General features: G+C 38.4%; 1 protein-coding gene, 3 long non-coding RNA genes and 1 pseudogene across 5 annotated transcripts; all 5 read right to left on the minus strand.

The window, feature by feature from the left end:
- Positions 1 to 183: 183 nt before the first annotated feature.
- Positions 184 to 4,338, minus strand: LOC110926620 (putative disease resistance RPP13-like protein 1). The gene is made up of 3 exons (XM_035982459.1): positions 1,201 to 4,338; positions 339 to 1,131; positions 184 to 220 (listed from the first exon to the last, which is right to left on the minus strand). Exons 1-3 carry the CDS (start codon positions 4,328 to 4,330, stop codon positions 184 to 186), a joined length of 3,960 nt encoding a protein of 1,319 aa, XP_035838352.1. The 5' UTR covers positions 4,331 to 4,338.
- Positions 4,339 to 34,011: 29,673 nt separating this feature from the next.
- Positions 34,012 to 35,443, minus strand: LOC110897648. The gene is made up of 3 exons (XR_002568834.2): positions 35,205 to 35,443; positions 34,892 to 35,028; positions 34,012 to 34,737 (listed from the first exon to the last, which is right to left on the minus strand). It is a non-coding gene; the product is annotated as an uncharacterized LOC110897648 (long non-coding RNA).
- Positions 35,444 to 36,703: 1,260 nt separating this feature from the next.
- On the minus strand, positions 36,704 to 38,751 carry LOC110897656. 2 transcript variants are annotated; one of them, XR_004876556.1, is made up of 4 exons: positions 38,562 to 38,751; positions 38,053 to 38,223; positions 37,038 to 37,105; positions 36,705 to 36,937 (listed from the first exon to the last, which is right to left on the minus strand). It is a non-coding gene; the product is annotated as an uncharacterized LOC110897656 (long non-coding RNA). The 2 variants fall into 2 exon arrangements; XR_004876555.1 differs by having other exon boundaries at positions 36,704 to 37,105; positions 38,562 to 38,742.
- A 19,092-nt stretch (positions 38,752 to 57,843) lies between these two features.
- Positions 57,844 to 70,951, minus strand: LOC110897646. Its single transcript, XR_004876557.1, has 5 exons — positions 70,830 to 70,951; positions 70,615 to 70,743; positions 58,377 to 58,511; positions 58,273 to 58,323; positions 57,844 to 58,099 (listed from the first exon to the last, which is right to left on the minus strand). It is a non-coding gene; the product is annotated as an uncharacterized LOC110897646 (long non-coding RNA).
- Positions 70,952 to 71,438: 487 nt separating this feature from the next.
- Positions 71,439 to 72,089, minus strand: part of LOC110900669 — a 4,170-nt pseudogene continuing 3,519 nt past the window's right edge.

Here is a 72,089-nt window from a genome sequence, read left to right on the forward strand (position 1 = left end):
AACCCTAATTTGTATCTTCAACTTGTGAATCAGATTCAACTTTGTAATGGAGACTCGAAGTAACTTCAATCAAATTTCATTATCTATTACTATAACACTTCAATAATTCCACAAACCACACCAAAACCCTAACTAAAGTCAACTCACATCCAAAAAACAAAATTAACCGTGCTATCACACAAATCAACTGATTAACAACTTAAATCCGCACCCTATCAACCTACAAAAGCAAGATCAACAAACAATAATAAAAATAATAATTAATTGGCATGTTTAACTCACAAAAATCAAAATTAGTACACATTGTGAAATCAGTTCCAACGTATAAATTAAAGTACCTGAAGTCTATTTCAGGGCAGGGGATATGAGAGATGAGTGGCCAGTAGAGGGAGCCTCTTCCTTCACACCTTTCTTTCAATTTTGGGCATTGAATGATTCTCAAACTCAAAAGTGAAGGTAATAGCGTCTCTGGTAGATCGTTCAGCTTTGGACATCCCCAAATTCCAATATGTTGAAGAGATGTGAGGTGTTGGAGTCCCATTGAAACTGTTTCGAGATTATCACATTCGAATATTTCCAAAGATGTAAGAGAAGAAGGGAAAAATTGGGACAATTGACTAAAATTCCTCACATGTGGTTCATCCGATAATCTTAGGTGAACAAGGGAAGCTGGGAAATTCTGATAGCCCCATTCTGAGATGGGCTTTTTCAACCCCCCTATTACAAGGGAATCCAATTTGGGAGGCCAAAGCCCACGAGGGAAGGAAGCATCAATCATTGGACAACTGATGATATCCATATCTTTTAACATGGTGAGATTGGATAGCTGAAGGTCAGGAAATGATTCCAGATTTTCACAATTCCATATTATCCAACTGATTAGATTTGGTAGCTGCAGGTCACCAAATGCCTTCAAGTTTTTGCAATGTAATATCTCCAGATCTGTGAGATTTGGAAGATGGAGGTTAGGAAATGACTCTATGCTTTCACAACCTTCTATTATCAATCTGGTGAGGCTTGATAGCTGAAGATCGGAAAATGATTCCATGCTTTGACAGTCACGTATGGACAAAGAGGTGAGGTGAATGGAGTTACTCAACTGACTTATTGATTTCAAATTTTTCCAGCCCTCTATATTTATAACTTGAAGCATTGGCATGCTTGTGTTGATAATCTTTTCCATGTGCATGTGATCAACACCTTTTATAGTAAGTGACTTGAGATTCTGCCCTCCTCCACCTGTTGTTGTTGCTCTTGGGAAGGAGACATGTCTAACTGACCTACACCAACCGATGTCTAAACTCTCCATGCTATTTGGACAACACAAACGCTCCATACTAGGGCAATGTTGTACATCCAAAGTCCTAAGAGATGATAGGAGGTTGCTCCCAATCTTATCCTCATCCTCCTCTTTCTCTCCTAAACTCACCAATCTTTTACAATCCCATACCTTCAGTTCCTTTAAATTTACAAGAACTTTACTTGCCTCTGCATCTGATTCCCACATGTATCTTATTTCATCACAATCCATGATTTTTACTGTTTCCATCACCCCAAAATTCTCTATAGCAACTCTCCACACCTCATCCGTAAGCCCTAAAATAGATCCGATTTCTATCTCTGTGGTTGATGAAGCTGCTCGAACCAGACTTCTCAGCACACTTTCACAACATTTATATATTCTTAAAGCCCTTAGTGAAGGTAATGCTTCAAGTGAGACATCAATCAAATTGGGACAATTTTCTATTTGAAGCTCTCGAAGGCATGGAAACATTTCCTCGCTATTGGCTGACCATACCTCCCAACTCGACATATCTTCAAACCTTAGAATTTCAAGTGAAGGGAAGGTAACATCAGTACTCCCACTTAACTCCAAACTTATGACTTTAACATCATCCATTCCTTGAATCAACAACTCCTTAAGTGAAGGTAACTGCCCAAGTGGCGGTAGAGATGTACATTTTTTACAACCGCGTAGCGACACTTGAACCAGTCGATGAAAAGACGAATCCCCAACCCAACTTGGAAACTCTATTCCCTTATAACACTCAACTACAAGCATTTCTAACTTGTCACTATTGGGCTTCAACTCATTGAGAACCTCCTTCTCAAGTATTTCTCTTATAGAACCATCATCCCATTTCAACTCCAACTTATTAATCCCTTTTAATAATAAGTTTGCCTCTCGTGCATGCATTGAGCTTTGCACTTTGTTCAACCCCTCGATGGAAATTTCTCCATGGAGATTCTTTAATCCCTTAAGCTCGGTTATTGCAAATTCACCATCACCTCCAATGATAATCTTGGTGAGAGTTTGAAGGTTTCTTAACTCACCAATCCCCAAGGGTAGCTTCTCTAAAAGTGGAGTATCCCTGATGTCAAAATGCCTCAACTTTTTGAGCTTTAGGAAGCTTTTAGGCAATGTACTCAACCTCTTACAACCAAAAACGATCAATGTTTGTAAATTGTAAAGATTACCAACATTCTCTGGTAACTTTGAGATATTTGTTCGAGACAAATTAAGATACCTCACATGGTCCAAACTACAAATGGAATCCGGTACCTCACTTATATCAAAACGACTCAAAGAAAGAACCCGTAACAGTGTTAGCTGAGGAAATAAGTCAACCAAAATTTTATTGGATATGTAAAACTTGTTCCAGCTTTGCTCTACCCCAACATATACAGCTAACAGGGTTCTCAAACTTCTTGCTCTTTGAAATGCCTCAAACTTCTGGAAACCCACATGGTGCTCACGCATAAATGACATATGTCGGTACTTGCCTAAAGCTTCCTCTGCCGTGTCCGTCTGACTGTCAAACCTCAAAAAATATTCTCCAGCAACAAATGTGGCCAAGTCATTCATGAGATCATGCATCACAAAAAAGGGTTCGCCACTAGGTGCGGGTTGAAAAAAGGACCTTGATAGCAATTTCTCAAAATATTCATGGCCCAAGCGTTCTGGTGATTTGTTTGCAGTTGACTCGTTCAGATACCCTTCAGCTATCCATAGTAATATCAACTCCTCCTTGTCAAACACAAAGTCCTTTGGGAACAAAGAGCAGTATGCAAACAAGCGCTTCAAATCAGCAGGAAGATCATGGTAGCTTAGCCTTAGGGCTGGAACAATTGCATCAGCATTTTCTAAATCCCATATCTTACTTTTCAACACGTCATCCCATTCTTCTCCCTCGGTTTTTGTTCTGAGTAACCTTCCAATTGCCTTTAAAGCTAAAGGCAAACCACCACACTTTTTCACGAAACCTTTAGCTTGTGGTTTAAGTGTTTCATGCGAATCTAAGTTATCTACATCTAATGCATGTAGAGCTAACAAAGACAAAGCATCTTCATTCGACAAACTCTCGAGATTGTCTACATGATTAAAACCTATCTTTTTAAGCAGATCCTGCTGGCGAGTTGTCATGATTACCCTACTTCCAGCAGCCCCAGAATGAAATGGACGCACTAGTATTTCCCAATCATCATAGTTTTGATTCCACACATCATCAAGTACTAGTAGAAATCGTTTGTCCTTAAATTGCTCTCTAAGAGCAATTTGAAGCTGATTTACATCTTTAAACTGTTTGTTTTCTATAGCCACACATTCAAAGATGGTTTCACTTATTTTGAATACATCAAACTCATCGGAAACACAAACCCAAGCCATGAGTTCAAAGTGATCCGTCACCCGCGTATCGTTATACAATATTCTAGCCAAAGTGGTCTTTCCCACTCCACCCAAACCAACTATGGGTAAGATACTAAAGTTTTCCTTAGATGATTCACCTACTAACAGCTGGTTGAGCAATCTCTTTTTCTCACCTTCTCGCCCAACAACATCAGATTCTAGCAAAGAGGTTTCGTTTCTTCTATTAGTATTAATTTTTGGCTTTTCACCTTTCACAATCAAACCAGGATTTTGTTTTTCTAGATGTTGTAACCGGGTGGTAATACTGTCTAACTTGGGACTCAGCCTATGGCTTAGTGAGAACTTTGTGCAGCAAGTTGGGATGAACTTTCTTACCATGCTGGTGCTTGCTTCTGATTCCAGGGTCAGCTCACGATGCATAGCTTCAGTAGCCACATCATCGAGCATGTCATCGATATCGTAAGCCAGATGTTGGAGACGGTTGAGCCATAGTCTGACAGACTCATCAGTTATTTCCTTGTTTGAAGCATCATTAAGCAGAGCTTGGATCTGGGACAGCGTGATCCCCAATTCCTTGAGCTCCGAGTGAATATTCTGAGAGCGGGCATATTTCTTGAAGGCTTCATCGGCTAGCTTGTCAAAAATGACTTTGACGAGGGCAGCAGCAGCAGCTTCAGCCATTGTTAACAGTGAAAACGTAAACTGGAAATTAGAATGAGAGTAGTTTTTGGTTTGTACGGTATGAATGTATGTAGGTAAATAAGATAACATGAATCGAGATAATTTGGAGTGGTTTATTTTAGACAAGATAGGAATGGAGACAAGAAAGAAGTCTTTTTAACGAATTATTTTATAATTCCTATTCATAATGGAGAATTTATTATTATCAAATGACCGTGTATCATTTTATATTATGGTGCCAGCACTAATTTTTAATAATTGTGTTTCTCTCAGAAAACAGTTTACTATTTTTCAAAATTGAGTTCTTTTATTTAATTTAAAAATTTTGGTTACTTTCATTTGTCAATATCCTGTACTTGCATATGCTTATATATTGTACTCAATAATGGTTAACTTCAAGTATCTCAACCTTTGATGTCTCAGTAATCATCATAAACCCCCTAAACATCACTCTTAATTTTACAATAATCGCAGTAACCTTTGATGAGCAAATATAAGATTTTGCAATTGAGTTTGCTAAAAATGGAACGCTGCACCAAAAACAAAGGGCAAATATCAAAGAAGGTGACATAAAAACAGCACATCTTAGTGATGGAAACCAAAGACTTTCTATTACAACAATAATAAGATGTAGGTCCGGCTAGGAGGATCTAGTCGCCTAATCCTTGTGTAGAGACCACCTCGGTTGTGCGGAATCCAACCGAGATAGAACACGCAAATACACGACACGCAAGATTCACCGATTAACACCTCTGTATTAATACGTATGAAAAGATCAATTACAAGCTCAATGTTTACAGATATATTCTATAAACTCTCTAAATTCTCTCGTGGGTGTGTGTTTTTGCTTTCTGTGTTCAACCTTATCTTATCCAGAGACTGACTGACTATTTATAGTCACAGCACCACCAAACGGAACTTGGCGAATCACAACTTGACGAAATTGAGAAACAGACGACGAAAGTGGAACATTGTCGACGAAAGGGATGTTTCGTCGACTCCCTTGTGTTTCGTCAATAATGGGCTTGGGCCCAATTGATGATTCGCCAAACAGTTACAAGCCCAAGTGTTGTTTGCTTGTTTCACTTATCTGCTTAGCCCAAATATCAAGTTCAATTCCTTTATGTGTCTTGGCTTGCTCTTGATCTTGATTCACAACGACGGAGGAATGCCGTTGCCCGAGCTGACATGCGTCAAGTCGAGTCGCGTCCACAAACATGTATCAACAAACTCCCCCTTGGACGCTACTCGCGAGATTCGCCTTTCATGTCTTCTATGTCGGAGGATCTTCAAAGTCTTCACGTCTTGAAAGCAGAAAGTGTATCAACAAACTACCCGTTTCATGTAGGAAGTGTGTTGACAAACTCCCCCTTAACATAAGCTCCCCCTTGAGTTATGCTCGTGAAAGACTTGATCTTTATAACTTGAGATCCTTGTGGTGTTGATGATGGGCAACGACAACTCGATCATCTTTATCATTTGAGTGCCTTCACGTCGTGTCTTCATTCCGAAGCTTGTCATTGACCATGTTCTCCTTGCCTTTAGCATCTGCACATGCAAGAAATCTAAACGCATAATGAGAACAACTGCTTGGAATATAGTTAACATAAACAAACGACACAAATGTGACCATATTTTCAATCAACTACCGTCCGACAGTTTGAAAGTTTAACAAATTTATCAATTTTAGATTTTAACTTTCAAAACTTGCAAATTTCGACCGTTTATGAAGATTTAGTCGATTTGGTTTTCAATCAGGTAGGTTTCTGGTAATGAAGACTCGAGATCCAACATCGTACAATCGAAAATAAGACAGAAATAAAATCTTTTTGGCTTTTATAAAGTTGTTGGTGCACTTGTGTCTGTACTTTGTCTGTATTCGGTCTGTATATAAACGATGTCCTAAGTCTGTAAGTTGACCAGTCAACCATCCTCCTGATTGACTTGGTCAACAGTTAGAAAGTTATTTGTCTGGATCGAAGGATAGTCTCGAAGGATCCTGTTAATCCTTCGAGATGATCAAAGTGCTCGAAAGATATGGTTCGAGCATTAGACATCGAAGGATGATCCTTCGATGTCCATGCTAATCATTCGAACACTGTGTCCTCGATAGATGATCCTTCGGACCATCTATCACATCCTTCGGACAGTACCTGCTGTGTATGGGTATAAATACCCATGCAGTGTGTTAGTGTTTGAGGGGATGCACACTTAGAGAGTTAGAGAAACTCTGCTGAAAACACACACACACACATAGCTAGAGAGTTTGCAAGATAAGTTTGTAAACATTGTGCTTGTAACTGGAACCTTCATACGTATTAATACAGTGGTGTTAATCGGTGAACTTCTTGTGTTGTGTTTGTTCTTGCATCTTCCCGGTTTGCCTTCTAGCTTGGATTCCGCACTCGCTAGTTGGTTTGTATAACAAGGTTTAGGTTTGTTCTCGATCCTCCGAGAGGGACCTACAAGTGGTATCAGAGCCTCGCTCTTTACCTTGTTTAAAACCGGGTGTTTGTTCAAGTTCTTGGTGTTTGAACACTTGGTTTAGCACCCGTTTTTGGTAGTTTTCTGCTTAAAAACGGTTCCTAAACCTATCGGGAGTGTTCGGGGTCGGTTTGGGTAACATAAAAATCGTGTTTGTGAAACTTTGATTTTTCCGGTCATCCTCCGATCGTTTCTCCGGTGAACTGGTTTGGATAAGGTTGTTGCCATTTTTGGTAAAATTTTTGAAAGTCAAAAGGTTGGTGGAAAAAGGAGTGTCTGCACATACCTTCTGCCGAAAGTTGTGCACCAACCCATCACCTTTTTCACCTAACCGTCAACCTTTTTGTCAGTGTGTCAGAGTATTCGAAAGTTATCCTTTGACATCGAAAGATATCCTTCGACATCTTTCGATCAAAGGCTGCTCGAAAGATAAGTATCTTTCGTTTAGTCTTTCGGAGTCTAGGCTTTATCTTTCGTTTCTGGAATCTTTTCGAAAGATAAGGATCTTTCATAGTGAATCTTTCGAGGCCTGTGTTCGAAACATAAGGAGAATCTTTCGAAATCATCCTTCGAAAGATAAGGACCCTTCGTATAGTCAATCTTTCGAAGTGAATCCTTCGAAATCTTTGTTCGAAACTCAACAAGGATCTTTCGAACCTTGTTGATTATTCGAACAAGTATTGATCTTTCGAACAGGCTGTATCTTTCATATTGTTGTCTGTTTCTTGTTAACTGTTTGTGGTGTGTAGGTGATTTGTTAATTTTTGATCAAGATGAGCTGTACAAGTCCATGGGATTGGAGTTTGGACTCACGAAACAATCAAGAGTTAGTCACTGCTGCAGACTGGGCAAAGAGTATGATACCTTCTCCATCTATCAGTCCAAGTCAATGGGCCTTGGTTTCCAATCAAAGCCAAAGCCTTCAAAGTCTTCTTATTAGCGAAAGTGAAGCAGGCAGCAACAATCGTCCTCCGAAGCTAAATCATATGAACGATTTTCCAACATGGAAAAACCGTTTTCATACATATGTTCAGGGGCAAAGCACTGATCTTTGGACGTGCTTCATCAATCCATTCAATGCTGCTCTTGAGGTTGCTGCATCGACTTCAGAAGGTTATGCAAACATGCTTGAACCTGACAAGAAGTCTTATGAATTGGAGAAGAAGGCCTTTGCAACTCTTACACAAGCGCTCAATAAAGATATTTATCATCAGTTCTCCTACTGCAAGAACACGAAAGCTTTGTGGGATGCCTTGGTTGCTCGAGGAGAAGGCAATGCAGCTACAAGAAAGTCTCGTCATGACTTGTTGAAGAAAGAGTTTGACGCGTTTCAGTTTTTGGAAAACGAGACTCTGAATGATATGATCACACGCTTCTATCATTTGATTAGTGAGATGTGTGCTTATGGGGTTGTTGCTGCTCAACAAGACATGGTGAACAAATTTGCTGATGCCTTGCCTCCAAAGTGGAGCTCTTTCATTGAGTTGTTGAAGCACACGGGAACTCTAGATACAGTAAATATCTATGAGTTCATTCAGAAACTGGAACACAAAAATGAGGAAGAAATCAGGAAAGCTAAGCGAGCTCCAGTTCCTCAAAATACTGAAATGTACCTTCCAGGCTTCGACATCTTAGCAAAATCTTCTGCTGCTCAACAACCGAAGCTACAAACTGCTTTTGTGTCAAACACAAGCTCTATCCCGTTTCCTCAATCAAATCCTGCTCCGGGTTTTGATTCAAGATCTTACATTCCAGTTCCATCACAGCCACCAGTTCAACCACAACAACAGCAAGCTCATTTTACAAGCAATTCTCAACCTCCAAATCCTAACACTGTTCGTGTTGACACTTCAAATCTTTCCCAAGTCAGTATTGAAGTTGCTAAGGAGCATGTAGAGCTGATCAATACTATGGTCAGTGCATACTGCGGCTTAGTTGCGGGTCAGATTGGAAATATCAACATGACACATGAAGATTATCAACAGATCGACAAAGATGAAATGGAGTTGATGGATATTAAGTGGGCGTTTGCTAGTGCGGTGAGAAGGGCCAAAGACTTTATGGCACGTACTGGTAGAACTTCGTTGGAAGGGAAGAAAGATACGAAATATGGGTTTGATATCAATGCCGTCACGTGTTTTAATTGTGGCGAGAAAGGGCACTTCAAACGTGAGTGCACTCGGCCAACAAAACAAGGCAATCACAACCCATTCAGAAACCAAGATAGAAGAATTGTGGCAGTCAACAACAATCAAAACCAGTCTGGACCGTCAAATACCAATCGGGCTTTGACAGTTCAAGGTGATGAAGGATGTGACTGGTCTGTGCAGTTTGGTGATGGTGATCAAAGAAGTGGAACAGCGCTTATTGCTAAAATCATTGATCAAAAGTCATCTGAAAGTGATGACAGTTCTGGTTATTCTGGGAGCTCAGATGAAGAAGGCTCTGTTTCTGGAGATAATCACTCAGAGCCTGATGTGAAGGAAGAAGAAGATTCTGACATTCAGGAGTTATTAAATGAAGCTGATGAGCTGAAATGTCAGAAATCAATTCTGATCAAGAGAGCTGCTACTGCGTCAAATGAAATGGAAAAGCTGTTATCTGAAGATGGAGCGTTTTCTTTTCAAACTGCCTTTATGGCAAATGTAGCCTCTTCAAGTCAGGTAAACGATGAAACTCCTGCTGTCGTTAATTGTAAATCATGTGAGTATATGAGGAGTGAGTGTGAGAGGGTGAAGCTTAAATGTGACACAATTCATAGTCACAATCAAAGTTTAGTTGTTGAAATGGCCAAATGCAAAGAGGCAAATATGGCGTTAACTAGAAACGAAAAAGAGTTTAAAACTAAACTTGAAGATTTACAGAAAAGTGTTTCAGAAGTTAACAAAGTGGTTTACCATAAACAAGTTAGCATAAATGAATATATAAATCTTGTTGAGGAAACCAAGAAACAATTAGCCATTGCCAAATGCGAGCATGATGCGATCAAACAGAAATTGGATAGTTATTCAAACTCCCGATTTGTGCTTGATCACATCATTGATGTTCAACAACTGAAGGGAGATCAAAAGGGCATTGGATATAAAAAATGCCCACCCCCTTTGAGACAAAACTTTGCTCCACCACCTGATGAAGAAGATATGCCACGGTATGAACCCAGTGTGCCTCTTGATTATGAGGAGTTTTCTACTGGCCTAGGGTTCAAACCGGACAACTCTTCAGGTACATCCACATTGCAGCCAATAGCTTCAACATCCATGAAGCAAAGTCCTCCAGTCATCGAGGACTATGAGTCATCGGATGATGAACCAGAAGTGGATGTAAGTAAACAGGATAAATCACTTAACGAGATGAAAGGAGTTGTTATTCCCATTGAGAATCACATTCTGTGTGATCCTGACACTCCTGCTGTTTCATCAGTTGAGAAACAAGTGATAGATCCTGTCAAGGTTGAAAAGAAGACGGTGTCTACTGTTAAAAGCAGTAATGTGTTGTATACCTTGGTTGGAGATGATAAAATCTACTCAGATCACGTTTTTCCAATTAAAAATGTAAATAAATCTTTGATTGATAAAGTCTTTGAAGACAATACAAACAAATTTTTGGGAAAAACTCTTCCAGGAATTGTGGTAACACAATGTGATACAATTCCTAAATCTGAGATTAGAAAACAGTACAGGAATAAAAAATCTCCAATCACTCAACAACCTAGTGCTTCTAAGGGTAAACAACCAATCAAACGAGCTCAAAAGCCTGAAACAAAAGGAGCTCGGTTTCAAAAGAAAGCAAAAGATGTCAAGTTTGTGTCATCCAAGGGTACTGATAAAATTGAGACTTTTGAAAACAAATCTAACACAGATTTTGTAAAACAAGTCACAATATTAAAACGAAACAGTGATAACAATTACACTCAACATACAAACGGGTGTGATGAAAAGGCTAGTACCTCTGGGTCCACAACCTCGACATCTTGTTGTCAGTCAAGATCTCCTAAGCTTGTTGAAAGGAGAAAATGTTTTAAATGTGGAGAAAGTGGGCACATCATCAGAAATTGCCCAAATGCCCCAAAACAAAAGTTTGTTGTGAAAGCTCCACCTGAAACAACCCACCCCCAACGTCGTCCGGTTTCACCTAAAAATGATAAACGAACCATAAAAGAACAAGAAACTAAACAACGACGTAAGAACATGAAAACTGTTGAAAAAGTCTTAAAAACTGAAGTTAAAACAGGTCAAAAGGAACCAAGCGTGTCACAACCTGCAAAAACAGAATCTTCAAAATCTGGTAGGCAAAAACAACCTTGGTTACCTAAGAAGGGTGACAGTTCAGGGGGAGAAGTTGTTTTGAAAAACCATCAAGAGATCGATATCACTTTTCGTGATGCCCAGGGACGACCCAAGACCACTAAGGCTTGGGTCCCCATTCTCAACTGATGTTTTACTTGACATGTGCAGGGTGTTCCAGGAGGAACTATGAACAGTCATTGGATTGTTGATAGTGGAGCATCTAGGCACATGACCGGCGACTTACGGCTTCTATACGACGTGAGAAATATCAGAGGAGGCTATGTCGCATTTGCAGGAGATAAAGGTGGTTATATCACTGGAGAGGGAAGTGTCTCCAATGGTATTGTTTGTTTCGACAAGATCAACTACGTGAAGCAAATTGATCACAATCTTCTGAGCGTGTCGCAAATCTGTGATAAAAAGTTCACCGTGCATTTTGATGATGCCGGCTGCTATGTGCTTAAACCTGGATTCAAAATTCCACAAGAATGGATTCTCTTATCGGCTCCGAGAGTTAATGATCTTTACATTCTCGATATGAGCCAGGCGATTACAACTTCTGCACAAGTCACTTGCTTTGTCTCTAAAGCCACGGAAAAGGAGTCAATATCATGGCACAGAAGAATGGGACATATTCACTTGAGAAAGATGAACCATTTGGTGAAAAACAATCTTGTGAATGGTGTGCCTGTACGAAGTTTTCATCTACAAGATATCTGTGTCTCGTGCCAAAAAGGGAAGCAAACGAAGAAATCCCATCCTTTGAAGAAAATCAACACTGTTAGCATGCCGCTCGAGCGTCTTCATATGGACCTCTTTGGACCTATGAAGCACAAGACTATGTTCGGTGATGTATACTTTCTAGTAGTTACTGATGACTACTCTAGATTTTCTTGGGTATCTCTCATGGCACACAAAAGTGAAACTCCTGGCATCCTCAAGGATCTTATCACTATGTTGGAGAATCTCTACTCGTTGAAAGTGAAAAGAATCCGAAGCGACAATGGAACCGAATTCAAGAATCAAGTTATGGATGAGTTTTGTACTTCTAAAGGTATTCTTCATGAGTACAGTTCTCGTTATACTCCACAACAAAACGGTGTCGCAGAGAGGAAGAATCGAACGATTATAGAAACTGCGAGAACTATGTTAGTTGAGTCGGAACTCCCTATTCAATTCTGGGGGGAGGCTGTGTCGACTGCATGCTACACATTAAACAGAGTTCTCACGGTAAAGAGACATGGCAAAACTTGTTTCGAACTCCTTCAGAAAAGGAAACCGGATCTTTCTTACCTAGAACCTTTTGGTGGTCCGTGTACTATGATTGAGCCAGATGGAAAGTTTGGAGCTAAAGCAATCGAGGGTTATTTCCTTGGATACCAAACTCCTAATTTTCGTGTTTGGAATCTAGCTACCAAAAAGGTCGAGCTATGGAGCGAAGTAAGGGTTCAAAGGTATACAAGTCCTGTTAGGGCTCCGGGTGATCCGTGGATGTTCGATTATGATGGACTGTTTGACTCCTTCAATCTGCCAACCTTTGACGAAGAATCAGCAGCGGCCAGAATGTTGTTGGAAAGTGACAATGCTGCTGTCTCGCCTTTGGTTAGACCTGTTATTGTTGACCCTCAAGGTTCTTCATCGGTTAACAATACAGTTCAAAATGAGGTTTATGAAGATGCTGCTGATTATAATGAGTCTTCTGAAGATGATGAATTTCATGATGCAGCTGAAGGATCTTCAGCTCCAGTTGTTCCTGTTCAAGGTGCTTCTGTAGATACACCTCATGTGCAGAATATGGATACTGCTGAAGGAAACGCATCCACTTCTACAGACATACCTGGTATGGAGTTGGTTGTTGATCTCAATCTGAACAATTTGGGTATTAATGCTCGTGTGCAAGATAATCCTGAAATGAGGATTCATAATACCCATCCTCAGCAGAACATAATAGGAGATGTCCATCGCGGTGTGCAGACGCGTAATCAGCTGAGAAACAACCAGAATGCTGGTTTGTATTCAGCTATAAGAGAATCTGGTCAACAAAATGACTGGTCCTTCGCGTGCTATGTGTCACAAGAAGAACCACGTTCGTGGAAAGAAGCTATGAAAGATAGCTCTTGGGTTGAAGCCATGCAGGAAGAATTGCTGCAATTTCAAAAACTTGGTGTTTGGAAGCTTGTCGAGAAGCCTGAGAACTACAAGAAGATTGGTACTCGGTGGGTTTTCAAATGCAAGAAAGACGACCGTGGAGTAGTTATTCGAAACAAAGCTCGTTTAGTCGTTCAAGGTTTTCGTCAGATAGAAGGCATCGACTACAACGAAGTATATGCACCTGTGGCACGTCTCGAAGCAATTCGAATCTTCTTAGCCTATGCATCCTTCAAAGGATTCAAGGTCTATCAGATGGACGTGAAGAGTGCATTCTTACATGGTGTGGTTGAAGAAGAAGTATATGTCGAACAGCCTCCAGGTTTTGAAGATCCTATCCATCCCGATCGGGTTTGGTTGCTGAACAAAGCTCTCTATGGTCTTCATCAAGCACCGCGAGCTTGGTATGCAACCTTATCAAACTATCTGCTGGAGAACGGTTTTCGACGGGGTCTTATCGACTGTACTCTCTTCATCAAAGAGCAAGATGGAGATCTTCTTCTGGTACAGGTATACGTTGATGATATTATTTTTGGTTCTACTAATGATGTTTTGTGCAGGAATTTCGAGCGTATAATGCAGGAGAAATTCGAGATGAGTGCTATGGGGGAAATGAACTTCTTCTTGGGTCTACAAGTACAACAAACTGAGTCGGGAATATTCATTCATCAGACTAAGTATGTTGGCGACATCTTGAACCGGTTTCAGATGTCTGATGCAACGCCCATCGGAACCCCATTAGCAGTAAATCACGGAATTACTCCAGATTTGAAGGGAGAACCTGTTAGCCCTTCATATTACCGCGCTATGATCGGATCTCTTATGTACCTCACGGCATCAAGACCAGACATAATGTATCCAACGTGCCTGCTTGCCAGATATCAAGTCAATCCAAAAGACTCTCATCTTGCAGCTGTAAAGAGGATTTTTCGTTATTTGAAGGCTTATCCAGACACCGGTCTGTGGTATCCTAGGGATAATAACTTTGAATTTATCGCATTCAGTGATTCTGATTTTGGCGGATGTAAGATCGACGGCAAATCCACATCGGCTGGATGTCAGTTTTTAGGAAATCGCCTAGTCACATGGCAGTGCAAGAAGCAGACGTGTGTTGCTACATCAACATGTGAAGCTGAATACATTGCTGCCTCAAGTTGTTGCTCCCAAGTTCTTTGGATCCAACAACAATTGCGGGACTACGGTTTTGAATTCCTAACTACTCCTATATACGTTGATAACTCTGCTGCTTTAGATATCACTAGAAATCCTGTGCAGCATTCAAAGACCAAACACATCGAAATCAAATATCACTTCATACGTGATTGCTATGAGAAAAGGCTAATCGATGTTGTTAAGGTCCACACCGATGACCAACGTGCCGACTTATTTACCAAAGCTTTTGACAAATCTAGATTTGACTTTTTATTATTGGTAAACGGCATTAAGGTCAAGCAAGAGTAAAACCAACATCGGAAAATCATTTTTGTAAATATCTTTGTGTTTTTCAATTTATCTTAGTTTATTGATTTTAGGGGGAGTGAATCCAAAAATCTGAAAATCCAAAAACATCGAAAAATTTCAAAAACGCAAAAATAATATAAAATCAAAAATGAGTTTCCTGGCGAGTAAAAAGAGAAAATGATAGTACATCAGTGGTCTATCCAAGCCTCTTTAAACTTTAAATGCAAAACGATAAGCAGCTCTATATAAGATGTATCGGTAGGCTCACAATCATTTTAAAATGTGCAGGGTAATATAAATCTTAATCGACTGAAGACCAGGTGGGAACCATTCATTGGCATATGGTCTTAGTACCGAAATTTCGTTTGATAGATTGCCGAGGTTCTGAGATATTCGGTCTTTATGCTGCTTATCATCTGGGTATCATGGTTGCTTCTATAAATAGACAAAGTCTAAGATTTTCCATGATACCATACATACGTGTACATATATACATACTGCATTCGACCTCAATAAGTGATAAACAATCACATGTCCAAACAAATAAGTGATAAAATATCACATTTATCCGGGTGTCAAGTTCGTCTCTCTGCTGTACGGAAGTACTGACCTGTTCACGGACTTGCACTTGTGCCCTCATGCATATGAAAATCAAGTTCCTCATAAATAAGTGATTATATCACATAGGGCTTGTTTTCAAACTAAAATAAGTGAGAATCTCACAGTATATACGGTCAAACAGATGATAATCGGTATACTCACCGGTAAGATGAACCCTCGTGCATACCTTGATACGGGAATGTGTCGTGATGTGGATGAACACCGGTCGGTAAGTTTTAAATCATACCTTAACGTATCCTCTCGCCATGATTACATCTGATGAGTTGAGCTTAAGTGGACAACAATACCGATAATTGTTATAGAATGCTTATCTTAATGTTAACTAACTGAACAAAAAGAGTGTTTTGGCATGACCGTACACTGATATGATTCTCTTACCCTCGAAACTCGCAAAAAGAATATCTGTATATATTTATTTACTGCTTTCAGTCTTTACTTTCAAAATATTCAAAAATACCAAAAAGATTTTAGGCGTGTTTTAATATAAAGTTTATAAAAGCCAAAAAGATTTTATTTCTGCTTTATTTTCGATCGTACGATGTTGGAACTCGAGTCTTCGTTGCCTGAAACCTGAACGAAAACTGAAATGACTAAATCTTCATAAACGGTCGAAATTTACAAGTTTTTGAAAGAAAAGGTTGAAATTGTTACACTTCCAAGTTGTCGGACGGTGTTTGTTGTGAATGGTCATATGTGTGTCATTTGTTTACTGTAACTATATTCCAAGCAGTTGTTCTCATTACGCGTTTAGATTTCTTGCATCTGCAGATTCTAAAGGCTAGGAGAACATGGTCGATGACAATAGCCTCGGAATAAAGACACAACGGGAAGGCGCTCAAACAATGAAGATGATCGAGTTGCCGCTGGCCATTATCAACACCACAAGGATCTCACTTCATAAAAATTAAAGTACTTCACGAGCATAACTCAATGGGGAGCTTATGTTAAGGGGGAGTTTGTCAACACACTTCCTACATGATACGGGTAGTTTGTTGATACACTCTCTGCTGTCAAGGCGTGAAGACTTTGAAGATCCTCCGACATTGAAGACTTGAAAGGACATCAGAGTCTTGAGAACTTGAAGACCAAAGATCAAGCTTTAGAAGATCAAGACAAAGCTACAGCCAAGGGGGAGTTTGTTGGTGCACTTGTGTCTGTACTTTGTCTGTATTCGGTCTGTATATAAACGATGTCCTAAGTCTATAAGTTGACCAGTCAACCATCCTCCTGATTGACTTGGTCAACAGTTAGAAAGTTATTTGTCTGGATCGAAGGATAGTCTCGAAGGATCCTGTTAATCCTTCGAGATGATCAAAGTGCTCGAAAGATATGGTTCGAGCATTAGACATCGAAGGATGATCCTTCGATGTCCATGCTAATCATTCGAACACTGTGTCCTCGATAGATGATCCTTCGGACCATCTATCACATCCTTCGGACAGTACCTGCTGTGTATGGGTATAAATACCCATGCAGTGTGTTAGTGTTTGAGGGGATGCACACTTAGAGAGTTAGAGAAACTCTGCTGAAAACACACACACACACATAGCTAGAGAGTTTGCAAGATAAGTTTGTAAACATTGTGCTTGTAACTGGAACCTTCATACGTATTAATACAGTGGTGTTAATCGGTGAACTTCTTGTGTTGTGTTTGTTCTTGCATCTTCCCGGTTTGCCTTCTAGCTTGGATTCCGCACTCGCTAGTTGGTTTGTATAACAAGGTTTAGGTTTGTTCTCGATCCTCCGAGAGGGACCTACAAAAGTTTATATTAAAACACACCTAAAATCTTTTTGGAATTTTTGAATATTTCAAATGTAAAGACTGAAAGCAGTAAATAAATATTTACAGACATTCTTTTTGTGAGTTTCGAGGGTAAGAGAATCATATCAGTGTACGATCATGCCAAAACGCTGTCTTTGTTCAATTAATTAACATTAAGATAAGCATCCTATAACAATTATCGGTATTGTTGTCCACGTAAGCTCAACTTATCAGATGTAATCATGGCGAAGGGATACGTTAAGGTATGATTTATACTTACCGACCGGTGTTCATCCACATCCACATCACGACACATTCCCGTATCAAGGTATGCACGAGGGTTCATCTTACCGGTGAGTATACCGATTATCATCTGTTTGACCGTATATGATGTGAGAAACTCACTTATTTTGATTGAAAACAAGCCCTATGTGATAGAATCACTTATTGATGAGGAACTTGATTTTCGATGCATGAGGGCACAGGAGCAAGTCCGTGAACAGGTCAGTACTTCCGTACAGCAGAGAGACGAACTTGACTCCCAGATAAATGTGATATTTTATCACTTATTTGTTTGGACATGTGATTGTTTATCACTTATTGAGGTCGCATGCAGTATGTACACGTATGTATAGTATCATGGAAGATCTAGACTTGCGTCCCCATTATTTTTCGGTAAAAGATACAACCATGATACCCAGATGATAAGCAGCATAAAGACCGAATATCTCAGAACCTCGGCAATATATCAAACGAAATTTCGTTACTAAGACCATATGCCAATGAATGGTTCCCACCTGGTCTTCAGTCGATTTAAGTTTATATCACCCTGCACACTTTAAAATGATTGTGAGCCTACCGATACATCTTATATAGAGCTGCTTATCGTTTTTCATTTAAGGTTTAAAGAGGTTTGGATAGACCACTGATGTACTATCATTTTCTCTTTTGCTCGCCAGGAAACTCATTTTTGTTTTTCTATTGTTTTTGTGTTTTTGAAATTTTTCGATGTTTTTGGATTTTCAGATTTTTGGATTTACTCCCCCTAAAATCAACAAACTGAGATAATATTTAGAAGACACAAAGGTATTTACAAAAATGATTTTCCGATGTTGGTTTACTCTTGCTTGACCTTAATGCCGTTTACCAATAATAAGAAGTCAAATCTTGATTTGTCAAATGCTTTGGTAAAAAGGTTGGCACGTTGGTCATCGGTGTGGACCTTAACAACATCGATTAGCCTTTTATCAAAGCAATCACGTATGAAGTGATATTCGATTTCGATGTGTTTGGTCTTTGAGTGCTGTACAGGATTTCTAGTGATCTATAAAGCAGCAGAATTATCAACGTAAACAGGAGTAGTTAGGAATTCAAAACCGTAGTCGCGTAATTGTTGTTGAATCCAAAGGACTTGGGAGCAACAACTTGAGGCAGCAATGTATTCAGCTTCGCATGTTGATGTAGCGACACAAGTCTGCTTCTTGCACTGCCATGTGACTAGGCGATTTCCCAAAAACTGACATCCAGCCGTTGTGGATTTGCCGTCGATTTTGCATCCGCCAAAATCAGAATCACTGAAAGCGATCAAGTCGAAGTTATTATCCCTAGGGTACCATAGACCGGTGTCAGGGCAACCCTTCAAATAACGAAAAATCCTTTTTACAGCTGCAAGATGTGAGGCCTTCGGGTTGACTTGATATCTGGCAAGTAGGCACGTTGGGTACATTATATCTGGTCTTGATGTTGTGAGGTACATAAGAGATCCGATCATCGCGCGGTAGTATGAGGGGCTAACAACTTCACCCTTCAAGTCCGGAGTAAGTCCGTGATTTTGTGGCAATGGGGTACCGATGGGTGTTGCATCAGACATTTGGAACCGGCTCAAGATGTCACCAACATATTTAGTCTGATGGATGAATATCCCAGACTCAGTTTGTTGCACTTGTAGGCCCAAAAAGAAAGTCATTCCCCCATAGCACTCATCTCGAATTTATCCTGCATAATGCGCTCGAAATTCCTACACAAAACATCATTAGTAGAACCAAAAATAATATCATCAACGTATACCTGTACCAGAAGAAGATCCCCATCTTGTTTTTTGATGAAAAGAGTACAATCGATTAGACCTCTGCGAAATCCATTCTCCAGCAGATAATTTGATAAGGTTGCGTACCAAGCTCGTGGTGCTTGATGTAGACCATAGAGAGCTTTGTTGAGCAACCAAACCCGATCGGGATGGATAGGATCTTCAAAACCTGGAGGCTGTTCGACGTACACTTCTTCTTCAACCACACCATGTAAGAATGCACTTTTGATGTCCATCTGGTAAACCTTGAATCCTTTGAATGAGGCATAAGCCAGAAAGATTCGAATTGCTTCCAGACGTGCAACAGGTGCATAAACTTCGTTGTAGTCGATCCCTTCAATCTGACGAAAACCTTGAACGACTAAACGTGCTTTGTTCTGGATAACAACTCCACGGTCATCCTTTTTGCATTTGAACCCCCAACGGGTACCAATCTTCTTGTAACCAGCAGGTTTCTCTACCAGTTTCCATACACCAAGCTTCTGGAATTGTTGCAGTTCTTCCTGCATCACTTCAACCCAAGAGTTATCTTTCATAGCTTCTTTCCAAGTTCTTGGCTTTTCCTGTGAGACATAACACGCGAAAGACCAATCGTTTTGTTGACCAGATTCTCGAATAGCTGCATACAGGCCTGCATTGTTGTTGTTCTGCAACATGTTTCTTGTTTGAATGCCACTTTGCACATTTCCGATGATGTTTTGTTGAGGATGGGTATTATGAATCCTTGTTTCAGAATTATCTCGAACTGGAATATTTGTACCCAGGTTGTTGAGATTGAGATCAACAACCAAATCAATGCCCGGAATTGATGAAGAGGATGATGCAGTAGCTTCAGCTGTTCTAGGGGCATCCACTGGAGGAGTACCCTCTGAAGTACCATGAACTGCTGTTGTTGGAGCTTCTTGATCTGCATCTAGAAATTCATCATCCTCTGAAGATTCGTTCAATTCGGTTGCATCGTGAAAATCCTCATTGTCGAGAGCATTGTTGTTCACTGAAGATGGTTCTTGATTGACAAGAATTGGACGAACCACCGGTGAAACTGTTGCATTGTCACTCTCGAAAAACATCCTTGCCGCAGCATTTTCTTCAACGGCTTCAACATTGATTGAATTGAAAAAGTCATCGTACTCAAACATCCAAGGCTGACCAGGACATTTTACTGGTAAAGTGTGCCTTTGTACTCTGACCTCAGACCATTCCTCAACCCTTTTAGCCTCTAGATTCCAGACTCTTAAGTTCGGGGTGGCATACCCAAGAAAGTATCCTTCAATTGCTTTTGCCCCAAACTTTCCATTAGGATCGATGATTGTCCACGGAGCTCCAAACGGTTCAAGATACGACAAATCCGGTTTTCGTTTGTGAAGAAGCTCATAATAGGTCTTGTTGTGCCTTTTGACTGTAAGGACTCGGTTCAACGTATAACATGCAGAAGCCCCAGCTTCACTCCAGAATGGAATGGGCAACTGCGACTCTACCAACATAGTCCTAGCAGTCTCGATCAATGTGCGGTTCTTACGTTCAGTGACGCCATTCTGTTGAGGAGTATAAGCTGCACTAAATTCGTGGAGAATACCTTTTGAAGTGCAAAACTCTGCCATGGCATGATTTTTGAATTCAGTACCATTGTCGCTACGTATCCGCCTAACCTTCAACTTATACAAATTCTCAATCTGAATGATCAAGTTTTTGATAATGCCAAAGGTTTCACTCTTGTGTGCCATGAATGCCACCCAAGAAAATCTTGAATAATCATCAGTTATCACGAGGCAATATTGATCGTTTCTGATGCTTTTGTGCTTCACAGGACCGAACAAGTCCATGTGCAAACGTTTAAGAGGAACGGCCATCGTGTTGATCTTCTTTGTAGGTTGTCGCTTCTTCGTTTGTTTTCCCTTTTGGCACGAAACACAGACGTCTTGAAGATGGAGATTTTTAAGAGGAACACCATTCACCAATTCATTTGATACCAAATGATTCATTTTGCGTAAGTGAATATGACCCATTCGTCTGTGCCAAGAGATTGAGTCTTTTTCTGTGGCTTTGGAAACGAAACATGTTGCTTGTGCAGACGTAGTAATAGCTTGACTCATATCAAGGACATACAGATCATTTATCCTTGGAGCAGACAAGAGAATCCATTCTTTTGGAATTTTGAAGCCGGGTTTCAGCACATAACATCCATTAGCATCAAAGTGTACTGAGAACTGCTTATCACAGATTTGTGAAACGCTGAGAAGATTGTGATCAAGTTATTGCACAAAGTTGATCTTATCAAAGCTGACAATCCCGTTGGATATCATTCCTTCACCCATAATATATCCGCCTTTATCTCCAGCAAAAGCAACATAACCTCCTCTAATAGATTTGACATCGTAGAGAAGCTTCATGTCGCCTGTCATGTGCTTGGATGCCCCACTATCAACAATCCAATGACTACTGATAGTTCCTCTTGGAACACCCTGCACATGAACTCACTTGATTAGTTGGAGATGGGGACCCAAGCCATTGTGGTCTTGGGTCTTCCATTTTCATCAACAACAATAACTTCTATTCTTTGATGATTTGTAAATTGTGATGATCCCCCTGATTCTTTAACCGTTTTTGGTTTCCAATGTCTGTTTTGTTTTACCAGTGTCATTCTTTAAAATCTTAACTTCATGGTTGTCAGAAGTTTTTGAATTTTTTGGTTTGACAGAAACAGATGTTTTGTTAACCACATCGGCTTTAATTGCCTTTTCAATTTTCTTGACCTGTTGACGTTTCTGTTTCTTTTCTCTTTCTTTTACAAGACGGGGATCTTGTTTTACAGAAACAGATCGCTTGCGGTCAGTTTTGTCACGGGGATCATCAACTTTGCCTTTTTGTTTATGAAGATATGGACAATTTCGAATTACATGTCCAATTGTACCACATTTAAAACATGATCTTCGTTCAACAAACCCCGAAGTATCATGTGATCGTCTTGCTGATGATGATGAACTTTGTGATCCCGAGGTACTAGGTTTTGAACAGTTTGGTTCATTTCTTTTCAACATTGTTGCTTGTTTAACAAAATCTAAGTTAGATTTGTTTTCAAATGTTTCGATTTTGTCCGTTCCCTTTGATTTCACAAAGTCCACCTGCTTGTTCTTCTTTTGGGTTTGTTTCCTCTGACCCTGAGTCAGTGATTTTCCTTTTGCTTTGGTATGATTTTGTTGCCTTTTCTCTGTTGGTAATTTCTTATTGCCATATTGTTTTCGAACTTCGGCCTTTGGAATAGGAGGACACTGTGTAACTGTAACATGTGGTCCTGTCTTTCCCAAAAACTTACTTGTCGAATTTTCAAAGACTTTACTGATTAAAGATTGATTTACATTCTTAATAGGAAAATCTTTGTCGGAATAAATTCTATCATCGCCAACAAGAGTGTACAACAAATTCACACTCTCTGACTCTTTTGCAGACGAGGACTCGATTGCAATAGTCTTAGCGGGTTTTGTAGGAGGATCACATAGAATATGATTCTCAAGAGGTATGTCCTCTTCTTTGATTTCCGCATCAGACTTTGCTGCGTCAATATCATCGGATTCATCATCAGAAGAATCAGCATCCTCAATAATAACTGGAGGATCCTGATACGGTTCAGCAGAAGACACACATGTATCTGCTGATACATCTGAATCGGATGATACTTCTTTCTTGTATCTGAGTCCTGTTGCAAATTCCTTAACATCTAGAGGAACAGACGGTTCAAAGAAAGTTCTATCCTCCTCATCAGGAATGGCATCATAATTGTGTCTCACATGTGGTGGACATTTCTTGTAACCTATGCATGTGACATCCCGTTTCTCTTTCTGAACGTCGATGATGTGATCCAACACATAGCTAGAGCTCAAATAACTGTCTAGCTTAAGTTGGATCGCCTCACTTTCAGTTTTCACACAAGCCATTTCTTTTTGCATAATCTCAAGGCGAGTTATATACAAATTAATGTCAGTTTGTTTTCTGGAAACTATTTTAGTTAATTCGGTTTTATCTTTCTTTAATTTCTCAATTACCGATTTAAACTCCTTTTCATGGTTTTCATAAAACATGTTGGCTTCAGTGCACTTTGAAAAATCCACGGTCAACTTCTGGTTGTGGATAAACGTCACATCATATTTCTCTTGCAAAGTCTCGTGTTTGCTTTGTAACTCACACCACTTATCATTCAATGTAACATGTTTGTCTTGCAAATCAAACAAACTAGCTTGTAAAGCATCATGTTTGCCTTGCAACTTAGACATGTCTGCCTCTAAATCAGCACATTTAACATTCAAACTATCACAATTATCACAGATAACAGCAGTGGGTTCATCGACACATACCTGACTTGATGAACTGTCGACATTAGCCATAAAGGCTGAATGGAGAGAAGATGAAGAATAAGCTGCTTGATCCACCAGAATAGATCTTCTATCAGTTCCTGCTGCAGCTTCCTCCAAAAGCTCATCAATATCTGCATCGACTGGCGCACTTGATGTGTCATCCACCTGATCATCGCCTGAACTCGAGGATTCTTCATCTGAACTTCTACTGTAACCAGAAGAGTCTTCATCCTAGGAAGATTCACCACCATTGGCGGAAGATTCTCCACCACTGGCATGATTTAAAGCCTTGACAACCTCAGCAAAACACGCTGTTCCATCCGGAGCATCACCACTCAGCTGGATCGACCAATCACAACCTTCATCTACTTGAACCACAAGTGCCTGGTTGGCATTTGATGGTCCCGCTTGACCTTGGTTGTTGACAGGTATCAACGTACTCTCATTGTTCCTGTTTTGATTTTGCTGGTTACCTTGATTTCTGAAGGGATTCTGGTTCCCATGTTGTGCTGGCTTTGTACATTCCCTTTTGAAGTGACCCCGTTCACCACAGTTAAAACACTTTACAACCTGCTTATCGAACCCATACTTGGTGTCTTTCTTGCTTTCCAAGCTGGTCCTGCCAGTTCTTTCCATGAAATCCTTTGCCCTCCTTACAGCACTTGCAAAGGCCCATTTGATATCCATCAAATCCATCTCTTCCTTGTCAATTTGCTGATAGTCTTCTTGTGTCAGATTAATGTTGCCAATCTGACCTTCCACTAACCCACAATACACGCTCACCAAAGTGTTTAGCAGCTCCATATGTTCCTTAGCTACTTCCACACTGACTTTAGAAAAGCTTGAGGTGTCGAGCCGTACTGTATTTGGCTTTGATTGCTGACCTGCAGATGACGTGCTTCCATAACAAGCTTGTTGTTGAGCAGGAAGTGGATTCCCATATAGATCAGTTGCTACAGTAGATGGCCGATAGGCTTGCTGTTGAGGATTTCCATACAAGTCTGTAGTTGGAGCTGGCTTGACAGGAACTTGTATCTGATTGCCATAAAGATCTGTGCTCGTGACAAAAGTTGTCTGAAGAGGAGCATGAGAAACTCGTCTTGCAGAAGAGGTGCTGGAGGTTCCATAATACATCTCTGGATTCTGTGGAACTGGAACCTTCTTTGCCTTTAAAGTTTCTTCCTGATCTTTATTCTCCAAAAGCTGCACGAAGTCTTTGATGTTTGTTGTAGCCAAAACCCCGTTGTATTTCAAAATCTCCAAGAAACTATTCCACTGGGGTAGCAACGCATCAGCAAACTTCTTCACTACCTCAACTGGAGTTGTCACAACCCCAAAATTACCTAACTCTGTAAGCAAGTGATAGAACCGACTTGTCATGTCTCCCAACGATTCCTTATCCATACACGTGAAGCCATCGAATTCTTTCTTGAGTAGATCGTGTCGCAATTGACGTGTTGCTTCATTACCTACCCCTCTGGTCTTCAACGCATCCCACAGTTTCTTCGTTGTCTTAAAACTGACAAACTGATGGTAAATATATTTGCTTAACGCCTGAGTAAGAATGGCGTATGCTTTCTTTTCCAGATCATACGTCTTCTTCTGATCTTCTGGAAGATCGGCAAACGTAGCAGCAGATGAAGCGGCAACCTCTATTGTTTGATCGAAATCTGTGGTGAAACGTAACCACAATTCTGTATTTTGACCCAGCACGTATGTGTAGAACCGATCAACCCATCCTGGATATTCATTTAAATGCATCAACTTTGGAGGCCGATTCAAGCTTCCGGTTTCGCTCTCGCTCAATAAAATGCTTTGAATACTGGGCGTCTGATTTGATACGAAAGCCCATTGACCGGTTGTTATAGCATTTGTTTGCGAAGAAGTGGATACGAGTGATTCGGCCCATGAGGGAGATAAACTAGTATTTCTGTACTTTCCCTCATCCAGAGACGGAGTTCCCCACCAACTCGGATTCATCGTTGATATTTATGAATGATAACCTGAGAAACACACTTAAATCAAACAGTTAAATCACAAATGCAAACTTTCTGTTTAAAAATTCCAAGTGTTTTGACGAAACCAAAATTCCACGAAACAAGCTTGGTTATCTTTACGAAACAGATTGATGTATTTGTTTCTTTGGGCCTCGACGAAACAGTTTTATAACATTGAGTTTGATAATTTACGAAACATAAAGCCCAAATTGGTAGCCCAACACTACTCGACGAAACGAAATTCTGGGCTCAAACGACGAAACAGATTTGTATTTTGTAAAATGACGAAATAAATTTGTAAGTTTTGGGCCTGACGAAACAAAAACCCAAGATCACAAACGGCCCAAAACGCTTAACGAAACAGAACTTAACGCTTTTGGGCTCCTCGACGAACAGGCCCAATCTTTGAATTTCGACGAAACTAAGACTTTTGTTTCGTCAACTATACTTCGGCGAAAAAGATTTTTGTTTCGTCAAAAGATTTCTGAAATGTGTTTCGTCGACCTGTGTTTCGTCGAAAACGATGTCAGGGGTTGGTAAACTTTTTGACTTTATCTTCTACTGACACAACAGGAACTGCTTTCGGCTAAGGCATGATGTTTTTCACCAAACAAGTAAGGTTCCTAATATTTTAATCTAAACAAAATTTCCAATTCACAAACAACTTTCAAGTTTCAATCTCAAAGATTAAAAAGTTGAAAAATACCAAGAACACTTTGAAGTTTTTATGAAGATATCAAGAACGAACCCAGAATATTTATGTTTTCCGGTAAACTAGTGAGTTTTCCGGTGTCCCGACAACTTTCCGGAATGCGTTTTTGCTCGAAACTTCACTAAAAATCAACTTTTAATATGTGAACATGAAAAATAAAGTGGTTTTTATAAGAACTTCCAGCCAACAACAAGATTTAAACCAAAATAACAATGTTTTTCAGAAAAATATAAACTTCTCAAACCCGAAAAACAAACAAGAACACCTCGGTTTTAACAAGGAGAAGAGCCAAGGCTCTGATACCACTTGTAGGTCCGGCTAGGAGGATCTAGTCGCAATCCTTGTGTACAAACCACCCCGGTTGTGCGGAATCCAACCGAGATAAAACACGCAAATACACAACACGCAAGATTCACCGATTAACACCTCTGTATTAATACGTATGAAAAGATCAGTTACAAGCTCAATGTTTACAAATATACTCTGTAAACTCTCAAAGTTCTCTCGTGTGTGTGTGTGTGTGTGCTCTCTGTGTTCAACCTTATCTTATCCAGAGACTGACTGACTATTTATAGTCACAGCACCACGAAATGGAACTTGGCGAATCACAACTTGACGAAATGGAGAAACAGACGACGAAAGTGGAACATTGTCGACGAAAGGGAGTATTGGTCGACGAAACAAGGCTGTTTTGTCGACTCCCTTGTGTTTCGTCAATAATGGGCTTGGGCCCAATTGATGATTCGCCAAACAGTTACAAGCCCAAGTGTTGTTTGCTTGTTTCACTTATCTGCTTAGCCCAAATATCAAGTTCCAGTCCTTTATGTGTCTTGGCTTGCTCTTGATCTTGATTCACAACGACGGAGGAATGCCGTTGCCCGAGCCGACATGCGTCAAGTCGAGTCGCGTCCACAAACATGTATCAACATAAGATTAAAAGTTAGTTTAGTTAAACTAAAAAGACCGTTATCGGTTTTAAGGGTTAAATAACTGTTCATCCAGTTTACCTCTGTTAGTATTTTTGTTGACGTGACATTCTAATATTTGTTGATGTGGAATTCCACATCATCAACCAATTGGTCAGTGATCAATGATGGTCCACATCACCAACCATGTTATTTTTTTTTTCTGATGTGAAATCCTGTGATAAGCACCGAACATATATTTTTCTAGGTTATATAAGTTAAAGAAATGGCTGTTATGAATTGGAATAAGAATAGTTGGTATGTAGGCTATGAATGTATGTAAATAAGATATATGAGTGGAGTGGTTAATTAGGTACAAGATATGAGTGGAGACAAGAAAGCGGTGGACAAAACAAGGATGCTTACATTTCAACAAATTCTTTAAATATTCTTGTGCATATTGCACAATTATTTGATATTCTATGATGTCAAGTTGCAGCCATTAAATTTACTAATTACCACTTGTGTTGCACTTAATGTACATTTTACTATTTTTTAATCTGAATTTCTTTTAAGAATAAGGTTTTTGTATCTCTTCACAGCAGCAGTAAGAAAATTGGGTTACTTAACATGTCAAAATTCTTGACTTAAATCCCTGTATCGAGTTGACAATTCTCGGACAATAGTGATTGTCATATGGTTCTAATATCCAGAGATTTGTCGGTTTTCAATTAACAATACTGGTTGTTACATGGTTCCGCGTTAAACAGCATTTGCAGATCCCGTTGAATATAGTGGTTGCTATGTTTTCTTTGAAAAAGATAAACTTCTTATTGTCAAGGCATATTTCTTGATCCCGTATCTTCATTTCGCTCTGCTTTTGTTTTAATTTCTCTGACTTATACATGAGTTCCAGCAACAAAACCCGTACTAGTGTTATGTTTTGACATAAAAAGGAGAAAAAGAGATGTCATAAAATCTGTTTATGATTGTAGTTAAAATTTTCATAATGAATTGCTTTAAAAAAAAATTTCATCCAAATCCTGAACACTTGGTTTCAAGTGATAGAATAATGTGACATTTAAATGACCACAATAACTAACAAACATAATAATAAGTTTTGTAATGATTATAATATGCTGTTTTCTCTATCTTAATTTTAATTTTTATTTTTTTTGGATTGAAAAAACCAGATTTTAATAAGCATATGGTTAAGAAGTTATGGTAATAATAGTGATTTATTATAATAATTTGCAAAAGAACATCGCAAAAATATGAGATTTTGCAATTGAATTTTCTAAAAATGGCACGCTGTAACATAAAAAAAAAAAAAAACCCAAAATTCCTACAGATGCATACCAAAAAACATTCTACAAGATTACAAAGATTAGAAGCTTGTTTTAGTAAATTAAAATTAACCCCTGTTGATCTTATAGGGTTAGATGATAACTCATCTTGATCATGTATATACAACTTACGTTATTTAGTCATTTTGTGTACATGACATTCAAATTATTCATTGATGTGGCATTCCACATCGTCAACCAATTGGTCAGTGGTCAATCGTCAATGATCATCCACATCACTAACCATGTGAACATATTTTTTTTTTCTAATGCCAAATCCACTGATAATCACTTTAACATTTTTTTTCTAGGTTAAAAAAGTTAAAGCAATAGATGCAAATCCAATAATACTACAGGGTCTTGTTTAATTCAGGTTGCCTCTCTCTCGTTCTTAGTTGTTATGCATATATGTGTGTCTCTATATATGTTCTAAATTCACGTTTGTTTATAGTGATTTTATCGATGTTCTTGTCCTCTTGGTTAACATAAATTAACAATTCTTTTGTTTGGGAGTAGGTAAAGTGTAGGTATATATAGTTGTCAGCTAGCTACATAACAATGAATTGGCCGGTTTGTACTTTTTTTATAAAATTTCATGAATTATATTATAATTAATGTCAAGTTGTCAATGGTTAAAGAAATCGATTTTTTCTTCTTTTTGAACGGCAACTTTCATTAAAACGAACCAAAGAGGCCAACCACAGTTAACGAGAAACTAACACGGAGATGCTACAAAACACAGAAAGAAATCGTTTTATTGCTCTGCCATACCCATGGTCCGATGAAAGAAATTGTTTATTGAGCTTGAATGAAAATAAACTAATATGAAGTTTGTACGACTTGAAAACTTGACCATTCATTTTAATGATTTAATTTAGCGTAAACGAACACAATAGTATAGTTATACCACCCCTTTGATACATATTACAAAGGTAACCAATTTGAAAGGCCAACGCTCACTAGGAAACAAAGAAGCAATGCTTGAACAAGGTGTGATTTACGGATGTTTTAACAATGTGAGATATGATAGCTGAAAGTTTGATTCCATGTTTTGACAGCATATTCTCAAATCGGTGACCGGTTGGATGTCATGAGATGACTCAATAAGTTAACAATGATATATACATAGGCAGGTAAGGTGATTGACGTTGCTCTATTAAATGATGATTTCAGGTAGGCTCATCTATTGGTTCAATATAAGTGAGAGTAACGATGGTATTTAAATGTCCATTAATAATGATTTATGACACTAACTAATATAAACTAGGATTAAGCACCCCCGCGTTGCGGTGGGGGCGAACACCAATGTCACACTACTGCCAACGACCACCAATACTAAAGTTGCGGCGTGTTAATGCAAAGAAATTAAACTGAAACGTTGAACATATAAAAGAATAACTAAGTCGATTTAGGACTCGCGCGTTATGATGAACCTGTCAAACGGAAAAAAATAGACAATGTAAAAATGTTTAACCACACACGCACATTGCGCCGTGTTAACTTGCAAAATTTAGAACGGAACGTAAAGCGAAAATTTTGCAGAAAATGAAAAGTATGGGGGCTCAAAGTTGAAAGTATAAAAGTTGTGAGGTTAAACTGTAAATGATGATGTACAATAGTTTAATGCATACAAGTGTTACAAATTAAATCTATAGTAGGAGCCACATGGAAGGGGCTTCAAGTTCAAGCCCCCACTACACATAGTCTTATGCTTGCTACAGACTCACACATTATCATGGGACACCATACGCAATAATCACTTGTACTTTCTTGTGCCTCAAAGTTGTAAACCCACATTGGGTACAACTATAAGATGCATAATACATCTAAAAAGCTTGAAGTACAAATTTTAATGCAACAAAATATCTACAAAGCTTTATGTACAAGTTTTAATGCAACAAAATGTTGCAAATTATATAGTATATAGTATATAATATTTAATTAGATGTTTGATTAGTTATAAACTGTTGAAATTGAGCCCTTCAAATTCTTATAAATATAACAAACAGAAAAAGAAAAAGACAAAGTCAAATGATCACTATTCATTCGGTCGGATGTTATCAATTAATAGATATATACAATATATTCTTAATATATCAAAGTGCTTAAATCGTTAGTTTTGTAATTTTTGTTATAAAAATGTAGTTAACTTAATCAACGTGTATATACTCCTCCTATACCTGATACAATTTGGGCGTACAAGGGCTGAAAACCGGAAATTAAGTGGCCATTTGCCTATGATAGATAGTTGTTGTTGGGCTCAAACCAGCAGCCCAAATGCATGCAGTACATATTTTTAAAAACAATCACAGTGGGCCGCTTGCAATTGTTCTTCACCTCAGGTGCGTGCGTTCGAACCACCACTTTTCCCCATAATCACGCTCCCAAAAAGTAATTTATGCCTCCGTTTTAGTTGCTGTTTTGATTTCAATCGTTGCCCCCTTTGTGGGTTTGTTTTTTATTGTAAATTTCTGCTATTTGTGACTAGTGTTTTCTTGTTCGTGTTTTTTGCGGTTAATTTATGAACCAGAGGGTTTTTTGTGTTCGGTCCGTAGGGTTTTTTACGCAGATGTGAAATTGGGAATGTATGTTGCGCTCTTGTTGGTTTTGGTTTTGCTTGTTTTGGAAGGGATTTTAGCTATTGAGTTTGCATGCACACCAGGTGTTTGGTTTAATGCCTCAATGAAAGATGCCTCTTTTTGTTGCAATTTTTGAAATGACTCTGTTTTCAGTGTGTAACTATGTGGCGTTTTGGAGCGGATCTCAGGTTGTTAATTTGTTTAAAACATCAGATGATGGCTTTGGGTATTTTGTTCTATTCATATCTAAATCATAGATGTGACTGAACACTTGGTAAAATAAATGAAGAGACGAAAGTAACACCATTGGTTTCTGTATGTTGGGAATAACTAAGGTTTCGTGAAATGAGTGCACACCAGTATATTTGATCATATATTTGATTTTAGTTTCATTCTGGCTTTGGGTATTTTGTTCTATGGGAGTGACAAGCGTCCCCATAGGTTTCTTTTATATAATATATAGATTCAGTTGTGGGGTTTGGGGAACATGCATGCTTGCCAGTTCACTCTGTCTAAGCTTTTATAAGTTAATATTTTTTTTAGTTTATAATTTATGCATCATTTTGATAGACAATACATTCTTGCTGAACTGAGGGAGCATAAAAACTCTTATACTGACTTTGACTTTTTTTCTACTTGTTTTATAGCTTTCATGCTATTGGTTCAATCGACTTCAGTGTGTATGTAGTGTAGATTTTTAATAAAATCAGAAAATTGATCATGTGTATTCCTGAGCTTCTTTTGTAAATTAGATCGACATTCATGTCGTAGTATCCAGTAGATCGTTTTTCATGTCTAAATTGGGGATGAGTACTAAATTAGGGTTCTTGAACCTAAAAGTCGAGGTTTTCCATTTAATTGATTCAAAGACAAAGAAGTTTGTAAATAACAGGTTATATGGATACCTAGACTCATATTTATATATGTATACATTTCGCATACACTTGAACGAGTGACCCACTAACCCGTTTCTTTTTCAGGAAAGTTTATGAGCTTTTATTAACTAATTATGTTATTTGTTCATAAAGTGGAAGTTTAGTTTGATGGCTGTGTATAGATTTGTATGTTGCATCATATGTACTATGCAGATTGCTATTGGAAATGGTCACTTAATCTGTTAATTGGACTATATCTTTGGGATTCATTTGGATCTTTTAGGCTGCTAATGCTCACTTTGAAAGTAGTTTAAAAAGTAGGTATGTTCTGATTTTTTATTTTCCACATCAGTTAGTTGTTATCTGTTATTCATACAAACCCTATAGGTTCTTTTATATCCATATTTCATTTTATTAGATTATATTACTTTTTGCTATTTGTTTTATTAATATACAACACCTTAATTATTTTTGTGTCCTAGGTTACCTTTCTAATACTGCTATCTTTTACATGACCACTCACTCTCTATACGATTAGGTTAAACTGAGAGTTGTGTGTGTGTATAGGGATACCGATGGGAGTAACGGTCAAGTCATCAGTCAACATCGGATTGAAAACAGGGTACTCTGTTTTGGTCACCGTAGCAGCCGGTTTCGTCGGAATCCAAATCAGCGCCGCTTTGAGATGCCTTGGTGACTACGTTTTAGGGTTATACAATTTTAACAGTTATTACGATCCTACCCTCAAAAGGGCTCGTCAACATGTGTGGAAAAAAATGGGATTTTCATTGTGGAAGGGGACATAAAGGACACCGGTTTGCTGAACAAACTCTTTGAGGTAGTTCGCTTTACTCATGTTATTTATTTAGCTGCTCAAGCTGGTGTTAGATATGCAATGAAGAAACCCAAAATCTTATACTCATAGTAATATTGCAGGTTTTATTATTGTTCTTGAAGTATGCAAAAATGCAAATCCACAGCCTGCAATTGTTTGGGTATCTTCTAGTTCTGTTTATGGGTTGAATACAGAAGATTTCGGAAAAAAGATCGAACTGATCCTATACGCTGCAACGAAGAAAGCGGCTGAAGAAATCGCTCATACGTATAATCATATTTATGGGTTGTCTTTGACGGGTTTGAGGTTCTTTACGGTTTATGGACCATGGGGTAGACCCGATATGGCTTATTTTTTCTTTAGTAAAGATATCTTGAAACGGAAATCGATTCCCATTTTTGAGTCTAGTAATCATGGGACTGCTGCGCGTGATTTTACTTTTATTGATGATGTTGTAAAGGGTTGTTTAGGTGCTTTAGACGCCACTGAAAAGAGTATAGGAAGCGGTGGGAAGAAAAAAAGGGGTGGCTCAGTTTAGGATTTTTAATTTAGGGAATACTTCGCCTGTGTGCTGTTAGTTTAAGTGTTGTGATGTTACTTGTTTAGTTTCTTGATTGAAGGTTGACTTGTTGTGTGTATGTGTTTTTTTCTTTTCTTTTTATTAGAAATTTCTTGATATGAGTGTGGTTTTTGTGATCTCATGATACATTTTTACATTCAGCATGACTTTATGATTTCCTTTGTTTTGTTACCTCTTTACTAATCTTTCTTTTTATTGTAATTTGTCAACTGAAGTTGCTAGTATAGGGTTATCAACAAGCGTGTCGTAATAGTAGCTGTGCATTCTTGCCATTTAAATCGCAATCACCGGTTGTTACATAAATCTATTAACAACCTAGGGCAATAGTTGTGTAAACTTTACAGGTCATGTCTACTTTGTTTATCCATTATTTATCAGATATTGCCAGTACATGAATACCTTCCGAGTTACTACCAAGAGAATTAGATCTTTCAAGGATACAATGTTGTCGGGAGATTAAATTTGTGTGCATCGCAATCAAGCTAAAACTTAGCTAATACCCTACATTCATTGTGAGTTAGTTTGCAGCGGGATATTAGTTAATCAATGTGTCAGATATCATTGTTTCATCGTCAGCTGTTTCACAATATGCGCAAAAGAATAAACAAGAGTAGAAGAACAATTGCTATAAGCACAAGGTATTAATCAAAATCGATTGTTTGAATACATCATGTAAAACTAGTTATAAATTAAAATTGAATTTACATATGGTTTTCTAGCTAACGCTCTAGCTATGAAGAGGGTGACATGCAAATTTTCTCTGAATTTGCACACATAAGTTCATGCACCGACTTCACACTCAACTGCTTGACACATTAAACTATGGGGCCAAGTGATAATAATATCAATGCAAACTCGTGTATCTATATTCTTGTCGAGACGTACGAAATTGACAAGTGAGAATTATGTATAACATCCTCTCAACAGATTGTCTTCGTCAAATGATAGGCTAACATGTGGCATCTCTTCTTCATTAGCGAGACTTCATCAATCTTCACTAGAGGTAACTTGCTTCAGTTTGGTAAGTTCCCTTGATCTTCATCCAGATGGTAACTTGACAATTGACATCATAGGCTAGTTCCATAATCCTCATTAGTGGTAACTTACCATCAGAGGTAATCTCCATTAATTCTTCATCAATTATAAGTTCCTTGAATTTTTTTTTGAACGGCAAATTTGGATCACTGACGGACCACTGGAGTATCATCGTGCCACCAGCGGAACCACCCGATCATATCCATCTCCACTAGGCATAATGCCTATACACCAATTCAGGAGGAAACCCAATAAATATGGGAAAACCCCCTTTGTGGGAATCAAACCCAAGACCTATTGGTCCCAAAGTCTTATCCCACCACCAAGATGCCTTGAAATTGACAGCCTAAAAAGCAACAAATAAATATCTAGTTAAAAAATCCAGCCGTTTTTTACAACCAAGCGAAATTAATTAAAAATGCTTAATTGGGGAAAACATTGACTTCACAATCGGAGCTCTAGATGACGAAATTGGGTCCCTGAGAGTTGGGAAAACTCACCTATAGCATTTGTCCACGCGTGTGGCTTGTTGAGACATTTGTCCATTACTTATCCTCATATAACTTCAATTTGTCTAGTTGCACCAAATACGAGTCTGCAGTCTGCTAGATCATGGATTAGCTCCGTATCCCTATCACTTAATAATAATAATAATAATTATTATTTTTGTATAAATTTAGACAAAAAGTTCTTTGGATTGATCCAATCCGATCCATTATGAACAACTCCAACAACTACTAGTAACCATGTTAATTAGTCAAAGTTTTGGTTAAGTTAAAGAATGAGAAATTGCTAAATATTTGAGTTGCATACCACTGAGATGCAGGATAGACTCGCGAGAGTTTTGTTCCAAGTTACAGGAAGCTTATCTTGAATTTGTTCCTCATGTTTGTTGCTTCTTTGATTTCTTATTCAACCATATCTTGAATCTCAGGATGTTTCAAGAGCATGTAAATGAACCAAATTATGGCAATAGATGTAGCCTCCTTTCCAGCAATTATGAAGTATTTTGGATGTGTGTTGTTGATTTGCAGAATATCTTCTTTCTACAACTGCAATTAAAAAACTTCAAGGGTCAAACATTACACTTTGATATTAATGGCCTAACCCATTAACGGATATAACTCTTTTATACGTTAATATATATTTTTTTTTTAAAATTACACCGTATTAACGAGCATTTCATTCTCTTTAATTCGAGCACCCCGTTGCTATAGTTTCCTTAAAACAATTACAGGATTTTGAATACCCGTTAGTTCATTACGTGATTTTGAATACCCAGCACATGACTACGTGATTTTGAATACTTATTACGTGATTACACATTCAGTATAAATCTACTACGTGATTACACGTTCAATATGATTAAAAAAATATTAACGTACGAAAAACATATAGCCATTTGAAAATCAAGGGGGAAGGAGTTCAAGTGGGAAAGGACTAGAATACCCTTTTGTTATTTGTTTCTTTAATTGTTTGTATCTCATATTTACGAAAATGCCACTGGATTACTCTGAACCCAGGTAATATATGTTTTATGTTTTCTTTTTGAAACATAAAACCCCTGAAAATAATATTTCTTTAGTTGACACGTTAATTATCAATATTTTTTTAGAAATTTAGACAGAAAGAGCTTTTGGGTTGACCCAATGCGTTCCATTTTGAACTTCTGACTCCAATAATTACGAGTATCCATGTTGATTAGTTAAAGGCCCAGTTAAGTCAAAGTATGAGAGATTGATAAAGATTTGAGATTGCATACCACTGGAACTGCATGAAAGAGTCTTGAGAGTTTCGTTAAAATCTGCATGAAGATACTGTATCTTTTTTAGGCTTTCTTCACTCACACTGTTTGCAAATTCCTCAACTTCTGTGACTTCAACTGCAGCCGACGGTCAAACAACCCACTTTGACATTAGTGGCCAATTAAACCCATTGCTTTTCAAATTATTTTAACAAGAATATAATCAAAACACATAACACTTACTAGACACTTTTAAAAAAAGTTAGACTACTATTAGAAATAGTATATATATATTCTTTTTTATAATCGTAGTTGAAACATTAACTAGAAATAAGCTTATAAGAAAATAAAAGTGTTTGCATGTCAGTCAACTTGTTATCCACCCAACCCATAATTTTTATAGGGAAAAACTATCCTCTTACCCAAAATCATCTGGTACCTTGTGCATAAGCTTTCTTAGGTTTCCTTGTTATGTCAACGTACAGTACAAGTGTGAGAGTCAATGCAGTTACATCGTCAAAAGAATTACGTATCTAAGACTTCCTTCAGTTAAACCACACATGCTGTCAATATCAATTCCCAAAGCAACTTTAACAATCAAATCCAACATGAATAAACCCTGTGTTATATCATCAATGCCAATAGTCAAAACCAGGTCATTGTATATATTATGCAGTAGTCATATGTTGTTGACTGAAAGGAACTTACACTGCCAAAATCTCTCTTATCACAATTTTTTCCTGGTCAACTGTGAATGTTCCATCACCTACAAGATCCTTTAGGATGTCATGGTCTTAAGTCCCTGCAAAATTTTGTTGTAATATATAACATATTCTGTTGTTCCGCTATACAGAAGCTTCTGATCTAAGCTAACGAGGAAAATGCTTAATTTACATGTTTACCAAAATCAAAGCAGCTAACGTAATTTCCGTATTGAAATGTAATCATTGAACATACTCAATGCACCAAGCTGCAAAAAGGATAATGAAAATGGCTAAGATAAAAAAAAAAGCGAAATTGAAAGTCAACTTGAAAATAAACAGAGTAATAAACAGAATCTTACACCATACGTACATTCTATGCAGCAATATATATATATATTAGTTTAAACTTATGAAAAGTGATTACTGATTTCAACATATAAATTATTGTTATCATTAAAATTCAAGAGTAAATTGCCATTTTGAACCTCTGACACTAGTAACCCCATGTTGATTAGTCAAAGGCCCAGTTAAATCATAGTATGAGAAATTGATAAAGATTTGAGATTGCATACCACTGGAACTGCAATCCATGATAGAGTCTTGAGAGTTTTGTTAAAATCTGCATGAAGATACTGTATCTTTTCTAGGCTTTCTTCACTCGTACCGGAACTCATCAACCACTTTGACCCTTTTACTCTAACTACAAGTAACCATGTTGACTAAAATTCCTCACATCGGCCAAATTCGGATCTAGTAGGTAACTCGGGCCGAGTTTGACTTAAAATAAAATAAAACATAATTTCTATGCCTATCATATTAAAAAATGAATATCAATTTCACGTATTTTGTTATAAATATTAGTAAATTTATGTTATTTGACATATATTTAATTTTTGAAAACTAATTTCTTTATAATTTGGCATGTCCGAGTACTCCCCCTGTACTCTCCGCCTAGGGCGAGTACTCTCAACTCCCCGGTCGACCGACTAGGGAGCGCCTAGCGACTTTTGCAACCATGGAAATAATACTTCTTTAAAACTAATTATCAATAATTTTTTTTTTTTTTTTTTGACAAAAAGAGCTTTGGGTTGACCCAACAAGATCCCTTTTGAACCTCTTACTCCAATAAATACTAGTAACCATGTTGATTAGTCAAAGACCCGGCCAGTTAAGTCAAAGTATGAAAAATTGATAAAGATTTGAGATTGCATACCATGGGAACTGCATGAAAGAGTCTTGAGAGTTTCGTTAAAATCTGCATTAAGATATTGTATCATTTCTAGGCTTTCTTCACTCACACTGTTTGCAAATTCTTCAACATCTGTGACTTTGGATGTGTGTTGTTGCTATGCAGAAACCTTGATAGAATGTCTTCTTTCTTCAACTGCAGTCAAGGGTCAAACAACACAATTTGACATTAGTAGGCAAACCCATTGCTTTCAAATTAAAAATAACAAAGATTATAATCATCACATTCTAAACACTATTAAACAAAGTTAGACGATTATTAAAAATGGTTTGTTTTTTTGTAATCATAGTTAAAACATTAACTAGATATAAGGTTTAAAGAAAATCAAAGTGTTTTCATCTCAGTCAAACAATCCAACCTGACCCGACCCATTCAACCCTACTAAAAAAGTAACCATTTTTCAAAACCCAGACCTCTTTCGACTCGTTACCCAACCCACCAATGATTTTATGGGAGAAAAAGTATCCGCTTACTAGAAATCATCTTGTCCCCTGTTCATTTGTTCAGTCTTGGTCTGGATCAGCTAATAAACAAACTCATCAACCACTTTGATCTTGATGCATTTAGCTTAGCCTCTGGTGTGATATTTAAAAATGCCTTAAATTTCCTGGTTATGCTAATTGCTGTCAACATCAATTCCCAAAGCAATTTTGAATGTCAAATGCACCATGCTTTCATGAATGAAACCTGTGTTATATAATTAATACCAACAATAAAAACCAGGTTTATTGAAAGGAACTTACACCGCTAAAATCTCTCTGTTCTCACAATTGTCCCAGTCAACTCAACTGTGAATGTTCCATCACCTTGAAGAACCTTTAGGATGTAATGTTTACATGTCCCTGCAACATTTAGTTGTAAGGTATAAGATTATCGGTTGTCATAATGAAAATGGCTAAGGAAAAAAAATAACACACAAAACTGAAAGTCAACTTGATATTAATTACATGTGTAATACACAGGAATCTACAAGTGAAGAAAATACCGACTATTATTAAGATTGGTTGTGCAAAATCGACTTCCATCCTTCCAACTCAAAAGTTTAGGTTTGTTCTCGATCCTCCGAGAGGGACCTACAAGTGGTATCAGAGCCTCGCTCTTTACCTTGTTTAAAACCGGGTTATTCAAGATCTTTGGTGTGTTTGAACACTTGGTTTAGCACCCGTTTTTGGTAGTTTTCTGCAGAAAAACGCGTTCTAAACCTCTCGGGAGTGTTCAGGGTCGGTTTGGGTAACATAAAATTTGTTTTTGTGAAACTTTGATTTTTCCGGCCATTTTCCGATCATATCTCCGGTGACAGGTTCTGGATAAGGTGTTGCCATTTTTGGTAAACTTTTTGAAAGTCAAATAGTTGGTAGAAAAGTTGTCAGCCTGCCATCCTTTTTGCCGAAAGTTGGTACACCAAACTGTCACCTTTTTCACCAACCCGTCACCTTTTTCAGTTGTGTCAGAAGGATTCGAAGGATATCCTTCGACATCGAAAGATCATCTTTCGATCAAGAAGGCTCGAAAGATAATCATCTTTCGACCCATCCTTCGAAGTCAAAGATCTATCCTTCGAACCAGAGAATCTTTTCGAAAGTTGGTTGTCCGAAAGATAAGGATCCATCTCGAAAGATAAGGATCTTTCATTGTGAATCTTTCGAGATCAGAATTCGAAAGATAAAGATCTTTCGAACTGTGAATCTTTCGTAAGAATTAGTCGAAAGATAAGGATCCTTCGTGGTGAATCTTTCGAAGACCTTGCTCGAAACTCAACAGTAATCTTTCGATCACTGTTGATCCTTCGAACAAGTCTTGATCTTTCGATCAGATTGTATCTTTCAATTGTTATCTGTTTATTGTTAACAGTTTGTGGTGTGTAGGGTATTTGTTAACTTTTGATCAAGATGAGTTGCACAAGTCCTTGGGATTGGAGCTTGAACTCACAATCTAGTCAAGAATTAACGACTGCTGATGCTTGGGCTAAGAGCATGTTTCCTTCGCCATCTATCAGTCCAAGTCAATGGGCCTTGGTTTCCAATCAAAGTCAAAGCCTTCAAAATCTTCTTATTAGTGAAAGTGAAACGGGCAGCAACAATCGTCCTCCAAAGCTAAACCATATGAACGATTTTCCATCATGGAAAAACCGATTTCACACGTATGTTCAAGGGCAAAGCACCGATCTTTGGACGTGTTTTATCAATCCTTTTAATACAGCTCTTGAGGTTGCTGCGTCGACTTCAGAAGGTTATGCAAACATGCTTGAGCCTGACAAGAAGTCTTATGAATTGGAGAAGAAGGCTTTTGCAACACTTACACAAGCGCTCAATAAAGATATTTATCATCAGTTCTCTTACTGCAAGAACACGAAGACATTGTGGGATGCCTTGGTTGCTCGAGGAGAAGGCAATGCAGCTACGAGAAAGTCTCGGAGCTCTAGATGACGAAATTGGGTCCCTGAGAGTTGGGAAAACTCACCTATAGCATTTGTCCACGCGTGTGGCTTGTTGAGACATTTGTCCATTACTTATCCTCGTATAACTTCAATTTGTCTAGTTGCACCAAATACGAGTCTGCAGTCTGCTAGATCATGGATTAGCTCCGTATCCCTATCACTTAATAATAATAATAATTATTATTTTTGTATAAATTTAGACAAAAAGTTCTTTGGATTGATCCAATCCGATCCATTATGAACAACTCCAACAACTACTAGTAACCATGTTAATTAGTCAAAGTTTTGGTTAAGTTAAAGAATGAGAAATTGCTAAATATTTGAGTTGCATACCACTGAGATGCAGGATAGACTCGCGAGAGTTTTGTTCCAAGTTACAGGAAGCTTATCTTGAATTTGTTCCTCATGTTTGTTGCTTCTTTGATTTCTTATTCAACCATATCTTGAATCTCAGGATGTTTCAAGAGCATGTAAATGAACCAAATTATGGCAATAGATGTAGCCTCCTTTCCAGCAATTATGAAGTATTTTGGATGTGTGTTGTTGATTTGCAGAATATCTTCTTTCTACAACTGCAATTAAAAAACTTCAAGGGTCAAACATTACACTTTGATATTAATGGCCTAACCCATTAACGGATATAACTCTTTTATACGTTAATATATATTTTTTTTTTTAAAATTACACCGTATTAACGAGCATTTCATTCTCTTTAATTCGAGCACCCCGTTGCTATAGTTTCCTTAAAACAATTACAGGATTTTGAATACCCGTTAGTTCATTACGTGATTTTGAATACCCAGCACATGACTACGTGATTTTGAATACTTATTACGTGATTACACATTCAGTATAAATCTACTACGTGATTACACGTTCAATATGATTAAAAAAAATATTAACGTACGAAAAACTTATAGCCATTTGAAAATCAAGGGGGAAGGAGTTCAAGTGGGAAAGGACTAGAATACCCTTTTGTTATTTGTTTCTTTAATTGTTTGTATCTCATATTTACGAAAATGCCACTGGATTACTCTGAACCCAGGTAATATTTGTTTTATGTTTTCTTTTTGAAACATAAAACCCCTGAAAATAATATTTCTTTAGTTGACACGTTAATTATCAATATTTTTTTAGAAATTTAGACAGAAAGAGCTTTTGGGTTGACCCAATGCGTTCCATTTTGAACTTCTGACTCCAATAATTACGAGTATCCATGTTGATTAGTTAAAGGCCCAGTTAAGTCAAAGTATGAGAGATTGATAAAGATTTGAGATTGCATACCACTGGAACTGCATGAAAGAGTCTTGAGAGTTTCGTTAAAATCTGCATGAAGATACTGTATCTTTTTTAGGCTTTCTTCACTCACACTGTTTGCAAATTCCTCAACTTCTGTGACTTCAACTGCAGCCGACGGTCAAACAACCCACTTTGACATTAGTGGCCAATTAAACCCATTGCTTTTCAAATTATTTTAACAAGAATATAATCAAAACACATAACACTTACTAGACACTTTTAAAAAAAGTTAGACTACTATTAGAAATAGTATATATATATTCTTTTTTATAATCGTAGTTGAAACATTAACTAGAAATAAGCTTATAAGAAAATAAAAGTGTTTGCATGTCAGTCAACTTGTTATCCACCCAACCCATAATTTTTATAGGGAAAAACTATCCTCTTACCCAAAATCATCTGGTACCTTGTGCATAAGCTTTCTTAGGTTTCCTTGTTATGTCAACGTACAGTACAAGTGTGAGAGTCAATGCAGTTACATCGTCAAAAGAATTACGTATCTAAGACTTCCTTCAGTTAAACCACACATGCTGTCAATATCAATTCCCAAAGCAACTTTAACAATCAAATCCAACATGAATAAACCCTGTGTTATATCATCAATGCCAATAGTCAAAACCAGGTCATTGTATATATTATGCAGTAGTCATATGTTGTTGACTGAAAGGAACTTACACTGCCAAAATCTCTCTTATCACAATTTTTTCCTGGTCAACTGTGAATGTTCCATCACCTACAAGATCCTTTAGGATGTCATGGTCTTAAGTCCCTGCAAAATTTTGTTGTAATATATAACATATTCTGTTGTTCCGCTATACAGAAGCTTCTGATCTAAGCTAACGAGGAAAATGCTTAATTTACATGTTTACCAAAATCAAAGCAGCTAACGTAATTTCCGTATTGAAATGTAATCATTGAACATACTCAATGCACCAAGCTGCAAAAAGGATAATGAAAATGGCTACGATAAAAAAAAAGCGAAATTGAAAGTCAACTTGAAAATAAACAGAGTAATAAACAGAATCTTACACCATACGTACATTCTATGCAGCAATATATATATTAGTTTAAACTTATGAAAAGTGATTACTGATTTCAACATATAAATTATTGTTATCATTAAAATTCAAGAGTAAATTGCCATTTTGAACCTCTGACACTAGTAACCCCATGTTGATTAGTCAAAGGCCCAGTTAAATCATAGTATGAGAAATTGATAAAGATTTGAGATTGCATACCACTGGAACTGCAATCCATGATAGAGTCTTGAGAGTTTTGTTAAAATCTGCATGAAGATACTGTATCTTTTCTAGGCTTTCTTCACTCGTACCGGAACTCATCAACCACTTTGACCCTTTTACTCTAACTACAAGTAACCATGTTGACTAAAATTCCTCACATCGGCCAAATTCGGATCTAGTAGGTAACTCGGGCCGAGTTTGACTTAAAATAAAATAAAACATAATTTCTATGCCTATCATATTAAAGAATGAATATCAATTTCACGTATTTTGTTATAAATATTAGTAAATTTATGTTATTTGACATATATTTAATTTTTGAAAACTAATTTCTTTATAATTTGGCATGTCCGAGTACTCCCCCTGTACTCTCCGCCTAGGGCGAGTACTCTCAACTCCCCGGTCGACCGACTAGGGAGCGCCTAGCGACTTTTGCAACCATGGAAATAATACTTCTTTAAAACTAATTATCAATAATTTTTTTTTTTTTTTTTTGACAAAAAGAGCTTTGGGTTGACCCAACAAGATCCCTTTTGAACCTCTTACTCCAATAAATACTAGTAACCATGTTGATTAGTCAAAGACCCGGCCAGTTAAGTCAAAGTATGAAAAATTGATAAAGATTTGAGATTGCATACCATGGGAACTGCATGAAAGAGTCTTGAGAGTTTCGTTAAAATCTGCATTAAGATATTGTATCATTTCTAGGCTTTCTTCACTCACACTGTTTGCAAATTCTTCAACATCTGTGACTTTGGATGTGTGTTGTTGCTATGCAGAAACCTTGATAGAATGTCTTCTTTCTTCAACTGCAGTCAAGGGTCAAACAACACAATTTGACATTAGTAGGCAAACCCATTGCTTTCAAATTAAAAATAACAAAGATTATAATCATCACATTCTAAACACTATTAAACAAAGTTAGACGATTATTAAAAATGGTTTGTTTTTTTGTAATCATAGTTAAAACATTAACTAGATATAAGGTTTAAAGAAAATCAAAGTGTTTTCATCTCAGTCAAACAATCCAACCTGACCCGACCCATTCAACCCTACTAAAAAAGTAACCATTTTTCAAAACCCAGACCTCTTTCGACTCGTTACCCAACCCACCAATGATTTTATGGGAGAAAAAGTATCCGCTTACTAGAAATCATCTTGTCCCCTGTTCATTTGTTCAGTCTTGGTCTGGATCAGCTAATAAACAAACTCATCAACCACTTTGATCTTGATGCATTTAGCTTAGCCTCTGGTGTGATATTTAAAAATGCCTTAAATTTCCTGGTTATGCTAATTGCTGTCAACATCAATTCCCAAAGCAATTTTGAATGTCAAATGCACCATGCTTTCATGAATGAAACCTGTGTTATATAATTAATACCAACAATAAAAACCAGGTTTATTGAAAGGAACTTACACCGCTAAAATCTCTCTGTTCTCACAATTGTCCCAGTCAACTCAACTGTGAATGTTCCATCACCTTGAAGAACCTTTAGGATGTAATGTTTACATGTCCCTGCAACATTTAGTTGTAAGGTATAAGATTATCGGTTGTCATAATGAAAATGGCTAAGGAAAAAAAATAACACACAAAACTGAAAGTCAACTTGATATTAATTACATGTGTAATACACAGGAATCTACAAGTGAAGAAAATACCGACTATTATTAAGATTGGTTGTGCAAAATCGACTTCCATCCTTCCAACTCAAAAGTTTAGGTTTGTTCTCGATCCTCCGAGAGGGACCTACAAGTGGTATCAGAGCCTCGCTCTTTACCTTGTTTAAAACCGGGTTATTCAAGATCTTTGGTGTGTTTGAACACTTGGTTTAGCACCCGTTTTTGGTAGTTTTCTGCAGAAAAACGCGTTCTAAACCTCTCGGGAGTGTTCAGGGTCGGTTTGGGTAACATAAAATTTGTTTTTGTGAAACTTTGATTTTTCCGGCCATTTTCCGATCATATCTCCGGTGACAGGTTCTGGATAAGGTGTTGCCATTTTTGGTAAACTTTTTGAAAGTCAAATAGTTGGTAGAAAAGTTGTCAGCCTGCCATCCTTTTTGCCGAAAGTTGGTACACCAAACTGTCACCTTTTTCACCAACCCGTCACCTTTTTCAGTTGTGTCAGAAGGATTCGAAGGATATCCTTCGACATCGAAAGATCATCTTTCGATCAAGAAGGCTCGAAAGATAATCATCTTTCGACCCATCCTTCGAAGTCAAAGATCTATCCTTCGAACCAGAGAATCTTTTCGAAAGTTGGTTGTCCGAAAGATAAGGATCCATCTCGAAAGATAAGGATCTTTCATTGTGAATCTTTCGAGATCAGAATTCGAAAGATAAAGATCTTTCGAACTGTGAATCTTTCGTAAGAATTAGTCGAAAGATAAGGATCCTTCGTGGTGAATCTTTCGAAGACCTTGCTCGAAACTCAACAGTAATCTTTCGATCACTGTTGATCCTTCGAACAAGTCTTGATCTTTCGATCAGATTGTATCTTTCAATTGTTATCTGTTTATTGTTAACAGTTTGTGGTGTGTAGGGTATTTGTTAACTTTTGATCAAGATGAGTTGCACAAGTCCTTGGGATTGGAGCTTGAACTCACAATCTAGTCAAGAATTAACGACTGCTGATGCTTGGGCTAAGAGCATGTTTCCTTCGCCATCTATCAGTCCAAGTCAATGGGCCTTGGTTTCCAATCAAAGTCAAAGCCTTCAAAATCTTCTTATTAGTGAAAGTGAAACGGGCAGCAACAATCGTCCTCCAAAGCTAAACCATATGAACGATTTTCCATCATGGAAAAACCGATTTCACACGTATGTTCAAGGGCAAAGCACCGATCTTTGGACGTGTTTTATCAATCCTTTTAATACAGCTCTTGAGGTTGCTGCGTCGACTTCAGAAGGTTATGCAAACATGCTTGAGCCTGACAAGAAGTCTTATGAATTGGAGAAGAAGGCTTTTGCAACACTTACACAAGCGCTCAATAAAGATATTTATCATCAGTTCTCTTACTGCAAGAACACGAAGACATTGTGGGATGCCTTGGTTGCTCGAGGAGAAGGCAATGCAGCTACGAGAAAGTCTCGTCATGACTTGTTGAAGAAAGAGTTTGACTCGTTTCAGTTTTTGGAAAACGAGACTCTAAATGATATGACAACACGTTTCTATCATCTGATCAGTGAAATGTGTGCTTATGGGGTTATTGCTACTCAACAAGACATGGTGAACAAGTTTGCTGACGCGTTACCTCCAAAGTGGAGTTCTTTCATTGAGTTGTTGAAGCACACAGGAACTCTAGATACAGTTAATATCTATGAGTTCATTCAGAAACTGGAACATAAGAATGAGGAAGAAATCATGAAAGCAAGGCGAGCTCCAGTTCCTCAAAACACAGAAATGTATCTTCCAGGCTTCGACGTCTTAGCGAAATCTGCTGCTGCTCAGCAACCGAAGCTACAAACTGCTTTCGTGTCCAACACAAGTTTTATCCCGTTTCCTCAATCAAATCCTGCTCCGGGTTTTGATCCAAGATCTTACATTCCAGTTCCATCACAGCCACCAGTTCAACCACAACAACAGCAAGCTCATTTTACAAGCAATTCTCAACCTCATAATCCTAACACTGTTCTTGTTGACACTTCAAATCTTTCCCAAGTCAGTATTGATGTGGAGCTGATCAATACTATGGTCAGTGCATACTGCGGTTTAGTCGCGGGACAGATTGGAAACATCAACATGACACATGAAGATTATCAACAGAGTGACAAAGATGAAATGGAGTTGATGGATATTAAGTGGGCGTTTGCTAGTGCGGTGAGAAGGGCCAAAGACTTTATGGCACGTACTGGTAGAACTTCATTGGAAGGGAAGAAAGATACAAAGTATGGGTTTGATATTAATGCCGTTACATGCTTTAATTGTGGCGAGAAAGGGCACTTCAAACGTGAGTGCACTCGGCCAACAAAACAAGGCAATCACAACCCATTCAGAAACCAGGATAGAAGAATTGTGGCCGTCAACAACAACCAAAACCAGTCTGGACCGTCAAATACCAATCGGGCTTTGACAGTTCAAGGTGATGAAGGATGTGACTGGTCTGTGCAGTTTGGTGACGGTGATCAAAGAAGTGGAACAGCGCTTATGGCTAAAATCATCAATCAAAAGTCATCCGAAAGTGATGATAGTTCTGGTTATTCTGGGAGTTCGGATGAAGAAGGCTCTGTTTCTGGAGATAATCAATCTGAGTCTGAGGTTGAGGTGAAGGAGGAATCAAGTTCTGATATTCAGGAGTTATTGAATGAAGCTGATGAGCTGAAATGTCAGAAATCAATTCTGATTAGAAAGGCTGCTACTGCATCAAAGGAAATGGAGAAGTTCTTTTCTGAAGATGGAGCTTTTTCTTTTCAGACAGCCTTTATGGCAAATGTCTCAGTCTCTTCAAGTCAGGTAAATGCTGAAACTCCTACTGTTGTTGATTGTAAATCATGTGAGTATATGAGGAGTGAATGCGAGAGGGTGAAGCTTGAATGTGACACAATTCATAGTCACAATCAAAATTTAGTTGTTGAAATGGCTAAATGCAAAGAGGCAAATATGGCGTTAACAAGAAACGAAAAAGAGTTTAAAACTAAACTTGAAGACTTACAGAAAAGTGTTTCAGAAGTTAACAAAGTGGTTTACCATAAACAAGTTAGCATAAATGAATATATAAATCTTGTTGAGGAAACCAAGAAACAATTAGCCATTGCCAAATGTGAGCATGATGCGATCAAACAGAAATTGGATAGTTATTCAAACTCCCGATTTGTGCTTGATCACATCATTGATGTTCAACAACTGAAGGGAGATCAAAAGGGCATTGGATATAAAAAATGCCCACCCCCTTTGAGACAAAACTTTACCCCACCACCTGATGAAGAAGATATGCCACAGTATGAACCCAGTGTGCCTCTTGATTATGAGGAATTTTCTACTGGCCTAGGGTTCAAACCGGACAACACTTCAAGTACATCCACACCGAAGCCAGATGCTTCACCATCCATGAAGCAAAGTCCTCCAGTTATCGAGGACTATGAGTCATCGGATGATGAACCAGAAGTGGATGTAAGTAAACAGGATAAATCACTTAACGAGATGAAAGGAGTAGTCATTCCCATTGAGAATCACATCCTGTGTGATCCTGACACTCCTGCTGTTTCATCAGGCGAGAAACAAGTGATAGATCCTGTCAAGGTTGAAGAGAAACCTGTGTCTACCGTTAAAAGCAGTAATGTGTTGTACACATTGATTGGAGATAATAAAATCTACTCAGATCACGTTTTTCCAATTAAAAATGTTAATCAATCTTTGATCGATAAAGTCTTTGAAGACAACACAAACAAATTTTTAGGAAAAACACTTCCGGGAATTGTGGTAACACAATGTGATCCAATTCCTAAGGATAAGATTAGGAAACAATTTGGTAATCAAAAATCTCCAACCACTCAACAACCAACTGCTTCTAAGGGTAAACAACAACAACGAGCTTCAAAGCCAAAGGCTAAAGTTGAATCAAAAAGAGCTCGTTACATGAAGAAAGGAAAAGATGTTAAATTTGTAGAATCAAAAGGTACAGATAAAATTGAGACTTTTGAAAACAAATCAAACACTGATTTTGTACAACATGTCAAGATTTTGAAACGTAACAGTGATAACAATTACACTCAACACTCAAACGGGTGTGATGAGAAAGCAAGTACCTCAGGTTCTACAGGTTCAATATCTGGTAGTCGATCAAGTTCTCCTAAATCTGTTGAAAGAAGAACTTGCTTCAAATGTGGAGAAATTGGGCACATTATCAGAAACTGCCCAAATGCTCCAAAGAAGAAATTGGTTGAAAAAGCTCCACCTGAAACAACCCATCCCCAACGTCGTTCAGTTTCACCTAAAAATGATAAAAGAACTATTAAAGAACAAGAAACTAAACAGTGACGTAAGAACATAAAAACTGTTGAAAAAGCTTTAAAATCTGAAGTTAAAACAGTTCAAAAGGAACCAAGTATGTCACAACATGCAAAACCAGAATCTTCAAAAACTGGCAAAAACAACCTTGGTTACCTAAGAAGGGTGAAAATTCAGGGGGAGCAGTTGTTCTTAAAAACCATCAGGAGATCGATATCACTTTTCGTGATGCCCAGGGACGACCCAAGACCACTAAGGCTTGGGTCCCCATTCTCAACTGATGTTTTACTTGACATGTGCAGGGTGTTCCAGGAGGAACTATGAACAGTCATTGGATTGTTGATAGTGGAGCATCTAGGCACATGACCGGCGACTTACGGCTTCTGTATGATGTAAAAAATATTAGAGGAGGCTATGTCGCATTTGCGGGAGATAAGGGTGGATATATCACTGGAGAGGGAAGTGTCTCCAATGGTATTGTTTGTTTCGACAAGATCAACTATGTGAAGCAAATTGATCACAATCTTCTGAGCGTGTCGCAAATCTGCGATAAAAAGTTCACCGTGTATTTTGATGATGCCGGCTGCTATGTGCTTAAACCTGGATTCAAAATTCCACAAGAATGGATTCTCTTATCGGCTCCGAGAGTTAATGATCTTTACATTCTCGATATGAGCCAGGCGATTACAACTTCTGCACAAGTCACTTGCTTTGTCTCTAAAGCCACGGAAAAGGAGTCAATATCATGGCACAGAAGAATGGGGCATATTCACTTGAGAAAGATGAACCATTTGGTGAAAAACAATCTTGTGAATGGTGTTCCTGTACGAAGTTTTCATTTACAAGATATCTGTGTCTCGTGTCAAAAGGGGAAGCAAACGAAGAAATCCCATCCTTTAAAGAAAATCAACACTGTTAGCATGCCGCTCGAGCGTCTTCATATGGATCTCTTTGGACCTATGAAACACAAGACTATGTTCGGTGATGTATACTGTCTAGTAGTTACTGATGACTATTCTAGATTTTCTTGGGTATCCTTCATGGCACACAAAAGTGAAACTCCTGGCATCCTCAAGGATCTTATCACTATGTTGGAGAATCTCTACTCGTTGAAAGTGAAAAGAATCCGAAGCGACAATGGAACCGAATTCAAGAATCAAGTTATGGATGATTTTTGTTCTTCTAAAGGCATTCTTCATGAGTTCAGTTCTCGTTATACTCCACAACAAAACGGTGTCGCGGAGAGGAAGAATCGAACGATTATAGAAACTGCGAGAACTATGTTAGTTGAGTCGGAACTTCCTATTCAATTCTGGGGGGAGGCTGTGTCAACTGCATGTTACACATTAAACAGAGTTCTCACGGTAAAGAGACATGGCAAAACTTGTTTCGAACTCCTTCAGAAAAGGAAACCGGATCTTTCTTACCTAGAACCCTTTGGTGGTCCTTGTACTATGATTGAGCCAGATGGAAAGTTTGGAGCTAAAGCAATCGAGGGTTATTTTCTTGGATACCAAACTCCAAATTTTCGTGTTTGGAATCTAGCTACCAAAAAGGTCGAGCTATGGAGCGAAGTAAGGGTTCAAAGGTATACGAGTCCTGTTAGGGCTCCGGGTGATCCGTGGATGTTCGATTACGATGGACTATTTGACTCTTTCAATCTGCCAACCTTTGACGAAGAATCAGCTGCGGCAAGAATGTTGTTGGAAAGTGACAATGCTGTTGTTTCGCCTTTGGTTAGACCTGTTATTGTTGACCCTCAAGGTTCTTCATCGGTTAACAATACAGTTCAAAATGAGGTTTATGAAGATGCTGCTGATTACAATGAGTCTTCTGAAGATGATGAATTTCATGATGCAGCTGAAGGATCTTCAGCTCCAGTTGTTCCTGTTCAAGGTGCTTCTGTTGATACACCTCATGTGCAGAATATGGATACTGCTGAAGGAAACGCATCCACTTCTACAGACATACCTGGTATGGAGTTGGTTGTTGATCTAAATCTGAACAATTTGGGTATCAATGCACGTGTGCAAGATAATCCTGAAATGAGGATTCATAATACCCATCCTCAGCAGAATATAATAGGAGATGTCCATCGCGGTGTGCAGACGCGTAGCTGAGAAACAACCAGAATGCTGGTCTGTATTCAGCTATAAGAGAATCTGGTCAGCAAAATGATTGGTCCTTCGCGTGTTATGTGTCACAAGAAGAACCACGATCGTGGAAAGAAGCTATGAAAGATAGCTCTTGGGTTGAAGCCATGCAGGAAGAATTGCTGCAATTTTAAAAACTTGGTGTTTGGAAGCTTGTCGAGAAGCCTGAGAACTACAAGAAGATTGGTACTCGGTGGGTGTTCAAATGCAAGAAAGACGACCGTGGAGTGGTTATTCGCAACAAAGCACGTTTAGTCGTTCAAGGTTTTCGTCAGATAGAAGGCATCGACTACAACGAAGTATATGCACCTGTGGCACGTCTGGAAGCAATTCGAATCTTCTTAGCCTATGCGTCCTTCAAAGGATTCAAGGTCTATCAGATGGACGTGAAAAGTGCATTCTTACATGGTGTGGTTGAAGAAGAGGTGTACGTCGAACAGCCTCCAGGTTTTGAAGATCCTATCCATCCCGATCGGGTTTGGTTGCTCAACAAAGCTCTCTATGGTCTTCATCAAGCACCGCGAGCTTGGTATGCAACCTTATCAAACTATATGCTGGAGAACGGTTTTCGACGGGGTCTTATTGACTGTACTCTCTTCATCAAAGAGCAAGATGGAGATCTTCTTCTGGTACAGGTATACGTTGATGATATTATTTTTGGTTCTACTAATGATGTTTTGTGCAGGAATTTCGAGCGCATAATGCAGGAGAAATTCGAGATGAGTGCTATGGGGGAAATGAACTTCTTCTTGGGTCTACAAGTACAACAAACTGAGACTGGGATATTTATCCATCAGACTAAGTATGTTGGTGACATCTTGAACCGGTTTCAGATGTCTGATGCAACACCCATTGGAACCCCATTGGCAGTAAATCACGGAATTACTCCAGATTTGAAGGGAGAACCTGTTAGTCCTTCATATTACCGCGCTATGATCGGATCTCTTATGTACCTCACGGCATCAAGACCAGACATAATGTACCCAACGTGCCTACTTGCTAGATATCAAGTTAATCCGAAGGAATCTCATCTTGCAGCTGTAAAAAGGATTTTTCGTTATTTGAAGGCTTATCCAGACACAGGTCTGTGGTATCCTAGGGATAATAACTTCGAATTGATCGCATTCAGTGATTCTGATTTTGGCGGATGCAAGATCGACGGCAAATCCACATCGGCTGGATGTCAGTTTTTAGGAAATCGCCTAGTCACATGGCAGTGCAAGAAGCAGACGTGTGTTGCTACATCAACATGTGAAGCTGAATACATTGCTGCCTCAAGTTGTTGCTCCCAAGTTCTTTGGATCCAACAACAATTGCGGGACTACGGTTTTGAATTCTTAACTACTCCTATATACGTTGATAATTCTGCTGCTTTAGATATCACTAGAAATCCTGTGCAGCATTCAAAGACCAAACACATCGAAATCAAATATCACTTCATACGTGATTGCTATGAGAAAAGGCTAATCGATGTTGTTAAGGTCCACACCGATGACCAACGTGCCGACTTATTTACCAAAGCCTTTGACAAATCTAGATTTGACTTTTTATTATTGGTAAACGGCATTAAGGTCAAGCAAGAGTAAAACCAACATCGGAAAATCATTTTTGTAAATATTATTGTGTCTTTTAAATTTGTCTTAGTTTATTGATTTTAGGGGGAGTAAATGAAAAAATCTGAAAATCCAAAAACATTGAAAAATTTCAAAAACGCAAAAACAATAGAAAATCAAAAATGAGTTTTCCTGGCGAGTAAAAGAGAAAATGATAGTACATCAGTGGTCTATCCAAACCTCTTTAAACCTTAAATGAAAAACGATAAGCAGCTCTATATAAGATGTATCGGTAGGCTCACAATCATTTTAAAATGTGCAGGGTGATATAAATCTTAATCGACTGAAGACCAGGTGGGAACCATTCATTGGCATATGGTCTTAGTACCGAAATTTCGTTTGATAGATTGCCGAGGTTCTGAGATATTTGGTCTTTATGCTGCTTATCATCTGGGTATCATGGTTGCTTCTATAAATAGACTAAGTCTAAGATCTTCCATGATACTATACATACGTGTACATAATACATACTGCATTCGACCTCAATAAGTGATAAACAATCACATGTCCAAAACAAATAAGTGATAATATATCACATTTTTCTGGGTGTCAAGTTCGTCTCTCTGCTGTACGGAAGTACTGACCTGTTCACGGACGTGCACCTGTGCCCTCATGCATATGAAAATCAAGTTCCTCATCAATAAGTGATTATATCACATAGGGCTTGTTTTCAAATCAAAATAAGTGAGAATCTCACAGCATATACGGTCAAACAGATGATAATCGGTATACTCACCGGTAAGATGAACCCTCGTGCATACCTTGATACGGGAATGTGTCGTGATGTGGATGAACACCGGTCGGTAAGTATAAATCATACATTAACGTATCCCCTCGCCATGATTACATCTGATAAGTTGAGCTTAAGTAGACAACAATACCGATAATTGTTATAGGATGCTTATCTTAATGTTAACTAACTGAACAAAGAGAGTGTTTTGGCATGACCGTACACTGATATGATTCTCTTACGCTCGAAACTCGCAAAAAGAATGTCTGTATATATTTATTTACTGTTTTCAGTCTTTACTTTCAAAATATTCAAAAATACCAAAAAGATTTTAGGAGTGTTTTAATATAAACTTTATAAAAGCCAAAAAGATTTTATTTCTGCTTTATTTTCGATCGTACGATGTTGGAACTCGAGTCTTCGTTGCCTGAAACCTGAACGAAAACTGGAATGACTAAATCTTCATAAACGGTCGAAATTTACAAGTTTTGAAAGTTAAAAGTTGTCGAATTTTATTATACTTCCAAGCTGTCGGACGGTGTTTGATTGTGATATGGTCATCCGTGTGTCATTTGTTTATTGTAACTATATTCCAAGCAGTTGTTCTCATTATGCGTTTAGATTTCTTGCATGTGCAGATTCTAAAGGCTAGGAGAACATGGTCGATGACATAGCTTCGGAATGAAGACACGACGGGAAGGCGCTCAAACAATGAAGATGATCGAGTTGCCGCTGGCCATCATCAGCACCACAAGGATCTCTCTTCATAAAGATAAAGTTTTTCACGAGCATAACTCAAGGGGGAGCTTATGTTAAGGGGGAGTTTGTCAACACACTTCCTACATGATACGGGTAGTTTGTTGATACACTCTCTACTCTGATGACGTGAAGACTTTGAAGATCCTCCGACATTGAAGACTTGAAAGGACATCAGAGTTTTTGAGAACTCGAAGACCAAAGACCGTCGAAGATCGAGACGAGTCTACATCTATAGAAGATCAAGACAAGATCAAGACAAAGCTACAGCCAAGGGGGAGTTTGTTGGTGCACTTGTGTCTGTACTTTGTCTGTATTCGGTCTGTATTTAAACGATGTCCTAAGTCTGTCCGTTGACTAAGTCAACCATCCTCCTGATTGACTTGGTCAAACAGTTTGAAAGATGATAGTCTGTCTCGAAGGATAGCCTCGAAGGATACCATTGATCCTTCGAGGTGCTCGAAAGATATGGTTCGAGCATTAGACATCGAAGGATGATCCTTCGATGTCTATGCTAATCATTCGAGCTCCTTGTGATCGACAGATGATCCTTCGGACCATCTATCATATCCTTCAAGCAGACCAGCTGTGTATGGGTATATATATCCATGCAGTGTGTTAGTGTTAGAGGTGCACACATAGAGAGTTAGAGAAACTCTGCAGAAAAACACACACACTTAGAGAGTTTGCAAACTGATTGTAAACATTGTGCTTGTAACCGGATCCTTCATACGTATTAATACAGTGGTGTTAATCGGTGAATCTTGTGTTGTTGTGTTTGTCTTGCATCTTCCCGGTTTGCTTGCTAGCTTGGATTCCGCACTCGCTAGTGGGTTTGTATAACAAGGTTTAGGTTTGTTCTCGATCCTCCGAGAGGGACCTACAATTACCAAGTTATTTAAGTGTTAGAAACATATTTTAGAACACCTCTAAACTCAGATTATGAATATTTCAAAATTTGCTTAGTTTGACTTTTTAAGACAATAAGTTTGACATGTCAATTGACCAAGCATACGTGATTTTCAGGAGGTGCCCTTTTGAGGGATTAACACCTACCTAATTACTATCATGTAGCCATGTTTGTTGCGAACAATGGCTGGACCATTAAGGTCTAACCCGAAAGTCAAAGCGTTTATCAAAAACGCTTGACTTTCGGCTTTAAAAGCCTAATAAACGAACACGCAAAGAAAGGAACACTTACATGTGATCTAAGGGACTGATTAAAACTTGAAGGAAAGCTCCCAAATGCTCGGGAACCTCCAGAGGAGAGTATAGAAGGGAAAACAAGAAATGGTGCAAGTTTACAATGAAAACCAACACCTATTTATAGTTTTTGAGGATGATTTTGATCATTCCAGATGTTTAGAGGCTTCATGGGATGGTAACAAGCGTCCCTAAACGTGTCATAAACAGCCAACAAGCCCATAGATTCGAATTAGGGGGTTTGGCAGCCTTGGTGTGGACTGCAAGTAATTTTTCAGAGCTGGGCAAGTGCTTGCGGACCGTAAAGGTCAATCCATATGGTCCGTATGGGACCATGGTCAGCAAATTTAATTTTGTTCTTTGACACTTCTAGCCCCTAAACTTCTAAAGTCTCATGTATTATCAATATTAGGCATAAAAGCCCTTAATGGCCAATATTAGGCACACCCGAGAGTATGACCGAACATCATAAAGCTCCCGGTTCGTCAAAATTTCACTCAGAGGTATAAATTAACATGTTGACGCTTTTAACCCTTCTTCTCACAAACTTTCAAACAATTCCTCAAACGGTTCCTCTCGTCCAACAAGTGGCTCATTTGAGAATATCAACACTGTGTAAGGCCACTCAAAGGCATAGTTTTAGCATGTTGACACTTTTAGTCCTTCCACATTCATAGTTTTCGTTTTTGGCAAAAATACTCCCTCCTAGCCAACATTAGGCATCACTAGGATTTGGGACACGTGTCAATGCATTATTGGACACGATTTTACGAGGTGTTACAGAATTACAAACCAATGTTTTATGGATTTTGATCAGAAGGAGGATACGAGTCGATTTATGTAAAACTTACCTCGAAACGGTGCTTCAAACGGCTTGATTTTTGTTAATTGGAAGTTTAAACACCCGAATTAAAGCACCGTTTTCGTCGTTTGAGGCAGTATTCGAGGTAAATTTTACATTAATCAACTCGTATCATCGTTCTAAGCCAAAGCCCTAAAACATCGGTTGTAATTCGGAAAAAAAAAACTTAACTCCGTTAAGCTATATTTAACGCAGACTATTATCGGCCGAATATGGACCACTTCGGATTATTATCGCCCAATAACTGAGTTGGAATTATTATCAACCAAATTGAGAAAGTTGAAATTATTTTAATCCAATTTGCCTTCTTTTTATTGTAATTTGTCAACTGAAGTTGCTAGTATAGGGTTATCAAACAATCGTGTCGTAATAGTAGCTATGCATTCTTGCCATCTAAATCGCAATCAGCAGTTGTTACATAAATCTATTAACAACCTAGGGCAATAGTTGTGTAAACTTTCCAGGTCATGTCTACTTTGTTTATCCATTATTTATAACATATTGCAACTGCATGAATACCTTCCGAGTTACTACCAAGAGAATTAGATCTTTCAAGGATACAATGTTGTTGGGAGATTAAATTTGTGTGCATCACAATCAAGCTAGAACTTAGCTAATACCCTACATACATTGTGAGTTAGTTTGCAGCGGGATATTAGTAAATCAATGTGTCAGGTATCACTGTTTCATCGTCAACTGATTCACAATAAGCAAAACAATAAACAAGAGTAGAAGAACAATTGCTATAAGCACAAGGTATTAATCAAAATTGATTGTTTGAATGCATCATGTAAAACTAGTTATAAATTAAAATTGAATTTACATATGGTTTTCTAGCTAACGCTCTAGCTATGAAGAGGGTGCCATGCAAATTTTCTCTGAATTTGCACACATAAGTTCATGCACCGACTTCACACTCAACTGCTTGACACATTAAACTATGGGGCCAAGTGATAATAATATCAATGCAAACTCGTGTATCTATATTCTTGTCGAGACGTACGAAATTGACAAGTGAGAATTATGTATAACATCCTCTCAACAGATTGTCTTCGTCAAATGATAGGCTAACACGTGGCATCTCTTCTTCATTAGCGAGACTTCATCAATCTTCACTAGAGGTAACTTGCTTCAGTGGTAAGTTCCCTTGATCTTCATCCGATTGACATCATAGGCTAGTTCCATAATCCTCATTAGTGGTAACTTACCATCAGAGGTAATCTCCATTAATTCTTCATCAATTATAAGTTTCTTGAATTTTTTTTTTTTGAACCGCAAATTTGGATCAGTGACGGACCACTGGAGTATCATCGTGCCACCAGCGGAACCACCCGATCATATCCATCTACACTAGGCATAATGCCTATACACCAATTCAGGAGGAAACCCAATAAATATGGGAAAACCCCCTTTGTGGGAATCGAACCCAAGACCTATTGGTCCCAAAGTCTTATCCCACCACCAAGATGCCTTGAAATTGACAACCTAAAAAACAACGAATAAATATCTAGTTAAAAAATCCAGCCGTTTTTTACAACCAAGCGAAATTAATTAAAAATGCTTAATTGGGGAAAACATTGACTTCAAAATCGGAGCTCTAGATGACGAAATTGGGTCCCTGAGAGTTGGGAAAACTCACCTATAGCATTTGTCCACGCGTGTGGCTTGTTGAGACATTTGTCCATTACTTATCCTCGTATAACTTCAATTTGTCTAGTTGCACCAAATACGAGTCTGCAGTCTGCTAGATCATGGATTAGCTCCGTATCCCTATCACTTAATAATAATAATAATTATTATTTTTGTATAAATTTAGACAAAAAGTTCTTTGGATTGATCCAATCCGATCCATTTTGAACGACTCCAACAACTACTAGTAACCATGTTAATTAGTCAAAGTTTTGGTTAAGTTAAAGAATGAGAAATTGCTAAATATTTGAGTTGCATACCACTGAGATGCAGGATAGACTCGCGAGAGTTTTGTTCCAAGTTACATGAAGCTTATCTTGAATTTGTTTCTCATGTTTGCTGCTTCTTTGATTTCTTATTCAACCGTATCTTGAATCTCAGGATGTTTCAAGAGCATGTAAATGAACCAAATAATGGAAATAGATGTAGCCTCCTTTCCACCAATTATGAAGTATTTTGGATGTGTGTTGTTGATTTGCAGAATATCTTCTTTCTTCAACTGCAATTAAAAAACTTCAAGGGTCAAACATGTAGGTCTCTCTCGGAGGATCGAGAACAAACCTAAACCTTGTTATACTAACTTGCTAGCGAGTGCGGAATCCAAGCTAAACAAGCAAACCGGGAAGATGCAAGAACAAACACAACAACACAATATTCACCGATTAACACCACTGTATTAATGCGTATGAAGGTTTCCGGTTACAAGCACAGTGTTTACAATCTATCTTGCAAACTCTCTAAGTGTGTGTGTGTGTTTCAGCAGAGTTTCTCTAACTCTCTATGTGTGCATCTCTACCGAAACTCAAACACTGCATGGGTATTTATACCCATACACAGCATGTCGTGTCCGAAGGATTCGACAGATGGTCCGAAGGATCATCTGTCGACTGGAACAAGGTCGAATGATCATCATGGACCTCGAAGGATCATCCTTCGAGGTCTAGTGATCGAACCATGTCGAACCATAGCTAATGGTCGAACCATGGTCGAACCATATCTTTCGAGCACCTCGAAGGATCCAGTATCCTTCGAGGCTATCCTTCGAGACTGAACAACATCTATCTAACTGTTGACCAAGTCTTCCGGAGGATGGTTGACTGGTCAACTTACAGGCTTAGGACATCGTTTATATACAGACCAAATACAGACAAAGTACAGACACAAGTGCACCAACAAACTCCCCCTTGGCTGTAGCTTTGTCTTTAGCTTTGTCTTGATCTTCTAAAGCTTGATCTTGTCTTGATCTTGTAAAAATGTAGACGCGTCTCAATCTTCATTGATCTTTGGTCTTCGAGTTCTCAAAACTCTGATGTCCTTTTATGTCTTCAATGTCTGAGGATCTTCAAAGTCTTCACGTCTTGAAAGTAGAGAGTGTACCAACAAACTACCCGTATCATGTAGGAAGTGTGTTGACAAACTCCCCCTTAACATAAGCTCCCCCTTGAGTTATGCTTGTGAAATACTTTAACTTTATGAAGTGAGATCCTTGTGGTGCTGATATTGGCCAGCGGCAACTCGATCATCTTCATTGTTTGAGCGCCTTCACGTCGTGTCTTCATTCCAAAGCTATGTCATCGACCATGTTCTCCTAGCCTTTAGAGTCTGCACATGCAAGAAATCTAAACGCGTAATGAGAACAACTGCTTGGAATAGAGTTAACATAAACAAATAACACGCGAATGACCATGTCACAATCAAACACCGTCCGACAGTTTGAAAGTTTAATAAATTTATCAATTTCAATTTTTAACTTTCAAAACATGCAAATTTCGACCGTTTATGAAGATTTAGTCAGTTCGGTTTTCGTTCAGATTTTAGGTAACGAAGACTCGAGTTCCAACATCGTACGATCGAAAATAAAGTAGAAATAAAATCTTTTTGGTATTTTTGTATTTCTCAAATGTAAAGACTGAAAGCAGTAAATAAATATATACAAACTTCTTTTTGCGAGTTTCGAGGGTAAGAGAATCATATCAGTGTACGGTCACGCCAAAGCACTCTCTTTGTTCTGTTAGTTAACATTAAGATAAGCATCCTATAACAATTATCGGTATTGTTGTCCACTTAAACTCAACTTATCAGATGTAATCATGGCGAGGGGATACGTTAATATATGATTTATACTTACCGACCGGTGTTCATCCACATCACGACACATTCCCGTATCAAGGTATGCACGAGGGTTCATCTTACCGGTGAGTATACCGATTATCATCTGTTTGACCGTATATGATGTGAGATTCTCACTTATTTTGATTTGAAAACAAGCCCTTTGTGATTAAATCACTTATTTATGAGGAACTTGATTTTCGTATGCATGAGGGCACAGGTGCAAGTCCGTGAACAGGTCAGTACTTTCGTACAGCAGAGAGACGAACTTGACACCCGGATAAATGTGATATTTTATCACTTATTTGATTTGGACATGTGATTGTTGATCACTTATTGAGGTCGAATGCAGTATGTAATATTTACACGTATGTATAGTATCATGGAAGATCTTAGACTTCGTCTATTTATAGAGGCAACCATGATACCCAGATGATAAGCAGCATAAAGACCGAATATCTCAGAACCTCGGCAATCTATCAAACGAAATTTCGGTACTAAGACCATATGCCAATGAATGGTTCCCACCTGGTCTTCAGTCGATTAAGATTTATATCACCCTGCACACTTTAAAATGATTGTGAGCCTACCGATACATCTTATATAGAGCTGCTTATCGTTTTGCATTTAAGGTTTAAAGAGGTTTGGATAGACCACTGATGTACTATCATTTTCTCTTTTTCTCGCCAGTAAACTCATTTTTGATTTTCTATTGTTTTTGTGTTTTTGAAATTTTTCAATGTTTTTGGATTTTCAAGATTTGGATTTACTCCCCCTAAAATCAATAAACTAAGATAAAATTTAAAACACAAAGTTATTTACAAAAAGTGATTTTCCGATGTTGGTTTACTCTTGCTTGACCTTAATGCCGTTTACCAATAATAAATAGTCAAATCTTGATTTGTCAAAAGCTTTGGTAAATAAGTCGGCACGTTGGTCATCGGTGTGGACCTTAACAACATCGATGAGCCTTTTCTCAAAGCAATCACGTATGAAGTGATATTTGATTTCGATGTGTTTGGTCTTTGAATGCTGCACAGGATTTTTAGTGATATCTAAAGCAGCAGAGTTATCAACGAAAATAGGAGTAGTTAGGAATTCAAAACCGTAGTCCCGCAGTTGTTGTTGGATCCAAAGAACTTGTGAGCAACAACTTGAGGCAGCAATGTATTCAGCTTCACATGTTGATGTAGCAACACACGTCTGCTTCTTGCACTGCCATGTGACTAGGCGATTTCCTAAAAACTGACATCCAGCCGATGTGGATTTGCCGTCGATCTTACATCCGCCAAAATCAGAATCACTGAATGCGATCAATTCGAAGTTATTATCCCTAGGATACCACAGACCGGTGTCTGGATAAGCCTTCAAATAACGAAAAATCCTCTTTACAGCTGCAAGATGAGAGGCCTTCGGGTTAACTTGATATCTGGCTAGCAGGCACGTTGGGTACATTATGTCTGGCCTTGATGCTGTGAGGTACATAAGGGATCCGATCATCGCGCGATAGTATGAAGGGCTAACAGGTTCACCCTTCAAGTCAGGAGTTATTCCGTGATTAGTTGGCAATGGGGTACCAATGGGCGTTGCATCCGACATCTGAAACCGGCTCAAGATGTCACCAACATATTTAGTCTGATGGATGAATATCCCAGACTCCGTTTGTTGCACTTGTAGGCCCAAGAAGAAATTCATTTCCCCCATAGCACTCATCTCGAACTTATCCTGCATGATGCGCTCGAAATTCCTGCACAAAACATCATTAGTAGAACCAAAAATAATATCATCAACATATACCTGTACCAGAAGAAGATCTCCATCCTGTTCTTTGATGAAGAGAGTACAATCGATAAGACCTCTTCGAAAACCGTTCTCCAGCAGATATGTAGATAAGGTTGCATACCAAGCTCGTGGTGCTTGATGAAGACCATAGAGAGCTTTGTTGAGCAACCAAACCCGATCGGGATGAACAGGATCTTCAAAACCTGGAGGCTGTTCGACATATACCTCTTCTTCAACCACACCATGTAGAAATGCACTTTTGACGTCCATCTGGTAAACTTTGAATCCTTTGAATGAGGCATAAGCCAGAAAGATCCGAATAGCTTCCAGACGTGCAACTGGTGCATAGACTTCGTTATAGTCGATGCCTTCTATCTGACGAAAACCTTGAACGACTAAACGAGCTTTGTTTCGAATAACCACTCCACGGTCGTCTTTCTTGCATTTGAAGACCCATCGTGTGCCAATCTTCTTGTAGTGCTCAGGTTTTTCAACAAGCTTCCAAACACCAAGCTTGTGAAATTGCTGCAATTCTTCCTGCATGGCTTCAACCCAGGCACTATCTTTCAATGCTTCTTTCCACGTTCTTGGCTCTTCTTGTGACACGTAACACGCGAAGGACCAGTCATTCTGTTGGCCAGATTCTCTTATAGCTGAATACAAACCAGCATTCCGGTTGTTTCTCAGCTGATTACGTGTCTGCACACCGCGATGGACATCTCCTATGATATTCTGCTGGGGGTGGGTATCGTGAATCCTCATTTCAGGATTATCTGGCACACGAGCATTGATACCCAAATTTGTAAGATTAAGATCAACAACCAACTCCACACCAGGAATGTGGGTAGTGGTGGATGCATTCCCTTCAGCAGTATCTATATTCTGCGTATGAGGTGTATCACCAGAGGCACCTTGAACAGGAACAGCTGGAGCTGAAGATCCTTCCGCTGCATCATGATATTCATCATCTTCAGAGGAATCATTATAATCAGCAGCATCTTCAAAAACCTCATTTTGAACCATATTGTTGACAGACGAAGAAACTTGAGGATCAACAACAATAGGTCTAACCAAAGGCGAGACAGCAGCGTTGTCACTTTCCAACAACATCCTAGCCGCTGCTGATTCTTCGTCAAAGGTAGGCAGATTGAAGGAGTCAAATAGCCCATCATAATCGAACATCCACGGATCACCCGGAGCCCTAACAGGACTCGTGTACCTTTGAACTCTAACTTCGCTCCATAGCTCAATCTTTTTGGTAGCTAGATTCCAAACACGAAAATTTGGAGTGGCATATCCAAGGAAGAAACCCTCGATAGCTTTTGCACCAAACTTTCCATCCGGTTCAATCATTGTACAAGGAGCACCAAACGGTTCAAGGTAAGAAAGATCCGGTTTCCTTTTCTGAAGGAGTTCGAAACAAGTTTTGCCATGTCTCTTTACTGTAAGAACTCTGTTCAACGTGTAGCATGCAGCCGAAACAGCCTCTCCCCAGAATTGAATAGGGAGTTCCGACTCTACTAACATTGTTCTTGCAGTTTCTATGATCGTCCGATTCTTCCTCTCAGCGACACCATTTTGTTGTGGAGTATAACGAGAACTGTACTCATGAAGAATGCCTTTAGAAGTACAAAACTCATCCATAACTTGATTCTTGAATTCGGTTCCATTGTCGCTTCGGATCCTCTTTACTTTCAACGAATAGAGATTCTCCAACATTGTAAGAAGATCCTTGAGGATGCCAGGAGTCTGACTCTTGTGTGCCATGAAGGATACCCAAGAAAATCTAGAGTAGTCATCAGTAACTACTAAACAATAGGCATCACCAAACGTTGTTTTGTGCTTCATAGGTCCAAACAGGTCCATATGAAGACGTTCGAGTGGCATGCTGACAGTGTTGATTTTCTTCAAAGGGTGAGACTTCTTTGTTTGCTTCCCCTTTTGGCACGAGACACATATATCTTGCAAATGAAAACTTCTCACAGGCACACCATTCACAAGATTATTTTTCACCAAATGGTTCATTTTTCTCAAGTGAATGTGTCCCATTCTTCTATGCCAAGATATAGACTCCTTTTCTGTGGCTTTTGAGACAAAGCAAGTAACTTGTGCAGATGTAGTAATCGCTTGGCTCATGTCGAGAATATAAAGATCATTAACTCTCGGAGCCGATAAGAGAATCCATTCTTGTGGAATTTTGAATCCAGGTTTCAGCACATAGCAGCCAGCATCATCAAAAATTACTGAGAACTTTTTATCGCAGATTTGCGATACACTGAGAAGATTGTGATCAATTTGCTTCACATAATTGATCTTATCAAAACACACGATACCATTGGAGATACTCCCTTCTCCAGTGATGTACCCGCCTTTATCACCTGCAAAAGCAACATACCCTCCTCTGATATTTCTCACGTCATACAGGAGCCGTAAGTCGCCAGTCATGTGCCTGGATGCTCCACTATCAACAATCCAATGACTATTAACAGTTCCTCCTAGAACATCCTGCACATGTCAAATAAACACATCAGTTGAGAATGGGGACCCAAGCCTTAGTGGTCTTGGGTCGTCCCTGGGCATCACGAAAAGTGATATCGATCTCCTGATGGTTTTTAAGAACAACTGCTCCCCCTGAGTTTTCACCCGACTTAGGTAACCAAGTTTGTTTGTGCCTACCAGTTTTTGAAGATTCTGGCTTTGCATGTTGTGACATACTTGGTTCCTTTTGAACTGTTTGAATGTCAGATTTTAAAACTTTTTCAACAGTTTTTATGTTCTTACGTCGTTGTTTAGTTTCTTGTTCTTTTACTGTTCGTTTATCATTTTTAGGAGAAACCGAACGACGTGGGGGGTGAATTCTTTCAGGTGGAGCCTTTTCAACCAACTTCTTCTTTGGAGCATTTGGGCAGTTTCTGATAATGTGCCCAATTTCTCCACATTTGAAGCAAGTTCTCCTTTCAACAGACTTAGGAGAACTTGATCGACTTCCAGATGTTGAGCCTGTAGAACCTGAGGTACTTGCTTTTTCATTACACCCGTTTGTGTGTTGGGTGTAATTGTTATCACTGTTACGCTTTAAAATTTTGACTTGTTGTACAAAAACAGTGTTTGACTTGTTTTCAAAAGTCTCAATTTTATCTGTACCTTTTGATGCTACAAACTTAACATCTTTTCCTTTCTTCATGTAACGAGCTCCTTTTGATTCAACTTTAGCCTTTGGCTTTGGAGCTCGTTGCTGTTGTTTACCCTTAGAAGCAGTAGGTTGTTGAGTGGTTGGAGATCTTTGATTACCAAACTGTTTCCTAATCTCAGCCTTAGGAATTTGGTTACATTGTGTTACCACAACTCCCGGAAGTGTTTTTCCCAAAAATTTGTTTGTATTATCTTCAAAGACTTTGTCAATCAAAGATTTATTTACATTTTTAATTGGAAAAACATCATCTGAGTAGATTTTATCATCTCCAACCAATGTGTACAACACATTACTGCTTTTAACGGCAGACACAGGTTTCTCTTCAACCTTGACAGGATCTATCACTTGTTTCTCTTCTGATGAAACAGTTGGAGTGTCAGGATCACACAGGATGTGATTTTCAATGGGGATGACAACTCCTTTCATCTCGTTAAGTGATTTATCCTTTTTGCTTACATCCACTTCTGTTTCATCATCCGATGACTCATAGTCCTCGATAACTGGAGGACTTTGCTTCATGGATGTTGAAGCTTCTGGCTGCGGTGTGGATGTACTTGAAGTGTTGTCCGGTTTGAACCCTAGGCCAGTAGAAAATTCCTCATAATCAAGAGGCACACTGGGTTCATACCGTGGCATATCTTCTTCATCAGGTGGTGGAGCATAATTTCCTCTCAAAGGAGGTGGACACTTCTTATATCCAACACCACTCACATTTCCTTTCAGTTGCTGAACATCGATGATGTGATCAAGCACAAATCGGGAGTTAGAATAACTATCCAATTTCTGTTTGATCGCATCATGCTCGCATTTGGCAATGGCTAATTGTTTCTTGGTTTCCTCAACAAGATTTATATATTCATTTATGCTAACTTGTTTATGATAAACCACTTTGTTAACTTCCGAAACACTTTTCTGTAAATTTTCAAGTTTAGTTTTAAACTCTGTTTCGTTTCTTGTTAATGCCATATTTGCCTCTTTGCATTTAGCCATTTCAACAACTAAACTCTGATTGTGACTGTGAATTGTGTCACATTCAAGCTTCACTCTCTCGCATTCACTCCTCATATATTCACATGATTTACAATTAACGACAGTAGGAGTTTCAACGTTTACCTGACTTGAAGAGGCTACATTTGCCATGAAGGCAGTTTGAAAAGAAAATGCTTCATCTTCAGATAACAGCTTTTCCATTTCATTTGACGCAGTAGTAGCTCTCTTAATCAGAATCGATTTCTGACACTTCAGCTCATCAGCTTCATTTAATAACTCCTGAATGTCAGAATCTTCTTCTTCCTTCACATCAGGCTCTGAGTGATTATCCCCAGAAACAGAGCCTTCTTCATCTGAGCTCCCAGAATAACCAGAACTGTCATCACTTTCAGATGACTTTTGATCAATGATTTTAGCCATAAGCGCTGTTCCACTTCTTTGATCACCATCACCAAACTGCACAGACCAGTCACATCCTTCATCACCTTGAACTGTCAAAGCCCGATTGGTATTTGACGGTCCAGACTGGTTCTGGTTGTTGTTGACTGCCACAACTCTTCTATCCTGGTTTCTGAATGGGTTGTGATTGCCTTGTTTTGTTGGCCGAGTGCACTCACGTTTGAAGTGCCCTTTCTCGCCACAATTAAAGCATGTGACGGCATTGATATCAAACCCATATTTAGTATCTTTCTTCCCTTCCAACGATGTTCTACCAGTACGTGCCATAAAGTCTTTGGCCCTTCTCACCGCACTAGCAAACGCCCACTTAATATCCATCAACTCCATTTCATCTTTGTCGATCTGTTGATAATCTTCATGTGTCATGTTGATGTTTCCAATCTGACCCGTAACTAAGCCGCAGTATGCACTGACCATAGTATTGATTAGCTCCACATGCTCCTTAGCAACTTCAATACTGACTTGGGAAAGATTTGAAGTGTCAACACGAACAGTGTTAGGATTTGGAGGTTGAGAATTGCTTGTAAAATGAGCTTGCTGATGTTGTGGTTGAACTGGTGGCTGTGATTGAACTGGAATGTAAGATCTTGAATCAAAACCCGGAGCAGGATTTGATTGAGGAAACGGGATAGAACTTGTGTTTGATACGAAAGCAGTTTGTAGCTTCGGTTGTTGAGCAGCAGCAGACTTTGCTAAGATGTCGAAGCCTGGAAGATACATTTCAGTATTTTGAGGAACTGGAGCTCGCTTAGCTTTCCTGATTTCTTCCTCATTTTTGTGTTCCAGTTTCTGAATGAACTCATAGATATTTACTGTATCTAGAGTCCCCGTGTGCTTCAACAACTCAATGAAAGAGCTCCACTTCGGAGGCAAGGCATCAGCAAATTTGGTCACCATGTCTTGTTGAGTAGCAACAACCCCATAAGCACACATTTCACTGATCAGATGATAGAAACGTGTGATCATATCATTTAGAGTCTCATTTTCCAAGAACTGAAACGAATCAAACTCTTTCTTCAACAAGTCATGACGAGACTTTCTCGTAGCTGCATTGCCTTCTCCTCTAGCAACCAAAGCATCCCACAAGGCTTTCGTGTTCTTGTAGTAGGAGAACTGATGATAAATATCTTTATTGAGCGCTTGTGTAAGAGTTGCAAAAGCCTTCTTCTCCAGTTCATAAGACTTCTTGTCAGGTTCAAGCATGTTTGCATAACCTTCTGAAGTCGATGCAGCAGTTTCAAGATTAGTATTGTATGCATTGATGAAACACGTCCACAAATCAGTGCTTTGCCCTTGAACATATGTGTGAAAACGGTTTTTCCATGTTGGAAAATCATTCATATGATTTAGCTTTGGAGGACGGTTGTTGCTGCCCGTTTCACTTTCACTGATGAGAAGATTTTGAAGACTTTGGTTTTGATTCGATACCAAAGCCCATTGACTCGGACTGATAGATGGAGACGGTATCATACTCTTTGCCCAGTCTGCAGCAGTGACTAACTCTTGATTGTTTCGTGAGTCCAGACTCCAATCCCATGGACTTGTACAACTCATTTTGATCAAAAGTTAACAAATGCCCTACACACCACAAACAGTTAAACAATAAACAGATAACAATTTGAAGGATACAATCTGATCGAAAGATCAAGACTTGTTCGAAGGATCAACAGTGATCGAAAGATTACTGTTGAGTTTCGAGCAAAGTCTTCGAAAGATTCACCACGAAGGATCCTTATCCTTCGACAAATTATCACGAAAGATTCAAGTTCGAAAGATCTTTATCTTTCGAATACAGACCTCGAAAGATTCTCAACGAAAGATCCTTATCTTTCGAGATGTAAACTTATCTTTCGGACACAATCTTTCGGAAAGATTCCAAACTCGAAGGATGACTCTAAGACTTCGAAAGACAAATCGAAGGATGTTAATCTTTCGAGCTATCCCCAATCGAAAGATGATCTTTCGAAGTCGAAAGATATCCTTCGGCGGCTGCTGACACACTGACACAAAGGTGACAGTTAGGTGAAAAAGGTGATGGGTTGGTGCACAACTTTCGGCAGAAGGTATGTGCAGACACCCTTTTTCCACCAACTTTTTGAAAGTCAAAAATTTACCAAAAATGGCAAACCTTATCTTCAAGTTCAGTCACCGGAAAAATGACCGGAATATGGCCGGAAATATCAAAGTTTCACAAACATGATTTTTATGTTACCCAAACCGACCCCGAACACTCCCGATAGGTTTAGGAACCGTTTTTATGCAGAAAACTACCAAAAACGGGTGCTAAACCAAGTGTTCAAAACACACCAAGAACTTGAACAAACACCCGGTTTTAAACAAGGTAAAGAGCGAGGCTCTGATACCACTTGTAGGTCCCTCTCGGAGGATCGAGAACAAACCTAAACCTTGTTATACTAACTTGCTAGCGAGTGCGGAATCCAAGCTAAACAAGCAAACCGGGAAGATGCAAGAACAAACACAACAACACAATATTCACCGATTAACACCACTGTATTAATGCGTATGAAGGTTTCCGGTTACAAGCACAGTGTTTACAATCTATCTTGCAAACTCTCTAAGTGTGTGTGTGTGTTTCAGCAGAGTTTCTCTAACTCTCTATGTGTGCATCTCTACCGAAACTCAAACACTGCATGGGTATTTATACCCATACACAGCATGTCGTGTCCGAAGGATTCGACAGATGGTCCGAAGGATCATCTGTCGACTGGAACAAGGTCGAATGATCATCATGGACCTCGAAGGATCATCCTTCGAGGTCTAGTGATCGAACCATGTCGAACCATAGCTAATGGTCGAACCATGGTCGAACCATATCTTTCGAGCACCTCGAAGGATCCAGTATCCTTCGAGGCTATCCTTCGAGACTGAACAACATCTATCTAACTGTTGACCAAGTCTTCCGGAGGATGGTTGACTGGTCAACTTACAGGCTTAGGACATCGTTTATATACAGACCAAATACAGACAAAGTACAGACACAAGTGCACCAACAAAACATTACACTTTGATATTAATGGCCTAACCCATTAACGGATATAACTCTTTTATACGTTAATATTTTTTCTTAAAATTACACCGTACTAACGAGCATTTCATTCTCTTTAATTCGAGCACCCCGTTGCTATAGTTTCCTTAAAACAATTACAGGATTTTGAATACCCGTTAGTTCATTACGTGATTTTGAATACCCAGCACATGACTACGTGATTTTGAATACTTATTACGTGATTACACATTCAGTATAAATCCACTACGTGATTACACATTCAATATGATTAACAAAAATTATTAACGTATGAAAAAGTTATAGCCGTTTGAAAATCAAGGGGGAAGGAGTTCAAGTGGGAAAGGACCAGAATACCCTTTTGCTATTTGTTTCTTCAATTGTTTGAATCTCATATTTACGAAAATGCCACTGGATTACTTTGAGCCATTGATCTTAAAAGATCAATGGCTTAAATACTCACATATGCTTCGTACAAGACTCGTCTTGTATAGAAGCCAACCTCTATTTATTTTATAATCAATTCAATTATATACAACAAATAAGCTATGGTCTCAACCAAATAATATGTGTGTCACACATAATATAATTCTGTGATATTTAGATGGGCTCAACCAAATAATGTGTGTGTAATATAAATAATATGTGTGTGAAATATAATTCTTTGATCTTTTAGGCATAAAAAATATATTAGGAGGGGGAACCTTATTTACATTTTACCCCAAAACTTACAAAAGAATAGGAACAACCATACAAGTGGTTCTAAAGTTATTACAACATAATCAAAACACATGTTACTTTTTAAACACTCCTTTAGAAAATGTTTAGACGACTATTCTAAATAGTATATTTTCTATAATCATAGTTAAAACATGAATTGGCCATAAGGTCAAAAGAAAACTAAAATGTTTGTACCAAAGTCCAACACTCCAACCCGCCTCAGTTCAACCCTACTAAAAAGTCAACAGTATTATTAACCCGAACATGTTTTAACTCGTTATCCAACCCACCCATCATTTTTATGGGAAAAAAGTATAAGCTTACCAGAAATGATCTTGTCCATCATCAAGCACTTTGACCCTTTCCTTTAACTTAGCCTCTGGTCCGATATTCGACAATTTCTTAAGACCTTCACTTTGAATATTGAATCCAACTGATTTTCATGAATAAATCCTGTGTTATATCATGAACACTAATAATCAAAACCAGTTTGTTATATTATGGGGTAGTCAAATGTTGTTGACTTAAAAGGAACTTACACTTATGTCATCGACACTTTGTCTGTTATTAGCTGATTCATCAGTAATTATATGTGCGAGTTTTACTGCACTTTACTCAAGTTACTTTCCCTGAAAATTCACACCTTGAGAATTTTCTCTGTTCTTGAATTTGACCTGGTCAACTGTGAATGTTACATCACCCAGAAGATCCTTTAGGATATGTGACTGCAAAAGTTTAGTTGTAATATATAAGTTATTCACAGACTTCATATCAAGTATTAATACAACTAATCAAATTAGCTATGTTTTTCTTTATCATAACTCCGCAGTAAACAAAATGCAGATCTAAACTCTGATTTGTATCTTCAACTTGTGAATCAGATTCAACTTTGTAATCGAGACTCGAAGTAACTTCAGTCAAATTTCAATAATTCCACAAACCACACCAAAACCATAACTAAAGTCAACTCACATCCATTGGATAAACTAGCAACCAAAAAACAAAATTAACCGTACAATCACATAAATCAACTGATTAATAACTTAAAATCCCACCCTATCAATCTACAAAAGCCAGATCAACAAAAATCACAAACAAAACAATAACAATAATAATAATAATAATAATAATTCATTGGCAAGTTTAACTCATGAAAAGTGATAACTGATTTCAACATATAAATTAATGTCATCGTTAAAATTCAATTTTAGGTTTTGAGCAACAAATCCTATTCCAACAAAAATAAAAACACGCACATGATGTCTGAGAATACCAGTTTATCATATGGAAATCAGAGGGTATTTAATAAACAAGTACCTGCGGTCCATGTAGATGCAGGGGATATGAGAGATGAGTGGCCAGTAGTGGGAGCCTCTTCCTTCACACCTTTCTTTCAATTTTGGGCATTCGTCAATTATCAAACTCAAAAGTGAAGGTAACAGCGTCTCTGGTAGATCGTTCACCTTTGGGCAAAACCAAATAATGAGATGTTGAAGGGATGTGAGGTGTTGGAGTCCAGTTGAAAGTGATTCCAGATTATCAAAACTCCATATGCTAAGATTAGTAAGAGAAGAAGGGAAAAGGTGGGACAATTGACTGAAATTCCTCACATCAGGTTCATTAAATAATCTTAGGTGAACAAGGGAAGCTGGAAAATTCTGATAGCCCCATTCTGAGATGGGCTTTTTCGACCCCCCTATATCAAGATAACACAAATTGGGAGGCCAAAGCCCACGAGGAAAGGAAGCATCAATCATTGGACAATATCTGATAGTCATATGTTTTAACATGGTGAGATT

Source organism: Helianthus annuus, chromosome 13, assembly GCF_002127325.2.
Source record: "Helianthus annuus cultivar XRQ/B chromosome 13, HanXRQr2.0-SUNRISE, whole genome shotgun sequence".
NCBI classification, from domain to species: Eukaryota; Viridiplantae; Streptophyta; class Magnoliopsida; order Asterales; family Asteraceae; genus Helianthus; species Helianthus annuus.

Bases quoted from the DNA above. Each gene is read 5' to 3' on its own strand.
- LOC110926620 (XM_035982459.1), bottom strand. From the start codon at position 4,330: ATGGCTGAAGCTGCTGCTGCTGCCCTCGTCAAAGTCATTTTTGACAAG. The intron at 1,132-1,200 runs GTGTTGATCACA...TTATAAATATAG, and splicing joins CAAGTCACTTACTATAAAAG to AGGGCTGGAAAAATTTGAAA. The intron at 221-338 runs GTACTTTAATTT...TTGCTTTTGTAG, and splicing joins TGCCCTGAAATAGACTTCAG to GTTGATAGGGTGCGGATTTA.